Source organism: Fringilla coelebs, assembly GCF_963513975.1.
Source record: "Fringilla coelebs genome assembly, chromosome: 1".
Classification (NCBI taxonomy): Eukaryota; Metazoa; Chordata; class Aves; order Passeriformes; family Fringillidae; genus Fringilla; species Fringilla coelebs.
This window is the reverse complement of record NC_140028.1, coordinates 122,271,189-122,332,136: the sequence shown is the minus strand read 5'-3', so window position 1 is coordinate 122,332,136 and position 60,948 is coordinate 122,271,189. Positions and strand designations below refer to the sequence as shown.

The 60,948-nt window shown below is 39.2% G+C and overlaps 1 protein-coding gene across 5 annotated transcripts; it reads left to right on the top strand.

Annotated features, from left to right (window-relative positions):
- Positions 1 to 649: 649 nt before the first annotated feature.
- On the top strand, positions 650 to 35,573 carry ABCB5 (ATP binding cassette subfamily B member 5). Of its 5 annotated transcripts, XM_084215731.1 has the most exons (30): positions 997 to 1,013; positions 1,203 to 1,284; positions 1,667 to 1,758; positions 2,800 to 2,887; positions 3,022 to 3,070; positions 3,883 to 4,027; positions 4,437 to 4,503; positions 4,710 to 4,901; positions 6,062 to 6,233; positions 7,208 to 7,332; positions 9,720 to 9,894; positions 10,191 to 10,304; positions 11,164 to 11,274; positions 13,631 to 13,756; positions 15,018 to 15,221; positions 16,422 to 16,592; positions 18,992 to 19,153; positions 19,617 to 19,850; positions 21,795 to 21,941; positions 22,474 to 22,578; positions 23,415 to 23,492; positions 24,005 to 24,088; positions 25,992 to 26,195; positions 26,899 to 26,999; positions 28,287 to 28,427; positions 28,917 to 29,073; positions 31,313 to 31,510; positions 32,419 to 32,625; positions 33,610 to 33,756; positions 34,289 to 35,562. In XM_084215731.1, exons 3-30 carry the CDS (start codon positions 1,710 to 1,712, stop codon positions 34,484 to 34,486), a joined length of 3,951 nt encoding a protein of 1,316 aa, XP_084071857.1. In that variant the 5' UTR covers positions 997 to 1,013; positions 1,203 to 1,284; positions 1,667 to 1,709; the 3' UTR covers positions 34,487 to 35,562. The 5 variants fall into 5 exon arrangements, with proteins under 5 accessions (XP_084071856.1, XP_084071855.1, XP_084071858.1 ...); XM_084215730.1 differs by lacking the exons at positions 997 to 1,013; positions 1,203 to 1,284 and adding an exon at positions 650 to 965; XM_084215729.1 differs by having other exon boundaries at positions 975 to 1,284.
- Positions 35,574 to 60,948: the final 25,375 nt, after the last annotated feature.

Here is a 60,948-nt window from a genome sequence, read left to right as displayed (position 1 = left end):
CAGGACCTTGCAGATGTTTCCCTGGGCAAGCAACTCTCCAAATACCCCTTCATCTCTGCTTAGCAGCTGAGTTTTCTAGATTTAAATTCATCTAGTTTTAGTAATGGCGAGACTCTGTGTCCAGTTCTGGGTTTCTCAGCATAAGAGAGACATGGAGCTTCTGGAGCAGGTCCAGTGTAAGGCTGTGAGGATGACGAGGGTGCTAGGGCACCTCACTTATGAGGAAAGGCTGAGGGAGCTGGTCCTGTTTAGCCTTAGAGGGATCTCATCAATGCCTGTGAGCTTCTTGTGCCAAGGGGACAGAGCGTCTCTTCTCAGTGATGCCACACAATAGGGCAAAGGGCAACAAGCAGAAAGTGGAACACAGAAAGTTCCACCTGAACACGCAGAAGAACTTCTGCATTGTGCCTGTGACCAAGCACTCCAACAGGTTTCCCACAGAGGCTATGGAGTCCTCCTTAGCAGGGAATTTTCCAAATACGTCTGTACCAGTTAATCCTAGGGTATGTGCTCTAGATGACTCCACTGGAGCAGGGAGGTTGGGCCATCCAGGATTCCATCCAGCGGTCCCCTTCTAAGACTGGCTATTCTGTGAGAGTCAGGACAGAGCGGTGCTGCTGAAGGGGCTGACAGGCTCTCCGTGCGCGCTTTGCAGGCTCGGACTACCTCGGGCGGCTTCTGAAAGGCGACAGAGGGCAGGAGCCGCCCAGCATCCCTCCGCAGACCCGTAACCTGGGCGGCTCTGCCTGGCTGGTGCGGCCTGACCTTCATCTGCAACGCGAGCCGAGAGCGGCTCTGCCCGGCCGCGGCGCCGACCTTCATCTGCAACCCGAGCCGCGACCGGGCGGGCGGGCGGGCGGTGCCGCCGCTTAAAGCCCGGCACGGGCGCTGCGGAGCCGCTCCGCGGGCACCGCGCCGTCGGGACTGCCGCCACCCGCGAGAACGGGTCTGCCTGGACTGGGAAGGTGAGCTGAAATAATGAGAGGGGAAAACCGCAGTCGGAAATCGAACAGGTGTTTGGTGTGGGTTTTTTGGGGGTTTTTTTCCTCTTTTTTTCTCTTTATCTGGGGTCGATTAGGTATTTTCTTATCGATGTTGTTTTAGGCTTCATCAGATTCACTTGTGGCTTTTTGCTAGGGATTTTGTTGTTGTTCTTCTTCTTCTTTTTTTTTTAAATTTTTTTTTTTTTTAATATTCGATAGATCTAGAAGAAAAGCTGGGGAAGCTAAGAGCATCAGTTATTTACTGCCTTTAAATGCATCCTAGTACCACATGGCATAACGAGTGAGCGTCTTATCATTGTACTCATGACCATGTTATGGCTGTTTAGTTCTAATCAAACATCAGGTAACCAGGGAAATCATCTATGCTGTAATAGATTGTTTCCAGCAACTTTTATATTAATGATTTCAGGATTTATCATAAAAGACTACTAAACCAGGCTACTGACTTAAGTTGCCTAGTAATACTGTGCACTGTTCTTAATAGCTGACTAATAACACTTATTTTTTCATGTTGTTACCATTTTTTTTCTTTTTTTCAGTCTTTCTGTTTAAATAGAATATTGTTGAGACCAAAATGTGATGAGTCATGAGAAAACCCACAGATGTGAAGTCTTTAAATATTTACTAAATCAAAGTGTTCTTTTGGGGGGGGCTTATTGCAGGTACTAATTAAATGACTCTTATAAGCAGACAACAAAAAGAACAATGAAGGGCTATTCTGCAAATTCCATGGAGCAGGACCTATCAGATCCTGGTAAGAAGGAACACCAAAAGTATGTTTGAAGAATATGTTCCACAGCTTTTAATCTAAAGAATGCTGCAAAGCTCTCCTGATTGCCATAGGGATTTTGTAGGTGATGACATGATGAGTTTCCTGTGAATGAGTGAATTGAAGCCACACCTATAAAATATTTTTTGTGTGAATCATTCCATCAAGTTCAACAAAATTGATTTACTTTTGTAAAACTGTTCAGGAGGGTCCTAGCCTGGGCATGAAAATTCTCCTGAGGTAAGCTGGAAGAACGTTATTGCTTTCAACTTGCTGTCTCAAACAGCCATTGTAGGCCAACTAACCTTAAAACAGTAGGTAAAAATTCTATTCATTGTGAGTCAGCGGTAAAAGTTAAGATAAATGTAAATTGGGAGTGGCTGGTACGGGGAGCACCTTGTCTCCTTTTGTTTTACAGCTGGCTCCTCACTGTGGTGACTTACCTGTTTCTTTATATGTATTTTTATGTCTTATTTTATGCATTTAGAACTATAAGCTTCCTGGGTAGGCTTATGCTTTTATCTAACTTTCTGAAGCTCCCAGCAGCACAAAGGAAGTGGGGCATGTAACAACTACTGCAATAGAATAGTGAAGATGGCTATTAGAGTCCAGGACATGATTCTTTAGTTAACTGCCACCTATTCTATGTTACCTACAGCAAATATAACCTTCACTATAAGCAATTCCACTCATTTTGTGAGGACTTTTCCTCACAGATTTGCATTGAGTTGTGCTGGTATTTGAAGGAAGAATTAACCCCTTTTCTTTTACTCTTTGATAATCTTTCTGTATAAATGCTTTGTAATTATAACAATGAAGTTGTTTCCATCTCATAAATGGACATGGAAACTTTTTCTGGGAATAAAGATGAACTGAAGAGAAAGAGCCTGGTGAATTTTTCTTGAAACTCCCTCCCAAGGTCATGAGAAAGAACTAGTTTTTAAATGCAAAAGAATCAGCAGTGAAAGACATAAGAAGTTGTACATAGATGGACTATTTTGCTAAAAAAGTCTTTTTGTTTCACAGAATCTGGAAGCAAGGGGTGTGATGATCCCTCTTTCCAGCATGAAGAGCATGTAGAACAAAATGATCAGTTAAAGCCCAAGGAGGAAATGTAGGTATTTTTTTAACTTAAAGTAAACTGGGCGTATGGGGATGTCAGAGGGGCAGGGGAGGGAGGAGAAGAGCTTAATACAGGTTTGCTAAAAAAACCTCTCCTCTTAATTAGTCTTTTGTACTCTACTCTAGGAAGGAAGATGAGAAGCCAGAGAAACGAATGGTTGGCATTTTTCAATTGGTTAGTGTCCTGTCTGATGGTCTGCTTTATACTTTCTTTTCTACTTGACATTGTGAGTTTTTTATGAATGACAATTCATAGGCAACTAAAAATTGGAGAAGCCTGATGACTACTGATTCTAGACCTGCTCTCTGAGAACCAGGGATAATGGTTTTGTGGCAGTTTTCTGTAGGACAGCTATTCCCAAATGAAATAGCGCTTGCATGTGAACTTTATTACTCTGAAACAAGAAAAGTTTTATTCTCCTGTGGTTTATTCCATATATGTCTGCACTTTATGAGATGGCTAGGCCAGTCAGGAATAAAATGCTCCAAATTCAGATTAACCACATCCTGGGATATCTATAGCGGTTTAAATTCACAACCTTCCTCAAACAAAACAAAGCCTCAGGGGTAGACAGGTCTTATGATACAATCTATCTCTGCAGAAAACATTTTCTACTGGTAGGTATAAGCCAGGTGCTGGTCAATAACTCACTCTTGTTTACATAGTAGAGGCATTATCTTAGTAAATATGTAACTCAACATAACTCAACTCAATATATTCTACAAAGGTCATCATCACTTGTAAGCATTGAGAATCTGTGTCCTGCCAGTGCTCTCTTAGCAGCCTGGGTACTAATTTGAGGATGTGTTGCACTACTACAAAATCCTTGTGTACTGAGTTGTCCTTCAGTTGGAGTGCTGCTACTTAGAATATGTGGATGGAGCATGTTCTGCAAGTCTGCTGTACTGTAGCAAATGCATGAACTGTCAGGTGTAATGTCACTTTTTTCTCTCCTTTTTTTTTTTTTCTTTCTAATGCTTACATAGTTTCGCTATGCTGATGAGGTGGATGTCCTGTTGATGATAGTTGGTTTGGTTGCAGCAGCTGCAAATGGTACTGGAATGCCACTTATGATCATTATCTTTGGAGAGATGACAAACAGCTTTGTGCTAAGTGGCGTGCAATCCAATGGTAAAAAGTTTAAATTAAATTTCTCTACATATTGGCTGTGCTTTGCTACTGAGGCTAAGATTCTTTTTTCTCCCCAGACCATACACTGGTACATATCTAAGGAAGCATATAATGAGCCACACTCATCCTGCTGGAAATAACCCACTTGTTTCAATCCATCTTTAATGACTAGACCAGGGCAAAACCAAAGCACTCTATGAATGTACTTTGTTGAGATAGTAGGGAGTACGATCAACCTCAGTTAAAAAATTGTGTATTTGCCAAATAAGTTTATATTTAAGTTTTTATTGCAAGACCCCACTTGCAAAATGCAAAACATTCCCAGCCTTAATGACCTCATATTGCCATGAATCAATTCTTCTATATAGCGCTTCCACAAATATTCCTACTTTTTATTTCCTCTTCACAGATACTTCAGTAAATAATTCCAACTGCCCATCAGATCCAGGTGTGGATATAGAAGGTGAAATGACAAAGTAAGGGTCTGTAGTTATCCTGTTAATAATGTATTAGCAGGTTTTCTTTTACTGTGTTATCTGTTTGAGCAGAAGCCGTGTTTGCTTTCCCAATAATGCATCACAAGCTTCAGTATTTACTCGGGTGTGATTAATGCTGCTCTGTGTGTCTATCTTCTCTCATGAGCTACAGTGGGATCACATGGACTTTGGTTCCCTTGTCCCAGGTTTGCTTACTACTACGTGGGAATTGGCTTTGCTGTGTTGATCCTGAGCATCATCCAAGTGTGGACATTTATGGTTACTGCTACAAGGCAAACCGCAAGGATCCGGCAGAAGTTCTTTTTTGCAGTGCTCCATCAGGAGATGGCTTGGTTTGATATTACCCAGATAGGAGCACTGAACACCAGACTGACAGAGTGAGGGCTCTGTTTTGGTTTTTTATTTACGCACATACACACACCCCCAAGTACGGCACTTAAAAGAAAACTGACATTTATCTCAGCAGAATAGCCTAGAGAGTTAAAAAACCAAAAAAAAAACAACAACAAAAAAATCTACCAAACCTAAAGTGTGACATATTGCAACTCAAAATGAGAAATTCATTATCCTTTTCAGCTTCATTTGTGCAGTTTGTGATATGTGCATTGGAAGGGGTATTTTAATGAAATGCCTGACATTGGATTTCTGAAGTCCATGAAGTACATGTTCAGCCACTGCTAAACAAACAGCTTTGCTGTCTCCACCTAGTTTATACACACCAAAAGCTGACACTTAATTGAATGGAAACGAGCCTGTACTTCAGTATCAGCACTTGTACAAGCACGGCTTGTACTTGTATCTCAGGCAGTAGTCTATCTAGCCAGTTAAAGTCTTTGGAGTTGTTCCATAAACCTAAATAGATTTAGGGGTGAGGACTGTAATGCCCATGTGCTATGGGATTATTTGTGTGAACACTACTTTTTTTAAATACTTTTTTTTCTGGATTTTATGGTAGCTTTGGACACAGATCTGTCCTGAAAAAGAGTGTACAAGAAGCTTAAATGAAACCACTCTCAACTCTAATATCTGTGTGTTCTGGGAAGAGAAAATAGTGAAGAAAATATGTAATAAAAGTGGAGGTTATTCCAAATAATGATATGATGGAATGGAGGTAGCTCTTCATCTGAGTCAGTAGCCAAAATTATGAACACAAAATGCATCAGAGAGCTGAGCAGAAGATATAATTGAGAGATGGTCAAGTTGGGTGAAGAGGTCACTTGATTGTTTACTTATATTGCTCCATTTGGATGCCAGATGAGGAAACTAGGTCATTGGTGACCTAGTGACATGGCACAGAAACAGCAGAGAATGTTGAGAATACAGAAAATGAATCTTTAAAAACAGGAGGTTTCTGCTGTGTTTTGGCTACAGAAGAGCCTAATGGTACAGTTCAGTAGCTGTGGTTAAAAATTTACTTTTGCCAGTTAGGAAATGGCAAAGCTCCTGACATGAGGCCACACAGCAAGAAAAAGGGGAGGGAGTCAAAATGAGAGTTATTCTATACTAACAAGTCTTTTTTTATTATTGTTATTTAAAGTGATATCAACATCATCCGTGAAGGCATCGGAGACAAGATCAGTATATTTCTGCAGTTTTTTTCCACGTTTGTGTCAGGGCTTATTATAGGACTCATCTATGGGTGGAAGCTGACACTGGTGGTTATGTCAGTCAGCCCACTTCTTGCTGCATCAGCAGCAGTTTGGTCAACTGTAAGTGTGTGGGGACTTTTAAATAAAGAAAAGCCTTACAATTCTTATGCACAGAAAAGGGGCAGAGAATGGGAGAAACCTTAATGTGGTTTCTAATTTGGGAGGTTGGCCCCAGTCTTACTTTGATTTCTACTCCTCCTGCAGCCTTTCTCTGGGTTCCCAAGCACACTCTTGTGTTCCTTCTGTCTGCATATCCTGCCCTCATGCCATGAGGGTAATCTCCATCAGAGCATCCTTCTGGCACAACAATTTACTCATGGCAAGCACTGGGGAAGCCCTCGCTTTTCCCTCCTAGCACAAATACTTTTCAAGCTCTTTCCATCTGCACATGCATGTACCACTCTCTTACAAATAATTTACCAAGTTTCTTGCTGAATACAGAATAAATCTATACAGCTATGCAGATACATACAGCTGCTGAAAACTGAAGTGATATAAATCAGTGAAATGGCTGGAGAGGTTTCCTTTTCAGATAGGAGAATTTTCCCCTTATGTACTATTTAGCCACATTAATGTGTATGGCTCATACTCCTGAGTGGCTATTTATTATATGATTTTTATGGGCTTTTTCCTACCTGAAGCATTACAAATAAGCTAAGAAAAACAATGTTAGAGGCTGTAATGTGATTTCCTTTCTTACTTCAATATTTGCTGGTGCTCTAGTGTCTGAACACCTCAGAAAGTCAGAGCAGCTACAGCGCTCCCTGCTTCACTCTTCCCAGTGTGGTTTGTAGGCTTGGGAGGAAAGCAGATGGGCCAGAAAGCTCACCTGATGTTTGTGTAGCCTTTGATTGTCAGGAGGAGACAATGATAAATTGAACTCTATTTGAGGGAAATTCAGGGTATGGGGAGGAGCTGACCCCCACATTGCTAGAGTCTGGTCTTGTGCGCCTTGTGGGATTGTTCTTATTCACCAAGACAGTGTGTGTGTTCTTTCAGTAGGCTGCAATAACAGCTGTTTTCCAACTTTTCAGCTCCTGGCATCCCTTACTGCTAAAGAGCTGTCTGCTTATGCCAAAGCAGGAGCTGTGGCAGAAGAAATTTTGACAGCAATCAGGACTGTTGTGGCTTTCAATGGACAGCAAAAGGCATTAGAGAAGTAAGTTTTAAAATTAATAATTATATTTAAACTATGGCATGGACATTAAGTTGTGGATTTGTTTTGTGGGAATTTTTTTTTTAATCCTTTTTGGAGGGGCAGAGGGATGAGATTCTCCTTAGTGTCATTTTGTCTTTCTATCAGTGGACAAATCAGCTGAAAACAAAGGTGTGCAAATAGACCTAGTCAGTGAATACAGACTACTTGGTGTTGTCACTACAGCAGAGATGAAAATTTCTCCTTTGATTGAGATCTGGAGTTGAACTGAATGTGAAAGTGGTGGGAAGGTTACCTTTACCCATGAGTCAGATTCAGCAAAGCATGCAATCAGTTGCTTATCTTCTAGGGCATTTGTGCTACTGCTCTGATCTTTGATTACTGAGCTTATTTTTAAACTACACTGGATATCAGCCTCGGGTAAGATCACATTACTGGCTTTTACAATGATTTGCAGCTTTAATGACTTGCAAACAAGCGTAGCTGCCCAGTGTTGGCCCTAGTCATCCATACAAGGTGAAATGATTGTGGCTGGCCACAAACTTTTTGACATGTATATCAGGTAACTCCACAAGGATAAGCAATAAATTTTTTTATACCAATACAAATTTATACAAATACAAAATCACTGATTCCATGCAGTTGGGAAAAGCAAAGCAGATGACCTGATCCATATGCCCCATGAAACTCTTCTATCTTTTTCAACTCATATTTGCCTTCATCTTGTGCAGAATTTTTAAGGTGGTGTGAACCCTTGCTTAGGATCCTACGGCCTGTTCCTGTATTGCTTCCAGGGACTGAGCTCTGATTATCTTATAGCCCTGTCTTCTGCTTACTGGAATTTGTTTTTAAGGTGCAACAGTATTTGTACTGTTCCTGTTTGCATAGTAAAGGCAAAAAAAGCCCTAAGATGACCCAGATAATGCTCCCTGCCCTTCTCCCCATAGTCTGCAATTACCAGTGTCTGAAAATTAAATTACAGGAGCTGTCAATATTAATTTAAAATACTTTGTCTAAAGACAAGATAACTGATACCTGAGTCAAGTAAAGCCTTTCCTTTTTATGATTACCCAGTCAGCCTCTTCCACAGTTCTACTTTCATTTAAACTAAAAAACTCCAAACAAACATAGTGGCTCCCCTAGGAACATCTACTAGGGACAAACTCCTTCCAGAGAGTTCCATTTTTCAGATAGTGGATTGTGACTCCTTCACAGCTCTTGAATGCTGACCTTAGAGTTAGGAAAAGCATCCTTTTACTGCACAGTGTCTCCACTGACAGCAGAAGTTTACTCTTGCAAGTGATCTTCAGTACCTTTCGTTTCAGGCAGAAGCTTGGCTTTTCCTCAGTATTTGAGTGATCACCTGTATTTATCACACTACTTAAATGCAATATCTATTTCCCTGCAAGACCTATGATGCTGCTGACTCAAACTTAGAGCCTGGTTTTAAGAGCACAATCAAGTCAAAATATTTCAATATGTTTGGCTAACAAATATAGCACTTGTGGCATCTTAGAAATTTACATGAACAAAATTAATGTTTTTTTTTTGAAGATTGCCTCCCAGCTGAATGAATTGCATGTTTTCCTAGGATGGGGTTGTACTTTATTAAGAATACATATTGGGAAAAGAGTGCAAGCTACTGACCATGTTGATTACAGGCAGAAAGTTACACTATTCCTAGGCTACACTTTGCGTAATGAGCTTGGGTAAATGAAAGCTACTTGCAGAAAACTATGGATGAGTGAATGAATTTGAACCATCCTTGGAAAAAACAATTCTCTGGTTGGACTTTTCAGTGTCTATACTGATCTTCCCCTGGTTATATACGTTACTCAGTAAACTGACCTAAGGGAAAAATACTTGACATACAAAAATGGCCAGTAAGAGAATGACTTTGCATTCGGAAGGAGCTCTCATTTATCTCCTTCCCTATTGCCTGGGATTTTTGGAGGATTTTCTTTTTATTTTGCTTGTTTTAAATGTGGACAACTAACTTTTACCTTTCTGATGAACAATGCTGCTAAAACCTTTTCAAGGTTTCCTTTCAGAATTAATGGAAACAATGAGTTTGAGGGCCATTGCATCTTCTATTGTGATAACAAACTTGTAATGCTTAATTGTTTCCTGAATGTCTTCGAAAACAGTATGGCAATATTGTTGGCATATGTCAGAGCAGATTTATTCAAATTAATTACCTCCCCTAATAGTCCTCTGTAAAAAAAAAAAAAAAAAAAAAAAAAAGGAAAAGAAAAACCCCTGTATTCTCTTTGAGATTTTAATTGTTTTTCTTTCATAAATCCTGTTAATTAAGAAAACGTCCCTGGGAAGTATTAACCAGAATGGCATGTAGTACCTGTCAAATTAATAGTTTCCTTACTCACTTTCAGATATGATGCTAACTTAGAGATGGCTAAACGTGTTGGAATGAAGAAATCCATTACCACTAACACGTGCCTAGGTCTTTCACAATTTTTCATCTTTGGATCCTATGCCCTTGCATTTTGGTACGGGACCAAGCTCACTGCTGAGGATCCACATTATGACATCGGCCGTGTATTAATTGTAAGTACAGCAAAATGCTGCTTTGAAAAATCTTCTGTATCTTCGGGAAAGTTATGTAAGTGGTGTCCCTGCTTTCTGCTACATGCTTGCTAAATTAGCTGTCAGAGACTCAGTATAAAACAACTGAATGGTATTCATCTTGCCTAGCTTTTAATGAAACAAGTTTGATTGTCTTGGACTCTATTTGTAAGGTGGGATGAATCACCTAAAGCTGGTGCTTAAGTCTTTCTAGTGCCCATGTAGGCACTGGTGGCACTGTAACCATTGATTGCAATGCTCCTCTCTGTCTCCCACAGGTGTTCTTCTCTGTGCTTGTTGGAGCTTTCTGCCTGGGCCAGGCAGCTCCTAACCTGGAGAGTGTGGCCAATGCACGTGGGGCTGCCTATGAAGTATATAAGATTATCAATAAGGTAAACACCCAACCACATGGAATAGAAGGCTTTCAACCAACTTAACTTCCCCTCCTTCTCCTTTTTATTCTTTTTCCCTTGAGAAATATAACAACAGCGCTCTAAAGCCCCAAATCATCAACTCTATAGATATTTACTACAGAAATACGTAATATTTTCATTGATCTAAAAAAAACCCAGCCTCTTTGTTACAGTGAAAGCTGTAAAACCTGGTATGTGTGTCTGAGATATATGGTTGAGGTTTTTCTCTAATATTAGACTTTCTGCACCAGAGGGAAAGTAGTATGGCACTATACTAATTTTTAAAAATGCATGTATGCACAAATTCAGCTGAGATGGGGTTTATTGGGGAGAGGGAATTGGTGAAGAGGCAGTTAATATCACTATTGAAAGTTATAATAATAGTAATCTCTAATGCTGATGTTACTGTAAAAAGGGTTTTCCGCATTATCTTGATGTTGCTGTGCTATGCAGCAATTGCATATCTGTGTATATAAAATATTTTAAAGTAGGAATCAAAAGTTCATGGGGAAATGGCTGCATCATTCTTTTTGATGTGAGTATAAAACCCTCCTCTACAGATTACTGAGGCCCATGTTTTGGTTGCAAGAGAATGCAGTTAAGTTCTGCAATTATAGATTTTCTGCTATGGATTTTGTTGCTTTTGAAAATGCACTATATTTGTCAAGTAGAATTCTCGATTTGATGTTACCCCATATTCAACATTCTGCAGGTAAAATGCAGCAGTTCTGCAACAGTGTAAACCAGCATCTGAGAAAGTAAAGAGCAATGCATGTAGCAGAAATAACAGTTCCAAAAGTGAAATAACCACCAATTTATTTTACAAACCTCTTTCCAGAAACGGCTCATAGATAGCAGTTCTAAGGAAGGTTACAAGCCAGACAAACTCGTAGGAGAAATTGAATTCAGAAACATCCATTTCAGTTACCCTTCCAGACCTGATATTAAAGTAAGTGCTCTGCTTAGACTACTGAACTTATTCAATTTGTGTCCATGTTGTTTGTCTAATTTTGTCCTTGAATGTGAAATGCATTCCTGTTTTGGGGGATGGGGCATAATTTTCCCCCCAGTGATGCACAAAGATAAAGCTCGAGATCTGCTGTCACTGTGTATCTCATTCTCTTCTGTAGGACAAATCTAATGTGTGTTGTTCCTAGTCTGAATTTCTATGAAAAAGAGTTTTGATAAATCAAATAAGATTTTTCTAAATCTTTCATTAAGGCTTCCAGACTTTAAGCAGTTTAACCAGAATTTTTTTTTTCCAGTTTCTTGGCTCTTTGGAGTTATGACATCCTGTGTGAAAAATTATGAGAGATGGACTTTCAATACATTGATAGTGTATTTTTGTGAACATATCGTCCTAAATGTACATTTGGAAGTCAAACATTGTTTGAGGAAAATGTTAAAATTGCTGTTCAAGAAACTGTTGTGCCTGCTCTTTGCTAGTTCAGTTTCCACAGTGACCTGTTTACATCATGTCATGGTGATTGCTTTTGTGGTGACACAGTTGGTTTGACCTCTCTGCCATATTTGTTTACAATCTTTTAAATACCTTGATGAAGGTGAAATGGAAAGGAAATTACTGCTGTTCTTTCTTACTTGGTGAAGAACAAGGTGGAAATAGAGATTTCAAATGTCAACAATTAAAAACTTGACATGCTGATTTAGTGGTGAGCATGGGAATGTTTATACCTCTCTGGCTGTTTTTTCAGGTGGCTTTTCCCATTGAGGGAAAAGGTCTGAGGTCTGTCCCATTGTGCATCAAATCTGTTTCCAGGACACTGTGATGTCTGGAGGGCAGATTCAGAGCTGAGCTTTCTCTTTAACTGAATTTTTTACAATGCATCTTCTATCCCTCTTGGCTCAGAAATCTGAAGGGACAGAGCAGAGTCTTCATCCTTTTTCCTAAAAAATCCTATTCAGGCTGCTTTGCTCTGTTGTGGGTCAGCACACCAAATGGGAGGGAAATAAAAAATATTTCTCATCCTCCCCAAATCTGAGTCAGCAGCTCTCCCTACTGAGAGCATCAATGTTATTTAGTAGAGCCAAAGGAATCAGCAAAGCTGTGTAGAAGTTACCCACGATCTCTCAAGCAGTTGACGCAGTACATTATAATCTTCCCTGTCCAGGTTTAACCAAATCAAAGAGATCTAAGGAGTACAGTTTCTGTTAGTTTAATCTTGGCAATACATTGCCTGATGAAAGAGAGTTAGAACTAGCCTAGTGTGTGGTAGTAATTATTTGCACCTGGAGATATTGTGATATCTAGAATAAAGTTCATTCTTGATAATGCAGGCACCAGGATATCAGCTTCCTGGGGATGTAAAATTTTGTGGATGTAATACTGGGAGAGGAGAGGAATATTGCAACTATTTTAATCTCTCATTGCAAAAACATGTGTAGGCAAACTTATAAATCAGCCTGGTATAAACAAGAAGAATTCCCATAGCAGCCAAATATTTTGGCAACTACACAGCATTACTTGTAATGACATGGACATCTTTTGAGGTAAAATGTTCTCTAAATGTGTAAATAGCAAAAATGATATCATTAACTGCAGCTATTCTCCAGATTGCTGAGGCTGCTAAAAATAAGGAATGGGACTTATTAAGGGCTTCCCAGCAATTACTTCGTCAAAACAACCATTTATATTTTAAAAACAGAAAAAAGCGGGCTTGGTTTTCAGTGATACTTTTTAGCACTTAAAAATAATTTTCTGTGAGATTCATAATTATTATGCTCTGGAAAATGGAATAATAAGCAGGATAATTTAAAATCCCAAGCCTGCTACTAGATCACACAAATCAGAGAAAATTAGCTATGAAGTTCAGAGTAGTGTGGCTGTGTCTATATTAGTTTGAGTGTGCTGGGGAATTTTCCCAGGCAATGGAATGCAATGGTCTATGAAAGGGAACTCTTAAAATGTTTCTTGGCATGAACTTGGCCTGTTCCAGTTATCAATCTTCTCAAAAAATTCCCAGGCTTGTTTTGGTAGCCAGAAGGATCTACGGGCCATTCCCAAAAGGCAGGTTGCATGCAACCATCCAGTTTCAAAGGCTAATACATTTCACAAGCACAGGTGAAGAATTTTTCCTCCAGGATATTCCCAGATAAAATTATTATATTATTGTTGTCAATAATATAACACAATTATACAATTATATTATTATTGTTGCCATACCTTCAAACTGTGGCCCTCATTACTGCCTTGATAGCAACGGCTATGCTTACCTTGACAGACTGTTCTCTAATCAAACTTCTTAAACTAAGATGTATATATATATATATATTTTATTTATTTCTAGATCCTCAAAGGTCTAAACTTGAAAGTTCAAACTGGGAAGACCATTGCTTTAGTTGGTGCCAGTGGCTGTGGAAAAAGCACTACTGTTCAGCTGCTGCAGAGATTCTATGATCCTGACCAGGGAGAAGTGAGTGTCTTCAAAGGAATTGTAAAAACTCAGAGCTATTAGGACATGCATGATTTTCCCATATTGACTCAATCTTGTTTTCTATTTTGGCTGAATTTCACCATATATCTGCATAGTTCATATTTCCACTATTTAAATTTCAAATGAACTATCTTCTCTTGTTGGCTTGACTTCATTATTCTGCTCCTTCTTACCGTACTACGTCACAAATAGCAAATGCCACAAGTCTTGGAGTAGACTTGCAAGATCTGAATTAAAAATAATTATCAACTGTTCATTTTTAAAATTCCCCAAACGTTTTTAGGCAAAACATAATCCAATACAGTCCTGCTGTATTTTGCTTCCTTTTTTATTGAATGTAAGCTACAACCTGGAGGGAGTTTTCCTATTTTAAATGGTTGATTTCTTGGCTTGTTTTTCAGTATCTGCTAACTCACAGCAGAAGTTTCCATCATTATGCATTGCATGTCTTTTATCACTAAACACTAAATCCAGTTGGTAAATGGTAAATACTTCCCACATGAAATTTCCAAAGGAAAAAAGTGAGAGAAATGAAACTATTTTTAAGAAAATTTGCATTATGTTCTTGATATTCGAAGGATGCTACTTAATAGTTGCTACTGCTAGTTGAAAGTAGGTAAACATTTCAAATATGAAAAATTGAATTATCAGTTTTAAGGTATCAAGGCAGCTGTTTTCAACACAGTTCTTTCTTAAATTTAGTTTAAGAAAGAACTGTGGCTGTTCATTCCTACCCCCATGCCTCATTTTGCTGTGTCAATGCCAATGTTCATAGGATCCCACTACAAATTACCTAGGTTTAAAATAACTTTCCCTTTCCTTTTAGTCAACTTGGACTCTCTTTGATCTGGTGCTAAGCACAGCCACAGAGATGATTGTGTAGCCGCAACTGTGAGGCCATCAAACTGGCACAGGGGCATGAGAATCGTGTAAAAAGTGTGCAAGGAAGCTGTAAAATTCCTAAGCCAACTCAGACTTGATGGTTATTGGGGGATAACAAATGGGGGGGGAAGCCCCTGAAGTCTTCTCTGTTTATGCTGTTCATCATAATTTTCCATCTTGTGCAATGAATGGAAAAACTGCAGTTGTAGCTTCTCCCCCAAGATAGTTTTCTATTAAAGAACTTTTTTTTTTTTCTTGACCTTCTGGTTGATATTTCATTCAGGTAAGAGTAATTAATTGCTTTATTATGAACAGGGTGCATTTCCTTGACTTCTTTGACACACTCTTTTCCTCTCAGATTATATTAGATGGTCGGGATATTCGGACCCTTAACATAAAGTGGCTACGAGAAAATATTGGCATTGTGAGCCAAGAGCCTGTTTTGTTTGCAACCACAATAGCTGAGAACATTCGCTATGGCAGAGAAGACATTTCTGATGCTGAAATTGAGCAAGCAGCCAAGGAAGCCAATGCTTTTGACTTTATATCTAGACTGCCTGATGTAAGTTCATGAACTCTGAATGTAAGAATGAAAGGTCCATTTAGGCTGGTGTCCCGTTTCTGAGAGGCAGAGCATGGGAATTGAAGTTATACTGCAACTTCTCAAAATATACTTATTGCCTCCAGCAGCTTTCAGTTTAGAGAGTTTTTCAACTAGACATTGTGCCTTTGGTTGCTCTCAAAGGACTTGTGCTGGAGTCTGGGAAAAAAATGTCAATGCCTTAACTCAGGAAGCTTCACAGTGGTATTGCCATCCCTATCCATCTCATAAAGCATAGAAGAGTTGGCTTTTAAAAAGAAGAACCAGTAATCCAGAGCCCTTTGTCAGGAGCTGTCTGTACATTCACAGGAAAGGGGGGGAGTGGGTGGAGGTAAGTAGGTATGCCCTGAAGTAAATAAGTATACCCTTTTAGCAGCTACAAAGCTCTTCCTCACGGCTTTGAGCCCTCTCTTACCAGTAGGTGCCTTACTCCTTTCAGGATGGGACTGAGAAGGAAGGTCAAGCATTCTAAATACATCCTCATAAATGGATAATATGTCCTTGCCTTTGTTCCTGAAGTTAAAAATGTGGGAAAAGTGCCCATCTGGGATTTGATTTCAAATCCTTTTACTGCTTTAGAGAGCTTGGCCCCATCTCTCAAGCAGGTGCCATTTCAAACATGTCAATCTGTTCCAAGCTCCATCTTCTCAGGAAGAATGATTTGTTCATATTTACTCTTAAATAGTATGTAATACTCCATGTAATAAAAAACTACAGTGGACTTTGAGACTTGTGACTTTGCAGTAAGTGATATGGTCAGTAGGAACCAAACCATGGCTCCAAGGGGGAGTGTCTCAGATTCAAGGAGGCACACTATTGGTGTGTCCTTATAATTCCAACTCTTTTGGAAAGGTAGGCAATCCTCAGAAAATATAGAGATCTTTTTTACAGGCTTGCCTTGAGAAACCCTGGGGTTTGGAGCACTGAGTGAGCAATAAAGATCTTTAAAGAACCATAAGTTCAAAGTTAGGCAGGCACAATAGGGGGGGTAGGAGGGTTTGGCTAAGGGCAGTTGGATAGATGTCTTTCCATGTTTGCTCTGCCTGTGCTCAAGTCAGCTGGAAAAAGCTACATCTTCTAGAAGATGAGTACTTAGGGTTGCGCTGAGAAGTGAGGATTTGAGGTGTCTCACAACTTCTGTTCTGTTCTCTCCTTTATCAGAAATTTAACACCATGGTGGGTGAAAGAGGGGCTCAGCTGAGTGGAGGCCAGAAGCAACGAATAGCTATTGCCCGAGCCCTAGCAAGAAATCCCAAGATTCTTCTTCTGGATGAAGCTACATCTGCATTAGATACTCAGAGTGAATCCATAGTGCAAGCAGCTCTTGATAAGGTAGGACTCACTGAAGCTAGCAGCTGCCATGAAAAAGTGCAACAAGCACTTAAGGAAACTTAGCCTACTATTTTCAGCGCAGGCTTCCATCAGAATCAAGAATATTGGAAAATAAAATTTGGATGGATGCTCAATTTCAGTGTTTTAACAGGGAGTTTGAACCATCAAAATCTTATTTGAAAATTGGGTTTGATTTTTTTTTTAGGGGTTTTGGTTTTGCATTATTAATAATTATGAAGACACTTAGTCATGTGGAACTGTAACTTAGGTCTCCTGCACTCCCTTTCTCAAATCATAATTGTTCATTTGCTGGTAAAATATTGATGGCATCTTATCAAAGCAAGATGTGAGGACAGAATGGCCTTTTTCAGAGAACAGTATAATCGAAAAGTATATGTTATTGATATCCCTAGTATTTTTTCCTTATTAAATAGTTGCTTCATAATTTTAAGAAAGCTCTTGAAATTTAGCCATTTTCATTCTTTTCCTGCTTTTAGCAGCCTGACAGCTCTAGGGTGGGTGCTGCTGCAGAGCAGAGCTGTCAGATCTTGTACCCATGTCTCTGATCAGCACACCATACCTTCCTCACAGACCACCTTCTTCAGCAGTTTCCATCAACATACAGTAGAACCCATGGGCATTGATGGAAAAAGAACTTAATGGTTTGGCTTGAATGTTTTTTATTTTGTCTAATAATTTTTTAAATTTTTTTTATGAGATGAAAAATCCTGCCTTTCATTTCAGTAGTTATGCAGAGAAATAGGAATTGCCGTTACGGCTCCAGGGAAACAGAATTTGTCGTCTTTACTTGCTAGTGAGTTTAAATCTGATGTAGAGTGCAGCTCTTTGTTATAGTCCTGTAATTCCAGTGATATTAGTATTGAAGTAACATGTAGATGCAAAAATAATAGTCATATAATCTTCCTTCTACATGCTTTGTTTTTTGGGGTTTTTTGGTTTGGTTTTTTTAAATTTTGTAATCAAGTACTTAGCTTTTCCAGAAGCTTATTGCTTCATTTAGTGCATAACAGAGGGAGGTCACTCAATTAAGTGAACTCTTTCTCATCCTTCTTCATGTTCTCAGAACACACCAAAATGAGCCCTGAATCATAACTTAGTCATGTTTTCACAGCATTTTGATGTCCATCAGTGTAGTCCCCTAATGAGATTTCCAAATTTCATTTCAACATCTCTGAGTGGAAAAAGTGGTGCTACTATTGTTCATTATTTTTACAGCTGAGGAGCAGAGATGCTAACCTCATGAGCGCTCTCTGTTTCAAGGCATTCATGTGCAGCTCCTTGTAGCCAGCTGTTTGTAGATAACTTTGTACCCTACAAAGCATTTTGCTAGCTCTGCTCGCAGCTCCCAGCTGCAGTGGTGAAGGCTTTGTGTGTTAGGCCAGAGGCATAAAAACCACACCGTGGCAAACTTCCTGGGAGTGACCTGCAGCGGGTCCATGGGGATGGCAGGTGTAGGGGGAAGAATTCAAATTTCCATGGAGGGAGTCCTCTACTGCAGATGGCCTCATCTTCTTCATGCTCCTGTTCCTGCACCCCTATGATGTGCAACTTCTGCAGCAAGAAACTCCCAGCAGGTTCCAGGGTTCACAGAACGTACTTGTTGCATGAGGTTCCCTTGGATCTCTCCTCCTGCCAAGCTGCCATCTGCTCCAGGCATCAGGGTGCAGGGAAGCCAGCCTCTCCAGCAGTCACAAGGTAGCCTGTACTCACTTATTGCATGAGGGCCTCTGGTCCGTGTGAGAGGGCTGGAGAGGGGTGGAACACATAGCCTGCCGAATGAGACTTCGGCAGCTCTTCCTGCCAAATCCCAGTAGGATTATTGTCAAATGAGTTTGTTTCAGAAGGGAGTGGCTCAAATCCATTTTTTGATGCAAGTTTGCTCCTCTACACTTCCCTGCTAAGTCTTGTCAGAAATTATGGCGATGGTGTACTTTCAAAAATTTGCAGGGACAAAGAAAATATCTGCTCTTTATATATTTGTTGTCCTAGCTTAGTTTTCAGAAAGATCTAACTAATTTTACAGCATTTCCCCATCATGCTTACATGCACTTGGAAACACTTTATGAGCACTTTATGCACTTTGGCTCAAACAGTCCAACTATTACAATAGTCAAGTAATAAATAAACTTTAATTACAGTCTTTGATATTTGTTGCCTGTCTAAAAGATTCACGTAGCTTTCTCTATCTAAATTAGTCAAACAAAACTGTCCTTGGACTGCTAAACAAGGACACAAAGCCAGGAAAAAATAAAAATCTTTGCTTTTAAAAGAAAGAAAAGTATTTTAAATTTTTCTATTTACTATATATTACAGGTGACTAAAATAACTTTATTTCTGTGCTGTTTTCTTGCACAACTGGGTTTTGTGTGTTTCTGTAGGCTCGGGCTGGACGTACCACCATTGTGATTGCTCACAGGCTGTCTACCATCAGGACTGCTGACACTATTGCAGGATTTGAGAAAGGTGTCGTGGTTGAGCAGGGGACTCACAGTGAACTGATGCTGCAGAAAGGAGTCTACTACTCCCTTGTAATGCAGCAGGTAAGGGCAAATTTATTTACTTTCTTTCTCCATTTCACAAAGTTGCCAAATGGTTGGCGGAGCTATTTTCTCTCTAGTTCCTGCATGTTATCCAGCTGGCAGCTGCTCAGTTATTCTAGTCTGGGCACAGAGACAGGCTTGGAATTCTTGGGGGTTTTACCCATAAGTGTTTCATATTTACACAATCCAATATGACAAAAACACAAGTGAGTTTAAGGCACAGATCGCATAATCATGGCATAACCATAGAGGTGTTAGATTCCAGGTGGATTCCATAGATGGCTTTAAAGGAAAAGAGGGGGGCAAAATAAAATAGTCTACTGCTCTGCAATTGCAGACTGAAATTTATGTAGCCTATAGACAGCTACAGTTACACAACTGAAACAGCAGTATTCAGGAGAGAAAAAAAGTCTTTCTTTCTAGTCAAAATGCCTTGTAAATGTATATCCTGAATTCTCACTAGGGTTTTACCAGTGATGTTCAAGATGATGGCACATCAGAAGATAGTGAAGGCGCAGGGGCTGAGGAATATGAGGAAAACATAAATCCTGTAGAAGAGCTGACTCTCCAAAATCATTTTGAAACCTCTACGGTACCAGGGAGAGGCAGTACACGAAGAAGACCCAGCCAATATAAGAGCAAGAAGAGCTCATCTAAAAATCACTTTGGAAAAAAGAAGAAACAAAAGGAGGTGGAGGTTGGTATTAGAACTTCAGTTTAGAATTTTAGTTATAAGATGTAAGCATAAACAAAAACCACACAACTTGGATTACTTTTAGATAGCTGTCTTTTCTGCGACCCTTACTCAGGTGCTATTGCAGTCAGTACTCACCAGACTGAGGATAATTTGTCTTAACAAAGATCTTCATTTTAACACTACTGAGTTAATGTGGAACTTGAAAAAAATTGCTATTGATTTGTCACATTGCTTTGTACAATTCAAGAGAATTATTTCAGTGGTACAGATATTTATTTATTTATCTAATTAAAGCTAGTTATGAGATTTCATTTGCAAGATTCTTTACTCCCTGGTACTTACTGCTGCAAATACTGCTGGACAATACAATCCCTGGAGTGTGCATACCCAAACTGAAGGCACTTTGGGGTATCATACTACATTTATGTCAAGCAAAAAAAAAAAAACATTGAACCCCTGACATTTTGAAGAGCATTTCCATTAAAAGAGCCATTACTCTTTCTGTTTTAGTATATGCTTCAGTTTTGCAGGGTTTTTACAGATAAAACACCTTGGTTGACATATGTTGACGTACATCAATAAAAGTCACGTAGGAAATTTGGGGTTAAGAAAAGTTATTTCATTTCATCAAAATTGAATAAAACTCGCTCATAGCATCAAAAAGAGCAGATTTCTAGTGCATTCTGGAGCAGACTTAGGATGAGCAGCTCAACAGAAACTTGATTTTGTTTTCTATTTTGTAGTACTTTTTTCATGAAACATATTGGAAGAGTGATTTGCTATATTAAGGTTACTTGAGGCTTTTGTTTAGTTTTTGAGGGTTTTTGCCTGATCTCAAGACCTTTGAAGTGAAGAACTAAAATTTAAATTCCAAAGTAAAACCATTAATTCTTTTAAGGCTGTGGAAGTTAGACTCTCCTCTGTAATAAATATTTAAAATAATTGTGAAATCCTTAGAATGATTTTATCTGGTGATTTTCCTCCTCTCTAAATGACATCTTCCAGCTAATGAATATTTCAAATGGCAAGAACTAGCTGGACTCATTCCCATTATCATATAAAATGTCACATAACTTCAAAAGACACTTTTTGGCTGTATATTAATACTGCTTAAGACCTTAGAGGAAGTAGTGGGTGTTCATGCTCAAGAGTATAATATTCATCACATTCAGAAAAATGAAGTCAAACATCCAGCAGTTGTAATTATTTCAGAAAAAAATCAGCCCACTTTTATAGTTGAGACTTAGCCACTCTCATTCAGCATCTAAAACACAGGATAAAATAGCCAGGAAGCAGGAGCAACTTGCTTATAATCCTGACTAATATTTTGCCTAATTTCGGATGCTTAAATTATTTACTTTTCCAGAAATATCCCTTTGGAGGCATAGGCACTTAAATAAAGTGGTAAAGCAAGACAGAACATTTTTTGTGCCTTGAAAGCACAAACAGGCTAACTGACTCAAACAAATGCCTTGTTCCTGGCTTTGGTAATGATTCATTGGATATAGTTTGCCAAAGAGAAAAATGACCTCTCTACCCAATTGTTCTATTGCCAGCCCACTGGCATTTAGCTGAACTGGAGGAGTTTCTTCTGTCCTCTGAACTGTGAGATGTTCAGTTCTTCATAGTGATGGAAATGTTAGTTGCCATTCATGGTGACCAGTCCTATCTGACTTGCAGTGAACTGTCCTGGCCCCTCTCCCCTCATGACTTAGCCTTTTGTTAAGTTTTTTGCCTACAAATTTTTACAGTGCAGTTGATGTCCTAGGACATGAAACAGCAAAGAAGCAAATCTCCAGCATGTCTGCTTGATCTGAGGGCACAGAGAGGGCTTTCAGCATTTTATCAAGACAGTTCACTGCTCAAGGCCTAATGAACACCCACTGTCTGGAGAATTTTATGTTCTCCAACTTTCCAAGGAAAACTTACAACTTTTTTCTGTAGGAAGAAAATCTCCCTGTTGTGCCTTACTTAAAAATCTTAGCCCTGAACAAACCTGAGTGGCTCTATATACTGCTGGGAGTGATTGCTGCTGCTGTCATAGGCGCAGTCCATCCTGCATTTGCTGTTATATTTGGAAAAATCATTGGGGTAAGTTTTTTGGGTTTGGTTTTTGGGTGGGTTTTTTTTTGGCTTTTTTTGGTTTGGTTTTGTTTGGTTTTTTGGTTTTTTTTTTTTTTGTTTTGTTTTTTTTTTTTTAATTTTGTTTGGGTGGGGTTTTTTTTTGCAAATGGAAGTTGCGGTCCTGAGCTTTCTTCATTGTCAACCACTCACTTCTTTCTGTGTAAGTCTCTGAGTGGGATTAACTCATACAAATACATAAATTGAAAAATGTTGAAGGGACTCTCTAGAAGCAGAGGATGGTGGAACTGCATCTGACTAGTGGAGGAAAGGAGGAACATTGATGTATCTGGGAGAAAAAATTAGTACAATGTAGGTTTAATGGAAAGTTGGACTATCTTCTGGGTCCTCAACAGAAAGTTGACTGCAGACTGGTTTTAGGATGCAGGATACTTGCTAAAAGAAATTAAAGTAGACAGAGAAGCTTCTTAATGTGAAGGCTTGCTTATGTAATGGATGCTTGTCTGTGTACTCATTTTTGTGGGTTTTTTCCTTTTCATAGGCTTTTCAAGAAAGAGATCCAGAAAAAAGGAGTAAAAACACAGTGTTGCTTTCTTTACTATTTCTTTTACTTGGAGTGATTATCTTAGCAGCATACATAATCCAAGTAAGTGTCACTACACTGAAATCTTAAAAGCTCTGACCTCTCCAGCAGGCTGCAGGTATAACTCGTATCAACACAATCTGAGAAGTGAAAAACCAACCAGAGCTTACAAAAATATGCACAAGTGCCAGGGTCTTCCTGAGATATGTAGATTTAATGTTTACCTATAGACATGGATCTATGTTTGCTCTTGGTTTAAATAATCCACTGAAGGAAATGTTAATTCAACATGATTGAAATCAAAGTTGAGGGTCTGGGCATAAAAGTCAAAGTTAATACTGACATTTCTCACTGATTAGTCTATAGGCTCTTGCCAAAGTAAGTATAAAGCAGACTCACTCTTTCCATTGCAGACAGTGCTTTTCATACCATCAAGTAAATTCCATCATTTCCTGTGCTCTTAAAGCTTGCAGAGAGCACCGCGTGCTCTCTGTTGTCCACATCATAAAAATCCGTCAGTATGACTGCTGTGAGTGAATGTTTCTGGTCACAGTCAGGTAGGGAGGCCAATCACTAGACAGGTTGGTTTATATTGCAGTGCTGCTGTCTGTGCGTGTAAGATTGACCAGAAAAGTTTAATCTCCCTTTGCTTGGGTGGTTGTGATACAAGTATGTAATATATAGATGCCTTCTTTGCTATGCTACTTCCTTTCTGTGAGAAAATCAGGTTTCAGGTTCAAGAATGTGAATGATGCTTTTCCCAGGACATATATATTCATAGGGGGTTGTAGGTGTGATGGCTTTTGTTGAGCTTCTTGGTGTGATTGCTTTTGTTGTGCAGAGTTATAAACAGAATTACAGCGTCAGATGAGAAAATGTGACTGGTTTTCCTCCCCCAGGGATTCATGTTTGGGAAGTCTGGGGAAAGCCTAACAATGAGACTGCGCTCTTTGTCCTTCAGAGCATTACTTCAGCAGGTATGAATGAGGCAATTAGGATATCGAGAGAGAAATGGGTATGGACAAGAACCTGTGTGTTTGTAGAAACATCTGAAAGGGACCAGAAGACAGTAAATTGGTGATTGGAAGAAAAAAGAACCCTACCATAGCCTTTGCAAATAAAAAAGCTTCCTTTCCTTTCTGTATGTACAAATCATTGTGGGTCCCTTCCAACTCAGGATATTCTATGATTCTGTAGCTGATGGGATAAGTAATTTGTAAGAGAACAGTTAACTTCTTCAGGACCAAGGAATGTCTAAATAAATGGGGCTATAATAAAAGTTTCTAAATAGGCGTGTTCAGGCAAACATCATAGCCAAGAACACTTTGATTATAAACAATCAGATGTTCACAAAAGAATAATATTTTTTAAGCTTTTTCTTTTCATTTACTTGGAAATGCTGACTATGCAGAGAGAATATTCAGATAGACATCCTGTTTTGTACTTTCATGTAATTTTTTGAAACAAAAATCAATATCTTTCCTTGCAGGAGATTGGGTGGTATGATGACCAAAAAAATGCTGTTGGTGTTCTGCTAACTCGTCTTGCTACAGATGCTTCCCAAGCTAAAGGCGTATGTTGATTCTTTTACGTGTATTTTTCAAACATCTTTTTCCTTACAAATATTAATTGCAATTGGCCAAGATTATTTCAGAAAAAAAAGTAGGAAACCTACCCCACAGACTGGTAAATGTCTTTACACAGCATGCTACAGACATATTAGAAATGGTTTCTCAGCTGATAATTTACAACTTTCAAAAATCCAGCTGATGTTCATGTATCTTTCATGTACCTGTAAGTCTTTAAGTTAAATATATAATAACTGTAGATCATTTCACTGTGCAAAGTGAAATCTGCATATATGCTTGGACCAGTCACTGGATGCTAGGTTTTTACACCATCTTATGAGTGTCACCTGAATGCCACAAAGAGGTTGCATTTGCAGAGGATACAAACCCTTACTCACCTCATGGAAGAGAACTCTTCTTCCCATTGCCACAAAATGTGCTTTACAAACAGTAAGAAATAGACTAGAACAATTAAAAAGTGCTACAGAGGGCAATGGCCAAGGAAGGGAACTATTCAAGAAGCTGGTATAAGAGAGGTGGCCACTGGACACTGGAGAGAGAATATGGCAAATTCTGCAAATTCTTCCTTTAACTTCTCACCTCACCTGCAGAACCTGACAATCTGCCAAACATTTCTGTTTCTTTCTGTCTCTTTGAGGGGAAAAGCAAATCACTGCAGGACTTGTGGGGAAAGGTTTACTAGTGTGTTTTCCCCCCTTTCGTATTTGTACATCGCTAATCCTTTAATCCCTACATTTTTCAGTCTCCATAGGTTTTTGTTTCTTTCCAGCCCTCCTTCATTGCAGGCTTGCAGGGATGAAATAGACTTTGACAAAATTTAGTCATCTTCATCTTTTAAAGTTTGCTTACTTCAGTGGCAATGAAGTCTGTTACCCTGTCAGGGCAGTAAAAAGGAGGGGTACACACAGTTCTCTAACTACAAAAAACAACTAAGGCATGAATGGATCTCCAGAGCTATTGGGATGTCCGGAGTACCAGATGTCAGTAAGTCAGTACCGTGCCTCATGCTGTTTCCAAATCCATCTTTATGTGCAACCCCTAAAACATACAGCAACAATTCACCTTGGCATTGGTTAAATTGTTAGTATTTTAGATGTATTGAACAAGAAAAGTATTTTCAGGGCAGGAAACCCTTTGGCAAAAGAAAGAAGAATATTTGCTTCCCACTCAAGATTTTTTGTTTTTACCACCATGCCAAGTTCTAGAAGATTAACTATTTCCACGGGACTATTTGCAGAAGTTCTTTCTGCTGATTAGAGCCCACCCGGATGCTGGATGTTAATCAACTCTCATTTAAAAAAGGTTTTGGTGAAAAGGTTATACAGGCTGGGAGGAGGTGAAAATTCTTCAGCTGGAGTTAGTCTTTCCTACTCATTATCCCACTGAGATAAAACATTTCTGCAGGGTGGCCAAATTCGGAGTTTGTTTCTCTAAGAACACAACCTCAAGTGCAGCAATGTAAGAAGCTGAGGATGAATATTTTTCACCACTGTTAGTGTGGAGGGTCTCAGAGGTTGGCTCCTGTTAGAATCAAGCCTCTCTTGCCTACTGCTGGACACTGAACTGCCAACTTGTCCTACTCTCACTGTGGTCACAATTTTCTCTGCTTTGGGCAGAGTGTGAAGTCCCAGATACATTTCATTAAACTATCATGTCCCACTCTCTAGACTACATTAATACCTCTTGAAGGTCCAAATGCTGTCAGGTGTGAGGAATCTCTAGGAATGGCTACAGAATTTCGTGCATAATGCCCACACCTGTCATTGCACATGGTTTCATTTCCCAGCCAAACCTTTGGCCTTGATTACAGCAATTTGAAGTTGTAATTTAAGCAATAAATTAAAAATCTAATTACATATATTTGGGGGGTTTCTGGGGTTTTCTTAGGCAACTGGAAGTCGACTTGCACTGATGACAATGACTGTCTTTACCCTTGTGACTGCCATCATTATTGCATTTGTATATGGCTGGCAGCTAACTCTACTTATCCTGGCCTGCATTCCTTTTATTGTTGGTGCAAATGCTGTGAATACCAGCTCCATGTCTGGTCATGCTGCAGAAGATCAAAAAGCTTTGGAAGAGGCTGGAAGAGTAAGTTGTTCAGTTTTAACTACAGAGTTCTGTGTGAGATCACTTTTAAGGACAATATTATAGTTCTATTATAGCTGACTCAATTGTCCAAGATAAACAAAGGGCGTTGAGAGGAATATTTATATATCTTCAAGAAAAGAAAAACACTGATAACACAAACCACCTGCAGATTAGAATATAAAAATGCATTTGAAAGCCTCCATAGTGGATTTCTGGGCGGTGGCAGCTGCAGCAGAAGCAGTCCCAGCCCTGGTGGCTAGGGTGAGCAAGTGGCTCTGCACTGCTCCGCTAAAGTCAGAAGTGTTGCAACATTAATACCTTTCTATTCTGTCATAAAGGCAAGCCATTAATGTGCTCAAGAGTTTCAGGGCACTGCCTTCACTCACCTGAAAGTGCTCTTCCAGGAGACAGAAGTAGTCCATGAAAAAGAGCAAGATGTGTCCAGATTACTAGTGCTTGTCCCCATTTTATTAAATTGGGTTTAATTCATGAAGGCCAAAACCCATGGGTTAGGAAAGACACTGCTGATGAACAATTTCATTGCTTAGGACTTTTCTTCACCTTCACCTTCATCCCTACTCTTAAACAAGCACGTTCTGATCTGAAATAATAAATGCTAGAGAAGAAATCAAGTGTTCAGAAGATATCTTGCAGATTGCAGTTATAAGAGATTACCTCTTATTTGTTTAATCTCTTTGTTTAGATTTCAACAGAATCCATTGAAAACATAAGAACTGTAGCTTCACTGACCAAGGAAGAAGCATTTTATGAAAGATATGTTGCTTGTTTGAATCATACATATAGGTGGGGTTTTTTTCTTTACAGTCTATTTTAATCTTTCAGATTTACTCTAAATACCTTTTTTGAAACCTAGCCAATACCCAAAAGACTGGGAAAAATATCAGTAGCTGTTCATATAGCTTTGGAATTTATATAGTTTCTGTATTTTAATATACATTATTTAAGTGTAGAGCGAAAAACACATTTTTAGGATTTGTCTTTTATTATGCAAACACTTTAGAAACTGCATTCTCTGCATATGTGTTGCAGAATATTATGTTTGCCTACAATATAGGATATATGTTCACTCCATGTCAGAGTATTGCACTGATGCTACTTAACTTAGGAACTGACAGTTCCACCACACCCTTTATAACATAAACAAGTTTTATTCCCCTCATATGACTTTGAAACCTTGAAAAGAACTTCATACATTTCCCTTGTTTGATCCACTACATCCCACTGACTTTTCTCTGCTGAAATGCATTTGAATCACTATGGTTGCCAGGTGTTTCTAGCTCCATTTTATTTAAATAAAATAGCCCAAAATCTAAATTGCTTCTAATATAAAAGAAGGAATTGAAAATAATGTATTGTACAATCTGTCCTCAGCCAAAATAGTGTTAAAATTTAATGTCTGGTGACATGCTAAGAGCCAGATTTGGGCAGGATGCTTGCTTGGACTGTCACAGGTCTGATTTACAGCTCAAACTAGAAAGGAGATTTCCTCTTTCCCTGAGAGCATCCTAAACAATGAGGACAGAGGGTTCACCAGATTCTTATTTGGTGTGTGTTCAATTAGCTACACAAAATGAAACCCTTCCAGAGGGACAGATTGAGAAATAGTGGCATAGTCTGAATTCTAGTGGGGATACCCAGAAATGTGTCCATGCTCTGCTCAGACAGGTTGAGCTGGTGGAAGCCCGCAGGCAGCTCTCAGGCCAGGCTTGAGCCTGCTTGTTTTCTTAATAAAATGGGTCATATGAGGTAGTTATTAACTTATTTCATTTTAACTAACTGCTCTAGAGACCTGTCCTGCTATAAAAGCAAAGGAAAGGGATTCAATTTACATAACTGAGGATCAAGGTTTTCATTGCTTTCTGCCCTGAGGGTGGTTCTATGTCCTGAAGACAAGGGTTCTCTCAGGGTCTGGAAAGGATTGTTTGTGTGTGTGTTGTGAGCTGATTTGTTGTGGGTCTGGGATGAGCTGGATTGCTTGAAGATTTCATTCCAGAAGTCTGGCTATCCCCCAACCAGTGTCTGTTGCTTCTCTTTTACAAGTCATTTATGGAAAGTCTCTTCTTTTATCAGAAAATCTCTGAGAAAAGCCCCTTTCTATGGATTTACCTATGGAATATCTCAATCTGCAGAGTACTTTATTAATGCAGCAGTCTTCAGATTTGGAGCATGGCTCATTGCTAATTGTCTGACCAACTTTGAAAATGTATTTATGTGAGTATACTTTATAAAACATAAAAAAGATCAAAATTAGTACACAGTGTAGTGATTTCAATGCAGGCAAATTATTTTATCAAATTACAGAGGTAATGGGGCATGGGAATCCAGGAATTCAGTCTGGTTGGAAGTTTTCTTGGGGCATAAGGGCAGTTTTGGGGCATGGTGCTCCTTTGGGCAGTGAAACAGCAAAAATGAGCAGCAAGCTCAGCACATCTACTCTGGAGAAGCCTTTGCCTTTTGACGTCCCTTCCAGGCAGAGGGTGTTAAAAAACAAAGTGATGTGATACTGCTGTCCAGCTATAAAGTAGCTATGGGAGCGAGCTGACCTTCCTAGCACTGGATGTCATCATGGAGTATGAGGAGCTCCAAAATATCATGACCTAAAGATGCTAAAAACTTTGTTCTGAAGGTATGTTTTATGCAGTAGGAAAAAAATGCGTTGTTCTACCTAGAATGAATCATGCTTTGTCCTTTGCTTTTTAGAGTCTTCTCTTCTGTCATATTTGCAGCTATGAATGTTGGGCAGTCTTCTTCCATGGCACCAGACTATGGCAAAGCTCGAATGTCAGTTCAAAGAATCTTTCAGCTTTTGGAGAGAAAACCTGTAATTGACAGTTACAGTGAACAAGGTGAAAAATTGGTAAGGATTGGCATCATTTTGCATGGGAGCTTGGCAGGATATTGGAGATCTGTTTCTTTGGGGTTTTGAGTGTATTTTTTTGGAAGGAGTGTTCTTTTTTCACAGGAAAAAATGTTGTAACAAACTGAATCAGTAATTATTGTCAGCAGTTGTATTCACAGGTGTCTGTTTCTTAGGGTGTCACAAAAGCATGCTGAATTAGGACGACCTAACTGTGACCTGAAGGGAGCCTACAAGAAAGATGGACAGGGACTTGTTACAGAAGCATGTAGTGATGGGACATGGGGGAATGGCTTCAAACTGAAAGAGAGTAGACTCAGATGAGATCCTAGAAAAAAACTCTTTCCTGTGAGGATGGAATGAGCTGCCCAGAGAAGTTATGGATGTCCCATCCCTGGAGGTGTTCAAGGCCAGGTCGGATGGATCTCTGAGCAATCTGGTCCAGGGAAAGGGGTCCTTGCCCATGGCAGAGAGGTTGAAACTAGATGGCCTTTAAGGCCGCATCCAATCCAAACCATTCTATGGTTCTGTCAAAAGACAGATGCTATAAATAGTGGTACTGACTTATTAAGGAACCATATTATTTCTGGGTTTAAGACAAAAGTGTATGGCCTTTAAGATAGTTTTTGTCTAAATGATTTAAAAAAAATACTTTTCATTCTACTGACTCACAGTGTAAATGGCCTCAGGAAAACACTGATAATGTCACTTCCAATAAAAGTTTTGTTGTCTTTGTAAGAGTTTATAGGAGAAATAAAATACTAATGCATTTTTCTAATTATTTTGTAAATACAAGGGATTAGTTCCTTTACAGACAGGCACTTTGCAAAAAGCCATCCTATTCCATCTGTGGAAACTTTTAAAATTAAAAATGTGCTCTTGTGAGGTCAAAGCAAGCTTAATGAATAATTTAGTTTGCTCTAAAGTCAGGGGAGGAAAGACAACAAGCAAAAACCAATAAAAAGTAAAAATCAGAAAACACTCAATTCCCCAATGAGCCTTGTTTCTAAACCAAAATTGTCATTAAGGAGCCTGACCTCAGCACTTGTCAAATTTCTGCATGTAATGCTTTCAATTTACATGTTCTGGAAGGATTACAATGGCACATCCAGGTTCATCTAAATTTAAAATTAACTTCCCATGTATGTCTAGACAGTAGCTCCCATTCAGGAAGCCATAATTCAGTTTTCTATAGCTTCAAGCTTGTATACAGGGTTTTTAGCCTTTAAAGTTCTGAGCATGCTTGCCTATTTTCTTGAACCAGGGTTCTCTGACACAGACATTAGAAGGCGTGGCAAAAGGTCTCCAAAAATAAAACCTAGGTGAAAACATTTTTAGTGTTGACTGGACTTAACTGCCAGCAATGCCTATGACTTAACAAAGCAAATGTTTGAGTTATTACCTGCTGTGAGAGCATCGTATTAGTGGTGCTGCTGGCACACACAGGGGGCTGGCTCATACCCCAAAGAACAGGACAGCCTTGGCACATTCCCCCTTTCTTCCACTTGTGCTTAAATATCAATCTGCCTGGGATGTCTAATTAACTATCACTACTTCTTTAAACACAGCTTGTCCTTTGTGCTTGTGAATAACCTACTGAAGAATTTAGCTCTGCTATCTTAATCTCTGATTTGGACAAAATCTCCTTGTGTTACATTTGTTCAAATTGTGCTACCTGCTGGGTAAGATCAGGAGAGCAAATGGTACAGTTTATATCACAAGTAGAAGTATCTAAATTAAATGTATTAGAAATGAAAAATCTGGATATTTTCTACTTTTTTTTAAGAGGGTTGTTGAGCACTGGAACAGGCTCCCCAGGGAAGTTGTCACAGCACCAAGCCTGACAGAGTTCAAGAACTGTTTGAACAACACTCACAGACACATGGTGTGATTCTTGGGGATGGTGTTGAGCAGGGCTAGGAGCTGGAGTCTGATCCTGCAGAGTCCCTTCCACCTCAGCTTATTCTGTGCTTCTGTGATACTGTTTTCAAAGATTCAGTGAAAAATAGACACAAGAGATACAGAAAACTTCTCCAGAAGGATGTAGTGACTTACAGATCATCCTATAACTAGTGATACTATGCTCAGTCCAATATGTCATTTAAAAGAGTTTCAAAAGCACTTTTGAAAGCACCTTCCCAAACTTTCTTGGATCTCTCATTTTAATAATCAAGTCTTAACAAGTGTTGTTACAGCTAAGGCTAATAAACGTTAATATGAGCTCTCTACTGCTTTTCAGAACCATTTTGAAGGCAACATTGAATTCAGAAATGTCCATTTTGTATATCCAACAAGGCCAGAAGTTCAGGTGTTGCAAGGACTCAGTGTGAAAGTTAAAAAAGGACAGACTCTGGCATTAGTAGGAAGCAGCGGCTGTGGCAAAAGCACATCCATTCAGCTCTTGGAGAGATTTTATGACCCTGTGGAAGGACAAGTGGTAAGAATAGATTTGTGTGGCTATTAATAGTGTCTAGATCTACAGAACTCTTTATCTGCCAAGGTTTCAGAGGCTTTTGACAAGCCTGGCTGTCCCTCTGTTGAGATGCCTTTTTTAAAGGGGTGAGTTACGGAGGCTGTGCCTCCAGTGGATCTGTAGACAACCCCCCAAACCCCTGTCATTGCCTGCCCTGTGCATTTGCCCACATGTACCAGCAGTGGCATCCATGCTGTCAAAGTGTGCATCCTCAGGTCACAGATCTTGCCTGGGAAAGGAATGGCCAGGTCTGACTGCATTTCCTCCCCAAAGCTCAGACAGGGGCATAACACTAATGTATCTTGCTTGTCAGTGTGTAAGTTTTCTTGCTGATGTGAACTAACACCTTAGGGACACAGATACATGCTTCAGATAAGACAACTACAATCTCACATAGATGTTATTGTATCACCATCAGGAGGTCCCAATGGGCTTTTTGATGCAACCCTTGTCAATGGTATAAAAAGTGGAAAGAAACCTCCTTTGGAGGCTGCAAGATGGGAAGGCCTACAGCTGAGGATATTTGTGCTCAGCTTCTTAAGGAGCAGGGGGCTGGCTTTCCCATAAGATTCCTGGTGCTTCTTGTGGTCAGTAGGGCTGGAAGGACCACAAGAACCTGTTACCGGCATGTTGTTTCTGCTTGCTAGCAAATGGAAGCAAAACAACAAAAAATTAAAAATTAATGCAGGAAAATATTTAGTCTATTCTGCTGGTTCTTTTCCATTTAGCATGCAAAAAATTTACTTGATTACATCAGGTAAAATAACACATAATGGGCTTTCTCTTAGAATTCATTTTTTCCTGTTTACAGCAGCTGTGTGTGGGTGAATTCAGTAGCCAGCTTGGCGTCATGTTTCTGTTGCTTTTTCTAGCTAGCAGATGGATTTGATACCAAGTCTCTGCATTTACAATGGCTGAGGTCCAGGCTGGGCCTGGTGTCACAGGAGCCCATTTTGTTTGACTGCAGCATTGCTGAAAATATCCAATATGGAGACAACAGTAGGGTGGTTAGTCAGGAAGAAATTGAAGAAGCAGCCAAAGCAGCAAATATTCATGCCTTCATTGAAAAACTGCCAGAGGTAAGAGACAGTGATGTTCTCTTCACAGTGAGATCATATACTTGGAATGACATGGAGTTATCAAGGTAGTGCTCACTTTTGTTTTCCCTAATATAATAGCCTTTATGTTTTTAAATGTCAGTGTGTTTCAAGGTTAAAGTTCTTCTTAGTTTGTTTAAAAAAAAAAAAAAGCCAATGTTTTCATTATTACAATGATATGCAACCCAGAATATTTGGGGGGTGAGGAAGGGGAAATGAGAGGATGTTCTATGTATAAGTAAGTGCTCATAATAATTTTTTTATATATTTTTCCTTTGATAGCAGAAACTCTTCAAGTTACTCTTGATATTCTATTTTAGATAATTTTATTTTTATTTAAGATATTTTCTTTTTCTAAAAAAGAATTCCTAAAAGAAAGCAGTCTATTTCTAACTGAATGGATATGCACAGGGAGTCTTTCTTAATAAATACAAAGGGGCAGTGAATCAAAACTGAATGGCATGGCATTTGACCTTCATGCCTGACAAGAATTTGGTTCTAACAAGGAAAAATGCTTAGATAGCTTGTTTTCACTGTAGTTCTGGGTACATAAAACGGAGGCAATAATGCTGAAAAATATTTCATTTTCATTACTACTAATAATGTTTGAGATTCTTAATTCACAGGCAATGCAACTTCAAATTCTTTGGGAATATGTCAGTAAGAATTAAATTTTTAGTTAATCTTATGAACATGCCCTCTTTTGATGCCTCACTTCTGGTACCATTCAAGAGCTATTCCAGCCTTTGAGGGAGTAAATTTTCAGACTGGCTATGAGTATGTGTGGCTCTACACGTAACTGCTTGTACTAGAAATGTTTATAAAGCCTTAGCTTTCTTAAAACCACTTGGACTATTCTTTCTTTCAAGATGAAAATGCTTAATTCTTATAGCTGTGAATAAATTTTATTTTTCTAATCTTCCTTCTCAGAGTATTAACTGGTGATCTTTATTTTTTAACATGCAGAAATATAATACACGGGTGGGTGAGAAAGGGACGCAACTTTCTGGAGGTCAAAAACAAAGAATAGCAATTGCCCGTGCTTTGGTTCGTAATCCTGCTGTTCTGCTTCTGGATGAAGCTACTTCTGCTCTTGACACAGAAAGTGAAAAGGTGAGTAATGATTATTATGTGAAATACTTATGCCTATGTACATAGCTAGTTGGTCTCTGTAGAATAAAATTAAAGCAAACATGCTACAAATGCTCAATTGTGAACTAAGTCAGGTGTATCACAGTAGCTTTTCCACCTGAAAGATTTGACTTGAACTATACTAGAAAGATGTTTATATTTACTGAATAAAAAGTAGAAAAAACCTGAAACTTTAAGTATAAAACTCCACATTGATCTGATACATGTCAGATGTCTTCCTATCACATGTATTTGATGGCAAATACTGAAATTATCTTCTGACCCAAGCTGGAAGCCCAAGAACCCACTTCTCCGTGTCTCACATTTGTTTGATCAGACAGCGATCAAACAGACAGCGAGAAATCCTGTTGAGTAAAGATCTCCTGTGTGCACTGACACGTATATCAGTGGGGCATGCATTCAGGTGATAAGAGAGTGAGAAATCAAAGGTAGTTCCTAGGACAAGGGAAGGCTTTTCAGGTGCTAACAGTATTGTCGTGTTCTCTGTGGACAGATTGTCCAGAAAGCTCTGGATAATGCCCGGCAAGGTCGGACCTGCATCGTCATTGCGCATCGCCTGTCCACCGTGCAGACCGCCGACATCATCGTGGTGATCCAGAACGGCAGGGTGGTCGAGCAGGGCACCCACAGCCAGCTGCTGGCCAAGGAAGGACACTACTATGCCCTTGTAAATGCACAAGTCTCTAATTAGTAGTACTTACTGAACTTTTAGGTTTTTTTGGTTTGATTTTTTTAATGGGAAGATATTAAAATCTCTACAGAGGATTAGGGTGGCTGTGTTTGCGCTGACCGAGCAGGAGCTGTGCTGCAGCCTGGTTGCTGTATCCAGTGTAGCCCTTGGCCCACACATCCATGGGGATGAGCAGTGCATGCCCAGTGCTGGGTCATAGAAGGAGCACAGAGGAGTCCTAGGTACTGAATGTGTTGAGCAGTTTGATGTGTCATGTGCTCTGGAGAGTGTCAGACCTGGTGTAGTCTCACCCACAGCTCAGGTGGGTACCCTGCTCTCCCTGTCCCCACAAACCCTGACCCACAGCAGCTGCCATAGACCAAGGGGATAACAAAGTATAACAGCAGTTAAGCATCATGGATAAACAAAAAGCTGGTGCTTGTGATTGTTCTTTGGGTTTCTTCGCCAGCCAGATGAAGTCATAAAGTCTTCTTTAACTAAAGATGATTACCAATTCTCACTGAAAATTGAGATTCCACAAAAATTATAATAAAGAGAAAGATGTTGATGCATGGGTTTGGGTTTTTTCCATACTTTATGCCACATTTCTCATATTACTGTGCTTCACACATTTCTTGGATACTCAGTACTCTAATTCAGACAATAATTATAATAGTTACAACGTTTCCATCTCAGAATAAACTGTATAAAAGATACCATTGTTTTGTTTAGTATTTTTCAAATGCTGACCTAATAGAATTTAGTCATTCTTTGTATCCATCAAGATAATTTCAAAAGTTTTGTGGGGAGCTAGGATGGCGTCTATTAGAGTGGATTCCTGTCAGCCATGTAAACAGCTTTTCTTTAAAATGAAGAAAAAAGGAAAAGTTGCTTTCAATATAAGTTCCTTTCTTTTTAATAGGCATAGTAGTTAGGGTGACGGTTTAGTAGTGGACCTGATAGTGTTAGGTTAACATTTGGACTTGATAATTTAAAGAGTCTTTGCCATTCTAAATGAGTTTATTATTCTATGAATAATTTCAAAGATTTTTTAAAGTGTTGGCAAAGCTTGTTCATACATGTGCTTTAATCATTTTTTATTCCTCTGATATATTCCTCAGGGTACTGCAATACATCCTTTAACTGTTGAAGAATATGTACTGTGTAGTCAGAGTGACTCAGCAGCTGGGGTTTTTTGGCTGGTTAAACCCAACTGCAGCATTTCCATTTTCCAAGGCTCTGCACGTGGCTTTGGGTTAGGATTTATAGCCTGGAGCAACCTGCAGTACTTTATAACTTCCAGATTGTAGCAGACAAACTTACAGTAATTACCATCTCCTTTGCTCATTTCAATTATTTTCCAGTATCAGGATCTGCAAGAGGAATAAAACACACACAAAAAAAATCTGACCTCAGATTTGCCAAAATAAATACAGTTGCTCTCCCTCACAGTTTCTCTCAGAGACTGTTTCAAGAGGAATTTTTACTCATTCAGGCATCCCTCTTGTGTGATCTGTTAATTTTCTTGTGATAGGCACATGCTATGGAACTGTGACCCTTATTACATTTCCAATTATCTAATGCGGGGTCCAATTAATTCCCTTTTCCCTGTTTTGTTTCTCCACTACAGTTAAAATTACAAGCAGTAGATTTTGATTCTCAGTTTTGAAAATAAAAAAGGGAAGTAACCACTACTTTTCTTAGCAGTGGGTAATTTTTGCCCTATTCCCTCTCCCATTACCAGTCTCAATTTTTTTGGAGCTTTCCAGTAGTGGAGGTTGGAAACGGCTCTCCCCACTCAGGATCTTACCAGACCTCAACCTCTGTGACAGCCAGCCTGATCCTCAGGGATCTGAGGATGCTGCATTGATGGCCAAGGGGCTGAGGAGGTGTAAACTGCTTTGATAATTCTTTTGCTCTGCCTCGGGGCCACCATGAGCAGACAACACCCTTGGTGCCGTGAAAGGAGCCCTCTCCCTGGTGCAGGTTCAGTGCAGACACCCGGGCCCTCGACAATGCTGTGCCTGCCCACTAGCACACTGATTGATCTGGGGGACTTCACTGACTCCATGAGATATAAAGAGATAAATATGTTCAGCCTGTAGGCACTAATAGTAAATTCTATGTTCTGATAGTTGATTTCAGACCATCCAAGTCACCTTCCTGGCTGGGTACGCCCGTAGAGCTTGTAAACTGGCTATGCTCTGATTAAAAGTAGACCTAAATTAAGAGAGAAATGTATGTCAAAAGCACCTACTTCAGCACCAAGCCCTGTATATGATACAGAGATCAAAAGACTCTACCTTAACAGAGGATTTGTTGGCTCCACTAAGTAAACACTCAATTTTTCCTTCAAAAAGCCCTCTGAATGCTTTCTCTGAAGTCTCTTTACTGGGAAGTCATATCTTAATAATTCCATAGAAGACTTAGATCAGTGCTGGCATTAAGCAAGTTTCTGAGCTAAGTGCTTCTCTTCTAGTCATGAATGAGGCCTTTGGTGTTCCTTGACAAGCACAGGCCAATACATCCCCTTCACCCCTATCCTTGTGGCAGTCATTTTAGGGGTGAAGTCCCCAGTGACACCAGCAGTGACTCCCCATGTTATGGGCACGTTTGGAGAACACCAACACTTGTGCAAGGTTAGGGGAGACTTTTAATTCTGACACCTGCAATATAAAGCAGCACAGAGCAAACATTTAAGAAAAAAAAAATGTCATTATGAACATGTCCTGGTTCTGGCCAGGATAAGGTTAGTTTTTGCAGTAGCAAGGAGGGACCCAAAGGCTATTCTATACCACCTCATCATCATTGCCACATGTGGGGCAAACAGAGTTTCTTCTGGGAAGAAGGGGTTCTTTCCGGTTGAGTAAGTGTGGTTTTGTTATAGCACTGCTCCAGCTTAGCCTCCATTTAGGGCTCATCTTCTACCTGCAACCATAGGCACTCTGCCCAGGGAGAAGAAACAGCTTACCTAAGGGAGACCAACAAGAAAGCTGGAGAGGGACTTCTTACAAGGACGTGCAGTGGTAGGCCAAGGCTTTAAAGTGAGAAAGCAGACTAAGAGCAGATATTGGGAAGAAATTCTTTACTATGGGAGTGGTAAAGCACTGACATGGGCTGCCCAGAGAAGAGTGGATGCTCCACCCCTGGAAGTGTTCAAAGCCAAGTTGGCTGGGGCTGTGAACAAAGTGGTCGCTGGAAGGGGTTCCTGCCCATGGTGGGGAGGCTGGGACTGGATGATCTTCCATGTCCCTTCCAACCCAAACCAACCTGTGATTCCATGGAGAGCAGAAAAATTAGCACAGTTTATCTGGAGATGTGGTTGTGTCTTGCTGAAGCAGGAAATACAATGGCAGCTTTTTCAAGGTATTCCCAAACTCTTCTGTTTCTTAACGGATTTGGATATTAGAGGAATGTGGTCTGGCAATCACTAGAACTGTATAAAAACTGTGAATAAACTGGACAAAACAATGGATAAAAGCCTGTGCTTTAGCTCTTTCTTTGTGTCCCTGCTGCTGCATGTAAACAAACCAGACTTCTATAAAACACATCTTCTCCATGTCTGAGACATTAACGTGTTTCTAAGATCATCAACAGAGTAAAGAAGAAAAACAGCTGGGCAACAAGGTCCCAAACAGCATCTGTCTAGTTTCTTCTTACAAAAAGCACTTGAAGGGCTTATTTTGTTTAGTCCCGACCCTTAGGTACTTGTAAATGACTGGCAGTTTTAGATGCAAAGGTAGAAGAATCCAGTTGCCTTGTTATCATTTATCACCTTCCAGCTGCCCTATGTATAAGCTTCACTGCCCATTGTCCTGACATTTTCCAGGTTATGACTCTCCCTGACTGTGTTCTTCCAGTTGCCTGGACTGCTTTTCCTCCTCAAGCACCTTGCCTAGCACTCATAACAGATGCTGCACCATGTGAACTGGTACAAAACACAGACAGAGGTGAGAGGGGAAGTGACTAAAACAATAGCAAAGCTAAAGGATTACTTTCTAAAATCAACAAAAATTTCTCAGCAGAAAACTAGTCACTGCATTCAGCAAATTAATCACTTACACTGGATTGCTTTCATCTGCCTCTGTACTGTGCTTTGTTAGATGGGAGTGCAGGCAGCTCCCGTCTACCTGAAACCCTAGAAATTAGCTCATTTTAGCATTTTACTGCCTACCTGGTTCATCAGCAGTTAAGTTCAGAAATTATTTTCTGAAGTGAATATTTCCATTTGGAAATAATATTTTTTTTGTCCTTAGGGAAGCTCACACATCCGTTGGAGTTATCCCCAGCCTGCTCAGTGACATCAGTATCACAAGCTCCAAAGCAAACTTGCTGAGCCTTCCTGTATTTCTCCTGAAGATGCCAGTCTTTACTGAATAGTTTCACAGAAAGATGTTTTAAAGTCATGTTTGCTCAACAAATAGATTTTGTGGACTTGTTTAAATTGACCAATATATTTTTCATTGCACTGTTCTTTCCATAGGAGTAACATTCTCATTTCTTTTTAATCCTTATGAACAGAATGTGTTTTTACTGCCCTGTCTCTCCCATGTTATCCAAAGCAAAATCACCTTGCAGTCCATCACCACTGGAATAGTCTCTCTTGTTATGGTCCTTGATATCTGAAAGAATGACTATATGAATATGGCTATTTTTTTGGAAATAATTGTTCAAGTTCGCCCCAAGGAGAAAAGGATATCCTCAGTATTTGATCCACTGTGAGCAGCATCTGTGGAGAATGCACATGTTATTCTACCAAGAGGGTAGCAAGGGGGAAGAGACATGGCTGTGGGTCACTTGCCACTTAACTGCAGACATTTGGGTCTGAAGGAATCAATCAGATTGCCTTTAAAGTCCTCTAGAAAAGAAACTCTTCTGTTTCCAAATGTCTGCCTGAACAGCCAGTGAACTACATCAGGGAAGTGCCTATTTCTTACCATAAATTGAAGAGTATCAGTTTTCAGTCAGAGTATGCATTTACATTTCCATCAGGTAAAGGGAGTTCAACTCCAAATGCCTTATCTTTCCTAAAGAGATGGCTAGGTTAGCTTATCACTCCTGCAAATAATTCTTGGAGATCCTTACCTGGGATCTCCAGGCCTCTTCAGATAGGCACTAGGGAGCCCAGTCTTGCAGACAAGTGCTTTGAGGAAGAGGAAGGGTCTATGCAGTACACAAGGCCACATTTTCTTCATCTAGATCTTAGCTGCACAAGAAGCTTTGAAGCAAAGGAAGAACATTCAGGAACCAAGAAATATTTATCCAGAATATGCAAAAATGGAAAGGAAACATACAGGTTGCTGAAGAACCCGAAACAGCTTTTAACCATGACTGAATTAGGAGAATCTGCATTTTTTTCCTTCTTGGATGGCATGTGGAAAATTTTAAAGCAGGAGTTAACATTTTCAGGAATCAAAATATCTCTGACATCTACATAGAATGCCTTTTGTGAAATCACACTAAAAATTATAAGTAGAGTTCTCATTTTCACATCTGTCACTCATATGAACACATCCCTGACAATGCAGCATGTGTGTTTCTTCAAACTCAACAAAAAATCACTTTATACAGCATTAATAGGTTTGGTTATAAACCCACTATATGTGTTTACTACAAATGAAGTGTATATCAGCAACACTGAATATGGAAGCAAAATTATTATGGGTGACTTTTATTATTCTAGAGCAATATGAAGAGATATCTGTAATTTGGTTTACTTTTCAGTATTCAATAATGTAGTTTTAGTTGGAATAAATAGGATTCTCAATACAAACTTACACTATTTTCTTCAATTTCCTATATCACACATATCACACATATCACACATGCTTTGAGACCTGGGACAACTTTTTCCATGAATTGATGCCAATTTTTTTGGGAATCTTCCAGTGTCATGTTTTAATGCTTTGCTTCTTTTTCTATTTTTTTTCTCTCTCCATCTACCTTTCTTTCTTTTTTTTTAATTTCTTTAGGGTATATGTTTGGGCCTCATTACAATTATTTACACTCATAAATTTAGATGCACACAGTGATAATATATTTTGATTTTGATAAATTTGTCTGCATCCACCACCATCATTCATAATTGTTTTGAACAAATGAACACAGTTACGAATATGTTTTTCTAATAGGAAAATGTCTAATCTGCCCCATTTATAGAAAAGAGGAAAGCTGAAATTTTTCAAATATATGCAAGAGCATACTTAAATGGTTATATAGTTGTATATATATATAAAACATATATTACTGTATACTTATATATATTGTAGATTGCTTTATGATAAGAAGTTTGAAAATTATCCAGGAAAAAATTCAAATTAATCATGGGAAAATTCCATTTGCTGTCAGCATTTTAGTTCAATTTTGCAGAGTCAAAACTATCTTTTTCTCCAGCAAATCTCTCTCATCAAGCTTTGGTGACGCAATTTCTCTTTTCAGCTCAATCAGACTCTTATGTTCTCCCTTGACTCACATACTGCACTTGCCCGCATGATGCCAGTGACTCACACGTATTTATTCAATTTTTCAGTAGATGAACCATTGTTAGTTTTATGTCTAGGCCTTTTAGCTGTGCCTCCTGAGAAAGCAATTAAACTCCTTGCACTTGAAAAGCCCAGACAGCTCAGACTATGCAAGCAGCACAGGGTCTGTCCAGCTGCCCCCGGCTTTCATGAGAGACGATATTATGAAAAAACTACACGACTCAAAACAACTTATCTAAAATATTTACAGCAAAATTAAACCTTTCCTCATCTCTCTGCCTTGCCAGAGGCTTCCTTTCTTCCAGTTTTCCTGTGAAGGCTTCATATTTCATTCTTCCCTATCCATCCTACAGTTGCACATCGTTCTTGAACCACTGGGGAACAGAAATGCCCTGCTGCTGCTCAGGACCTGCTCAGCATTTTCAATGTTAGAAAATGCTCAGCACAGAAAGAGCCTTGAAGTGCCACCCACCATGGCCACACCCTCACACTGAGTGTCCTTAAAAACTGTGTCAAGCCAATGGCAGCACAGCTTATCCCACCCTGGTCATCATCACACAGTGCTGCCAAGCACCAGTGAAGAAATGTGTTGTGATATTTAAAATGCATTTCATTAAAGTTCAGCTTTTGCTGTGACTTCTTTTTGCTTGTTTTCATCTTGAGGTGGAGCATAGTTCACATAAAACTGCATTTTATCCTCTTTCATGTTAAGAACATTCAAACATAATGCTACTAGGAGTAGCATATTTGCATAAACATCCACAGTTTATAATAGTCTTGTGCTAACATTAGTCATATTTTGTCTGAATCTCAGATTTTTAATGAAAAACCACAAAAGTACAAGAACAAACTTTGAGTTTTTAAATGCTGCATATAAAACGTTGTGTTCTTTGCTTACAAGTGATTTGTAAATAGCAGAACATTGCTAAAAACTACCTATTGCATTACATACATAGGCATTTGGAGGGTTTTAATACCAGTAGCATATTTGTTTTCCCAAAAATCTGATGGAATTTCCTTCTTCTCCACTATTTATTCTCAGATTGCCCCAGGTTTTAGTCAATGCTTCAGTGGCAAAAGCTGCCACACAGAAAGAAACTAAGGTATCCTAGTAGCTCCATCCTTCACTAAGACTATCGTGTCCCCATTTAGTGAGACATTATTTGAAATAATGTTTCTCTGGAAACAGAGGCACAGAAAAAGTGACTTGCTGTGTTTTATCTACTGTGCAGGGAGATAAAGATGTCCTGATCAACTGTTAGCAGTGGAAATGTCTGGAAACTTCCAGTACTAGATGCAGTTACTGTATGTAAACCTAGTCTGATGGCAAGTCAGAGTCAGATGGGACTTTGCTATAATTGTTACCATATTTATTATTTGAACAATTGCCTCTAAAATGTACCAGCCTTGTTCTGATGAGGCAAGGAAAATCCTGTCCCAAATGAGATCAATCTAACAAAAAATAAAACAGGAAAAACCCCCAAACCTTAAATACTTGAAGTACATGGATAGGTAAATACACACAAACAGAAGTGTCTTCAAATCTTTCTCAGGACTCTGCACTATTTTAACCTTTCAAAAAACTTGGTAACCATTCAAGGTTGAATTGAATGCTAGTCAGATGTGGGTGTTTTCTGGAAATATTTCATAAGGCTTGAGGCATAAATTATGTTCTACAAGGACATTAGCCATCCATCTTTCCCGTGGCCTTCCTTCTTTCAGCTCATTATATCCTCTTGTCCTATCTTGCTTCAGAATAAATGGCAAGCATGTCAAGAGAGGGGGAGGAATTTCCCCAGGTTGTTTGTGGAATGACTGGCACCATCCAGCTTCAGTCCTGTCAGCATACTTTCAAGCACAGGAAACACAATAATCACCCTCTGTGTGCCTGTCCCAGTGCTCACCACACAAAAACTGGTTTTGTCATGATGAGGGTCTCTGTGCCCCTCTGAACCTGCCCAGCACAGCCACCACCTGCACTGTCCTGGGGAACCCTTGCAGGGCTTCTCCTTCCCCACCCTTCTCCCATGGCAGACTGCTGGGGTCCAGGGCTGCTGGCAGCGCCTGCATGGACCTTCTGAGCCCCCTGGGTCTGGAGGGGAAAAGGTGTCATCTATGTTTTCATCCTGATTTCATTTGATTTTCTGATTTTAATAATTTTACTGTTAAAAAACCCACACCCAATTTCCTCTTATTGACGAAGTGACACCTTTCCTCCTTCCTTAACACATGTCCAAGAACTCTCAGGGGTTTTTAATGCTTCAGCAGATAGTCAAATATTTTTAATTTGCAATAAATCAATGGTTTTAGCCAAAACTTGAGCTACATTTTCATGAGAAATTCTCTGGATCCTCAATGCAGGATATATCTGAGATTCCTGAAGAAGAGCAGCATTAACAGAGCAAGGGGATGGTAATCACTCTGCATTTCCAGCTTTTGTTATTGGGATGAGAAAGGTTTCAAGGCAGCTTAAGTTTAAGGAATTCTGGCTTCTGACGTAAGTTTAGTAGCTCACATGCTCCAAGAGTTAAATTCCAATAATTTACCAGAAAGGTTTTTTTTTTTTTAATTTGGACAGAGAAAAGGATAATTGGATATAATAGCCCTGACTTAAATTCTCTTCTGTTTTTTTCTTTTTTTATCTTTAAGTATATATCTTGTGAGTTGCATGACGTACAATATAACTGGGGGAGGAAAGAAAAGGAAAACAGACAAAAAATTCAGGAGAACAAAACCTCTCACCCATTGGGCATTTTTGTGTAATTTACAAGGCAACTTCCTCAGGTCAGAGTCTCATCTTTGGGGATTTTCAACTTCCCCACTCTGGAGGAGAGCAGAAGCTTTTGCACATGAGCACACACTGACCCCCCACAGAGAAGTGAGCTGTCAGATAAGAGATTGCTTTCCGTTCCCTCCAAGCTCCCAGGAAGGTATGCAGTGCACAGAGCAGTGTTTGTATTACTGCTGAAGGGAAGGATTGCAGCCAAAAGAAATTGCCAGCCCTAGCTTTTTAATGAACCATGTGCTGACAGGCCTGGTTGTGAACTGTTACAGATGTGCACTGGACAGTCTAATGAGATGCAAGAAATTCAGGAGACCAAAAGGTCTCTGAATTTTCTGCTGGGCTGGTCATATCAAAACTGCGTGTGTTCTACCTGGCATTGCCAAGAAAGGGCTATGCCAGCTCTCCTTAGTCAAAACATTTCCATCTGGGGTAAAGGCACTGATGTGTGTTGATTGCCATAAGGGGGAATAAAAGAAGGGCTGAGTCACTAGTCAAGAATGAGAGCACAGGCAGGACAGGCTCCTGCAGTGTCACATTAATTATAGTAACAATTTCTGTGATTCCCCTGCTACGTAACCACGGGTGCAGGAGCATGAGTGGGGGCTGCAGTGGAAAAGGAATTGGGCAGGATGAATGATGTGGCAAGTAAAGGAAAACAAACCCCTGGTGAGAGAACAAAAAACCCCTGAAAAATTCTCCTTCCTGCATAGTGAAGTCTCCCACTGATGTGTCCAGTGTGGAAGAGGCACCTTTTCCCAGTGCTTTAGCAGAGGAGTGCTCTGGTATTTCTCTTAGAGCATGACTCAGACTCAGGGGTTGCCAAAAATACATGCCAAGTCCTGCTCTCAGTTACGTGTGCCCACAACAACTCAGCACATGAGCAGCACTGACTGAGCCATCAGAGCAGCTGTGGGCCGCTCTGTGCAGCTCTGCAGCTCCTCCATTTCACCTCTGTTCTCTCTCTGAAGTCTGATTTGCAATAGGATTGCAGATGGTATTGCTAATTGTCTGGCCTGCAAATTTAATCAGATCAATGAAAGAAGTCTGCTTTTACTGTTATTTGACAGATAAAAGTTATTTATAACTGTCTAACTGATGAAGAACTAGCCAGCAGATGCCCCAGTTTACTCGCTCTTTGTCATATGGACAGGCTTAGATGCAAAAAATAGCACAGGCAAGAGCCCATGAAACAAAACAGGACACATAGGCAGATCTTTCCCAGCAGAGCTAGCATTTGCCAAAACTGTAGCAACATAAGATATGTAACACTGACATCTGTTGGCAAACAAACTGTGTACTGATCTCTGCTTGTTTATTCGGTGGCAATATTTTTAGCTGCATTAGCAGTGCCATGAGTGCACGGCCCCACACTGTTGCAGTAGCACGCTGCCACTCCAGGGCACAGCCCCACAAACTGGCAGAGCTGCCCTGTAAACAACCTCTGGGATAACTTGCCAGTAGGACAATGAAAAATTCGGCCTAGGCTGTGAATGGCCTATTCCCTTTCCACAATATGAACTGCAGAGTCCATGTTTCTGCAATCCCCACTCACAGTAGGCCCCCTCTTTTTAGCTTTTTTTTTTAAAGATATTTCTGCTTGTGTAAACATTCATTTGTAGCAATAGCATTGTCTTGTAACATGCTGTATTCTGGGGAATTCTGGGGAATGCTGCATTCTGGGGAAAGACTTCACTTCAAGAATCTCTTCTCTCTTGGAAACCCAGTGCTTTTCCAAGGGCCAGGAAGTTAGAAATGAGGCTGCTAGTAAAACTATTCCCTCTAGATGTGAAATCTTTGAGGTTGCATGTAAGCCCAGCAACAGGGTACTGCAATGTTTTTCAACCTTCTGATTTCTCACCCCAAGAGGTAATTATTAGCTTGTGAATTTTGAAAGTCCTGGGTTGGGATTTTTAGATCACTTGACTTGCCATGCCCATATGTTCAAAAAACAAAATTTGCACCGCAGTATTAACTTTCCTGAGGAAGAGTCCCGGGGAATTTTGCAGTCAGATCCTGTGCTACATGTGTCTGTCAATAAGCCTGTTCACTGAGAGGACAAGTGAGATTTAGTCAAGGCAATAGTTGGCACATGGGCATTGGAGACTTTATCTGCTGCTCCTTGCTCCTTGCTACTCCTGGCAGTGCACAATAAGCAGGGGGTTTTATTTCTTGCTTATCATTGTAGTCTCAACTTTTCTCATTTAGGGTGGCATGCTTTGCATGTTTAGAGGTTTGCTTCTAACTGAAGCTGCCTGCTTCCTGAGATGCCAAAATAATGGTTTTAGCTGAGTATGTGGTTTAATAGATGTTAACTCCTGGTTATCTCCTCCTTTTTTGCCATAATTATATCTTCACTGTGTAGTTCAATGCGAGAAGATAAACTGAGTTCCTGAAATAAAGTATGCTTTAGTATTGTAGGAGTATTGAGTCAGTGTAAATCTCCTATTCTGCTAGGTTTTTAGGTTTTTTTGAGACTTCTTTCAGTGGCATTATTTTCTGATTATCTCGTTTGCAAGGAATTTACCTTCTACCATGTGGGTCTGAAGATATGTTGGGAAAACCTAAAGGATGATATATTTTAATCAAGAAACATTGGTTTGCTTTCCTTGTGTCAGCAGAGAAACCTGGGAAAAAAAGAGAAGAGATCCTATAAAACTTATTTTCTATTTTATGTATTTCTGGTAATAAAGTGTTGTCAAGTTTTATTGTATGAATGTGTTTTAGGTTTCTCACCTCCAAGCCAGCTGTCTGTAAAGAAACCTAAGCTGAGTAAGACTGCACATCATGAACCTCATGAAATCTTCTGTATCAAAAGCAGAGAAGTCAAGCACAGTGAGGAGACTGGATTTCCATTGCTGTTTTCTCAGGCGAAGCAATAACTGATGCATTTACTGCTAATGACTAATAAAATGGAGCACAAGCAGAGACAAATACGGCCATTAGAAGAAGAGAGTAGCTTTCCTTTATAGCAATGCAAAAAACTCTGATGTCAGTGGCATCAGAGCTGTCCTGAGTGAAAGTTTTATGCATGCAGGACATGATAATACCCCCTGGGTGACAAGTTTTTCCCTCTTTCCATGACTGATCATCCTGCTAGGTGTCAACTCACTAAGGAGTCCCTGGGGCCAGAGCCAAAGAAAGGCAAGAGAGAACAAATTCAGTTCTTCACAAAGCTTCATTACTTTTTCTTTTTCTTATTAAATTTAAAATATTGCCTTTATCTGAGTGTTTTCTACAGATCTCATAACTGGTTATATTTGTGAATTCAGACATATGGCTCCTGATCCTGGCTGTAAACTGAGTCACTGTTTTAGGAGCTACAATGGCACACACAGATTAGATGGTCCACCATTACAAAGCAAAGGGAAGAAGCCAGAGTCAGCAAGGTATTTTGTTAATAACCTATATTTCTTTATTAAAAAGTTCATTAAATTGCAATACTTTCTTCATCAATTATGCAGATAAGCTTGGCTTTTAAAAGTCTCTGCAGCAAAACCAGCAAAATCTGCCAGCAAAGACAGTTTGCTGGAGTTCAGAAAAACCCCTCTTATTTCCTCCTTGGCTTCTTTCTTACACACATCCTTCCTTGATAAAGCTTTCCAGCACAGCATTGCCTGGGGAGCCATCAAGCAAAGCACTCCATCAGCCACATGAGCATTAGGGGGACCAGCCAGTGAAATGAATATTAAAGAAATATTAACATGGAGACAAGTGTGAGGAGAAAAAAACACACAGAATTAAAGGGTAGTCCAACAACTTCTCTCCTTTTCTCCAAATTTAACTTGGTGGCTCTTCCTGGGGTATCAAAACTACTATTCACAGAATCACAGAATTTTCTGAGTTGGAAGGGACCCACAAGGCTCATTGAGTTTTAAGTGAATGGCTCATACAGGATCAAACCCATGACCTCACCATTACTAGTCAGAGCCTGGGCATGGAAAGAAGTCCTAATCTTTAGTTTTGTCCCTAAAATGAAATCCTGACAGGTATTGATGTGTGTGATGAATTTGGAGAGCTGGAATGGACTCTGGGGGCTTGAAGGACCTTATTGCAAGGAGAGATGGACATGCAACTTTTTGTATTTTTTCATTCCTTTGTTTTTTCCAATATGTTCTGCAAAGAATGTTGTTTTATAGGGTTGAAACACAGGGTCCCTCTCTAGCCATGCTTACCCATGTGTCTTGCTGAGATGAAAAAAATTGTAGGAGAAATGTCCTAAATAACATATCTTCTGTAAAATGTATCACATCTATCCTTTATCCAAGTACAGCAACTTTCCCAATTCTGGGAAAAAAGGGCTTGTCATTTAAAAATAATTGTATTGTTTCAGAAAACATCTTCCTGCTCCAGGCTCCAAGCTGTCTTCAGGCGTGTTCCTTCCATCGTTTCAAATTAAATATATTAAAATATGAAGCTTATTTTTATGCTGCATGGTTATGAACTTTTTATTCACTTTTGTCAGCATGGGAATGTTTACTTCCATCAGAATTTTCTTGTAAATTCACTAACCCAGAAAAAAAAAAAGGAAAAAAAAGGGGGAAAATAGAGAAAAAAAAAGAAAAACAAATAAAATTTAAAAAAAAAAAAGAAAAAAGTTTTAATCCAAAAAAGTTTCTGTATAAAATTGAGAAGATATCCCACTGAACTTATGTTTTAGCCAACTATTGATTATATGCTCAGGTTCAAATTCCTCACCAAGAAACACAGATAAGATACTAAAAAGAAAACCCTTTCAATACATCAATTGTAGTGTTGGCAGAATTGCTCTAGGAGTCAAGAGTATTCATCTTGGGGAAGGGACAGGAAAGGTCTGTGTGGAATCTGTTCAGAAAATAAATACAATTTACTGCTGTTTCAGAGGAAAAGTGCCAGAAGACAGCAATGCTCATTAGTCAAAAGCAAGCCTTTAAGCACAACATGAAAAAATAGATCACAGCTCTTATTTCAAGTTATACTCTAAAATTAAGGATTTAATTAATTTGTGAAGAAAATACCATATACTGACCCAAATCTCTGTACTCTTCCTGGAGAAACAAATGCATATATATCTTCAGACAGAAGAAAATATTAATTTTATAGCACATACATGGTGTATAAATATATACCATATGTAATGATGCATTTAGTTCATTTAATATATTACATGTCATATAATATTTATGATATGTGGTGGTATTTATTTAATTGCAAATACATTAAAGTGTGTAAGTAGGTTCATCATTTCAAATACAAAATAAATAAAGTAATTTACAGAATTTTCCAAGAATCGTGGAATCATTAAGGTTGGAAAAGACTTTAAAGATCATCAGGTCCAACTGTCAATCTCGTGCCACTGCCATGTTCACCATTAAACTATGTCCTCAAGTGCCATATCCATACATTTTTTGAACACCTCAGGATGGTGACTCCACCACTTCATATAGAAACATTTTTCAGAAAAGTGTCTTTATAACCATAGCTCTTTGTAAATCAGGTTGTGCTCTCTACACCCCATGTAAATGGCATCATTTATATATGTGTATTTATGAATTAGCAGTCCTAGAGGTGCTCCAATACCAGATAAAGGCACACTGAAATAATAATTTCTGGCCTGAGCATCTGTTTTATATCCAAGAGTAGTGGTATGAATCACTAGCCTTAAATAGGAATTTCATATGCTATAATATGCTTTGTGAATTTAAAGGAGTTACTGATTTCATTTTGTTGTGTCTTATGAATGCTGGTGGTAGTAGCCAGTCTTTATTCTACACCATTATAAAGGGGTTTTTTTCTGGATTTGCAGGTCATACTCATCATTGGCCTAACACAGAAAATTTGTACCAAAAATCCTTCTACATATTGGAAGGTTCTCTTTATTTAATCTGGTGGTTTACAATTCAATTTTTCCTGATGTGGGAAGAGTCCAATAAATTAAATTACTGGTCATCAATTGGAATACAAATTGCACTTTCCCTTGATTTGTCTTACACATCCTATTTATCCAGTAAAATCAATTTAGGATTGCCTAAACTATTCACATAAGCTTAAAATACGACTCAGTCATTTTTAATCCGTTTCTTCACATCCAAAAAAGTTGTGATGTCTGCTTTCTGCCAAGTAAAGCATACCATGTACCTCTGATGTACCCAGAGTGTCCCAAACTGGCTGCCTCTGGGCAGAATCGCAGATGTCATTTCCTTTCCGGAACAGAGATTATCCAAGCTGAGCCCACAAGCTCCCTGACCATGGTCATTTCCATTTCCATGCTGTTTGACCCCTTTGTGATTCTGCCTTTCCCACAAACATGACATCATCAGCTTCCTGGGAAGCTGAGACAAGGTAATAACTTTGTAGTTACCTAATGCCTACATTATGCAGTCATGGTGGAGGCAATTATTCACATTGGCATCGCTCCTTCTTTCATTTTCTCTCTCTGTGTCTTGAGAACTACTTGATATTTGATTTAATTATTTGCAGCACCCCCTTCTGCTTGATTTGACATTATTCTAGCTTCATTTTTATGATCCTGACATCCAAAATACACCTACATTTGGTGATAAATATATTTTTCCCTTTCCCCAGGTTCTTTGTTCACTTGTAGTCTTTTTTTGAGATGAGTATTTGGCCTAAGGCAGTTTAACTCTTGCTAGTTTTTGCTTCTTCTGATTAGAACAACCTTTCAAATTCAGTCTCTGAGCTCTATAGCCCAATTGACTTCACTGAATATTCAATCCACCTGAATACAAATTCATAATAAACTTTTTCAGTTAGCATATTTATGATCCTGATAATGGGTGAACTAAATGAAGGTATGGTATAGGATGGTTGGAAAATTAATCCGTCTTTCAGTTTTAAAAACATATCCCATCTATTGCTAACTGTGTGCTGCCAATCATCCTAAAATTAATTCAAGAAATCTTTTCCAAGACTACAGTCTTTTCTGTCTTGGTATGGATCTGCAGTACTTCAGTGGTGAAATTCATGGATTAGGTATCGTCATATATTTTAAAAGTATCTTCAACCACATTTTATCCTCTGTCTTGGAGATTCCATCCCATGCTCATTTCCCTGCAGTAGAATTGAAAGTAAGAATTGAAATCAGTTTTTCTTGCTCTGCAGTGCTTGTCATTTTTTATACTGACACTCCAGTTCTTCACCCTTACACCTCTGACAGCTCTTTTCAGCTTACAGGTGAGTCATCTGGTGGCAACACCTGGCCTCCTAGAACAACTTGCATAAACATACTCCATGAAACAATGCTGTACAGGGGTTTTGTGGCTTTATTTGCTTCTAGAGGTAAAATACAGAGGTAAGAAAATGCAGATCTGAATGTGAAAAGGAGTCAAGAGGTTGACTGCAATGGATACTTCAGCCCTCAAATTTAAATTGTCACAGGACAGCCTTAGGAGTTCTCAGGGACCCTCAACTACTGTCAGCAGCAAAGGCTCGGGGCACCAAAGAAGCAATCTTTGTGAGTGCCCCCTTGTCCACCACATGCAAAGCCAGCAGCTTGGGTGGAGGACTTTGTTTTAAATTGGGTTTTCTTGGCATGGATGGCCTGACATGGCATAACAGGTTGTATCTGCCAGAGAAGCTGGTCTTTCTCTATGTTTTTCTTATCAGTGCCTAAGACTTTACTTTCATAATATTTTGCACCATCTTTTTCAACATTTCTTTTGCTATGATTTTCTGCTTGTAAAATAAAAGGCAACAGTATTATTTGTCCCTATATATACAGTCTGAATAAGTCCATTTTTCCAAGTAAATGTTTGCTTTGATAAACTGAAGGCAGTACGCCTGCAGCTACCACAACACAGTAAAGAAATAACCCAGGTTTAAAATACACTAATGCAAAATAGTGTCCCAAGGCAAAGGGCAGGAAATTGGTTGCAGTTGAACTAATATTTCTCTTGAAATGATCTGTAGCTGCTATTTGCTGCACAGCTCCTGCTCATCCCTGGGCAATTCCGGATGCCTTTGGAAAACCCTCTCAAACTTCATGCTGTGCTGCCTATATATGGTATGATTCCTCTGGTACAGGAGAAATATGTGTCTTTATATATGAGGGGTGTAGAAAGTGTCTATTGTATGAGATGACTCATTCATAGTATTTCCCCTTTGAGTGAAGAATAAAGGAACTGCATGACAAAACTGGGAACTTCCATTCAGGCTTGTAAACTCTTCTCTCCTGGATGTTTTAAACAGATTACACAAAAAGACATGGATGATCCAGTACAATGTAGGCTGCTATACAAGCTTGAAACAATTTTTGGAAATAGATATCATGTTTACTTACATAAGTGAAGCTTGATTTGCTAGTTGATGCAAGATTATAAAAGAAATAGTGATGTTTACGATCTAGCCAATGTAAAACTTGCTGTAATAATAACTAGTTTTACCTGTAATAGTAACTGCTTTTTTAAGCTGATAAATTAAGAATTACCTTCTTCTTGTCTTTTTGTGATAATCACTTTTTCCCCACAGGAGATGAGTAATCCTGAAAGCAATCTATTTACCAGTCTCTAACATTTCAGCCCACAAAGCATTTTCAGTTTAAACTTAATCATTTTTACAATTAATGCTGGCATTATTTTACCTAGCTTTAGCCATCCATCCAGAATTTCAGTGTCTAACTATCTGCAGGCATATTTGAACACCCACCTAAAGGAGACATTACTTAATGACTTGTTACTCTGAAATCAGATTGCCCTATCATATATATCAGTCTGATCCAGAGGTGAAAGGTCATAAAATAGAATCTTGTACTTTGATCAAGTGGGGAGTTTCTGTAGGTCATCCTGGAGGAACATAACCTAAAGATTATTTTGTATTAGAGGTTTCTGAGAACTCATAGGCATGGTCAGACAGGCAGCCATCATTTTTGGACAACTAATAAAACAGGTGTAAGACATGGCAGAGAAAACACAATGTATGAACAAGCTGTAACCAGAACAACCAAAGAATGTGTTTATGTTAAGCTAATGGATCTCCTGTTCTGACATGTAAATCTATTTCTTCCTTGGAAATGAATTGAAATGAAGTTCAGTACTGAATAGAAGCTGAGGGTTTTGTCATGTGCGTGGTGGAGTTTGTGTGCTTGTCTATAAAGTTAGTTTATCTCTAACTTTTCTCTAAACGCAATAAAATGAAAATGAAGGTGTTTACATGCACACTGGGAATAGAGAAATAAAGATCAACCAGGTAATAAGAACAAAGTCCAAAGCTACAGAGTGGCTGAGTGAATGTAAATGCAGTAGAAATGTTGGAGGGACATCGGAGCGGAAAAGAGAGCTATATGCCGCTCCCAAGTGGATCACAACTGCCTCCCTGCAAATCCAGTAAAACACAGGGGGATAGGGGGTGTGTGCATGAATTTAAACCACAAACTGATTTTCTGCAGCCACCTTGTGTCGAAAATGGAAAATGCAGCTCTCAAAATCTGTTTTTGAAAGCCCAGTGCCCTGCTTCATCAAGGTGTTGCACCCAAGAGACTTAAAGCTCATTAATGTTGCTCCTGCTGCTTCCAGGAGACCTTCTCACCCATGAGGAGTTTTGCCAGTGGAAAACACCCTGAATTAGGGTGGATTTTCACTGATACTCGGTTTCTAGGAGGAAAATGTCACCTAGCGAGAAAACATTAAATTTAGATCCCATTTCTTTGCAGCCTGAACTTTGCAAAATCAAAGGGGATCTTGTCATTTATCTTAATGCTCAATTATGTCCTATTAGACATTATTTGTTCACAGTGCAAAAAGTGATAGATCTTATTCCCTTTTTCTCACAGCGTGCTTCTTTGGTTGAAAGAAGAAATCTGCAGAAATCAGCAGTCAGAAACCAGAAAAGGCTATTGACTGAGCTTTAGTGTGCAATCCCAAAATTCTCTTCCTAGAAAACTGCATCTGCTCTAGAGATAGGAGAGACATTGCTAGCTCACATTGGACTAGGAAAAGTAACTGCTTTGTCATTGATATGTCTCTCATTTTTCTTTACTCCAATCATGAATTTAATTTAAATTCAGAGAGAAGATATAAGTGATAGTTATCATTTTCTTTGACAGGTTTGTAACAAGGACAAGGATTATTTCCCATTCAGGGCAAAAAGCTGCCTACTGTTCTTCAGTGACAATATTCTCATCTCTTCCACCTCACCACCTCTGCAATAATGATTTCCACCTGGGTCATCTAGCTGCAGGCTGGACTGGCACCATGGCCCTAAGACAGGAGGAACCCTCACTGCAACACTCCAGACAGTTTAACTGTACTGAGTGTTTCATTCCCAACAGTTCATTAGGAAGAAAACTGAGTAAGATGCATTTTGGAAAAGGTCTTTGTCTTTCTTCTTTGGTTGTATAGGCAATCTGCTGGAACTAATCTGTATTTTTACTCCTGAAAATTCGTCATTTGTGCTTATGTGAGGTGAATAGCTTTCCCCCATAAATTACCAAATTATAACCTCTATATTTTTTTGTGTGGCAAGAGGAAGCCCAAAGCTGCGTATTTAAGGCAAACTGATTGCTTTCAGCCAGATAACGCCGAGCAACATTTAGCAGTGGCAAATAACTGGTGTCATGCAGTTAGAATCTGTGAGACACTGGGAGCAGACGTGTCCCCCGACAATGAGCCATTCTCTGTGGAAATGCTCCCAACTTTGTACATCTTGGCTGGGCTTTCCAACAGTATTTTGATAAACACACTCCAAGAAAAGCAGGAGCAGACAATAAGCCTAAAGAGAGAACAGGTGACGACTTCAGTCTGCCAGGGAAAGGAGCAGGTTGTCATTTAAGTTAGCTGGGAGAGAATCATGGATTATACAGATATTCAGCAGATGGGATCAATGGGATGTAACAGCAGTATCAATATGACAAATTAGAGGAATTACTCCAAACTACCAAACAACAGGGGATATGAATTACAGTTTGGTGTTTTGTTTACAGGCTACATGAGGTCAAACTACTCTTATCATTGCTCATTGGCTCTCCACTGCTCAGACTGTGGCTGTAACAGTGGGCACTGTGGATGGCACAGTGGTTGAAATGGGAGCGCACATAGCGTTGATGGAGAAAAAGGAGCCATATTATCCACTTGTAACCTCACAGGTACGTTGATTTTCATTGCTTTTATTGCTTGCATAGACACAGCATGCAGGCTGGATATATCATAGATCAAATCCCTACTGAGCCATATTTTAGATATGGGAGCTGGAAATATGATCATGCATAGATACATTTGTCACACAGCAATTTCACAAATGCTGGTTGAAGGTCATCTGAGCCATTCAGAAATTAGCAGAGTCACCACTGTGACTCTTCTAATTTCTGAATGGCTCAGATGACCTTCAAAATACAAAATGATCCATGATTCAAGTATAATCTGGCATGTGCTTCGAAGTGACACACACAGATGTGGACACACAGACCTAACAGCTACGTCATGGCCATCATCAGGGAAACCCCTTGGTGCTCTGCTGTCAGTTCTGCCTGGTACTGAGATACCAAAATCCACTCATCTCCAAATAAGATTGCACCTCTTTATATCATTTCTCTGCAACCTGCTGCAAAAATGTTGCCTATAGTCTCAGTTAGAAGTGTGGGTGAAGGCTTCCACTGTTCAGAGCGAGCTGCAAAGACAAGAGCAGTAGCTGAGGCTGTAATTCTAAACCCTATATGTACATAGGAGCCAAAGCAAACTCAAGAAGACGCAGAAAACATTCCCTCTTCCTTTTTTTTTTTTTTTTGTGCAAAAATATTAACAATTTGGACCATTTTCCACACTGATCTATCTCCAACAGCAAAATGAAAGGTACAAATGGAAGTATTTGACAGGTGTGGTTCTGCCATTGCTGTTAGTGTGCCCTGGCCAGGGTTCTTCAGGCATACTGTCTGGAATTAAAACTGTGGGGGAAAAGGTGGCTAAAACTAGAAAGACTCAAAAAGAAAGTGAGTTAAAAAATTTAAGAGTAAATCTGGCTCTACTTGACTTAATGTTAGCTTTGGTAGACTGTAGACACTGACAAAAATGTACTTGTGAATTGCAGCAGCCACCAAAAGCATTTCATCAAGAATTTGACAGAATTCCAGAAAATGGAATTTAAAATTGTCAATCAATGCAAGAATCTATTGTTTGCTTGCAAACTTGGTAATTTGAAAAAGTGCTAAGTAATTACTACACCATTGTAGTCAATGAATACTTGCAGGAACCTTTCAAAGTCACACTGAATAAATTCCATTGAGGAAAAAAAAGTACTTTTTTCCTAGGACTTTAAAAAACATTTGCCTTTTTTATTCTATACTATAGATTTATATGTGGATTCCTAATGAATAAGGGAAAGTTTTATAATGTTACATAGAATCGTAGAATTGTTAGGTTGGAAAAGACATCTAAGATCACTAAGTCCCATAAGAAATAGCTTTTAGAAGTAAGGCTGATTTTGTGAGATTAATAAATCTAAAACTGAATACCAGAGTACTTATGTGAAACTACAAAGAGAAATCAGTGCACTTTTCAGTGCACTTCAGTGACCAACACAATACATTTCTGATTGATTGGATTTTTTTCTTGTCTTATCCTCCTTGAATTGTTTGAATGGATGTTTCTAGAGGAACTAGTGACCATAGAAGTTCCTAAGGTTGGATCAAGTATCAACAGTTTGAAGCCAAATAGAGCAAAAGGGAAATCATGCTCCATAATTAGAAGATAACGAATAAACCCCTCAAATAGTAATGAACAACACAGGCTGAAAGGTCCAGGGATCTCCCGGAACCCTTAAACAACTAACCTGGAAAGGATAAATACTTGTCAAGCAGTGTCCTGCTTGTGGGCTCTCCATCCTTGGAGCTGGTGAAGACTCAAGCAGTGAGGCCCCAGGCAGAAGGCTCTGAGTGTGGGGTGTACTGGATGACCTCTGGAGTTTCCTTCTGACCAGCAAGGTTCTGTGAACTTATGACAGCTGGTGAGAGCTCCTGCACACCACTTCCCCTTTCACACTAACACCACTTCTTCAGAAGAACACGTCAAGGACTATTTCTGTACTGATCAGGAGGACTGTTTCCTTTTTCTAAAATTAGTGTCAGTGACACAGCACATTTCTTAAGGTTGGATTCTGTTGTTATTTGTGGTCCTGAGGCAGCATTATGAAATGATTCATACCTGTATCTTCACCCTTGTTCTCTGCTCCCTCAGGATCCTTCTGTTTGATTCCGCCTGCAGCTGAAGACAACACTAAGAGCAGTTTATCCTAAAAATGTAGAAATAACTGTAATTTCAAACTATTTTTTGATTTCTTATTCCTGAAGTTGATAGAATTAAAGTATGAAGGATCATTTACTGGTCTGTGAGCACTGGCCGCAGTTTGAAAGTGGCCTGGTCTCCTGTTTTGCATCACGATTGCTGAAGGTGTAAAGTAATTACCTTTATTACCATAATTAAATTGAAAAAATAAATTCAGTAAAGTGACATGGTAAGTACCTTTAATGGTCTTTGATTATCCATAACACAGGGAATTACCAGTTAGAGATGTTTCTTAGACTGTATATTAAACATTATTCCATAACTTCCCTGGTCTTTAATCCCCCAGCTTAAAAAGGATATGACTGATCTCCAAAATGACCCTGAATGTGGTCCTGCTTCATTCAGAAAAAGAATGAATGGGTTTTACTATTCAAAACAGTTGTTCCTGACATAGTTTTTCAGTGTTAAATTGAGTCCTAGCACATATATGGCACATTTTCCATTTACAAAGCATGAAGAATTAATGACTGAGCTTTTACAGTATATTTGAGAATATGTTTTCCCAGGAGTACACTTTGCTATGTCTCAGGAACATAAGAGGCTTTTGCTCATTTTATTTTCCACTAAAAGTGAATTCTTGGAGTCTCCAACTTCCAGTTGTTGTGTTTATGCTGCTGAATCATTCCTTTTTCTAGCATCCCCTAGTGCGAACAGAAGTATTTTTCAACAGAGAGGCTCGCAGCCCCAGCCCTGTGTGATTTTATTTGATCCAACCCTTGCTCAAAGCAGAGAGAACTGTGAAACAAGATCAGGTTACTCAGGGCTCTTGAACACACTCCTGAACAGCCCTAGAGCTGGCAAAACCAGAGCCCCTCTGGACAGTCTGAGATACTGCTTGGCCACTCCCCTGTGAATACTGCTCTCCTATTATTGTTTCCTTTGTGTAGTTGGCATCTTCTGCCCATCATCCTTTTTCTATGCACTCCTAACAAGAATGTGGCACCAGCTCCTCTGGATATTCCCATTACCCAGTTGGAGACAGCAATCATTGTACTTGGTTTCTCCAAACTGAGCACACATTTCCCTCAGCATCTCAGTAGCTTCTCACACAGCATGCTCCAGAGCCCTCTTTGTCTTTGTAGCCTTCTGTGCTTCTCACTTGAAGAATGTCAATGTCTTTTTTGTTTGCAGTGGGAAGCCCAGGGTTTGACAGCTCCTCACATGCTCCCAGTTTCTGAACAGAGCAGAATTGCCTCTCTCCAACTTCTGACTGCACTCCTTCACCAATCACTAATCATATCTCCTATGCTGGCTCCCTCTTTGCTGGGAGGGCACACTGTTCATCATGCCCACTGTCTGGTCCACCAGGATCCCCAGATACTTATAAAATAGGGAAGACTGATGATACAGGAGTGAGAAGCTGAAAACTGGCAGTAAGACAATCACACTTAAGGCAGTCAAAGCCATGGTCAAGAAACCTTAAAAGTATAATACAAAAAAACATGTGCATGAAAAATTTCCTGCATGTGAGTGAAATATGTACCTATGTGTATATCTAAGTGTAATTTAAATACATATTCTCAATGTAGATAAGCCCAAAATATTTTTGTGAGGCCTAAACAAAGCTATAATGACTGCATATTTTTAACAAAGCTACATAAAATCTATTTCTGTTTCTATTGCTGTTTTTCCTGTGGAAATTCTCTATGTAAACATAATCTGTTTCCCAAATCAGTATCCTAACTTTCAGCAGAACATCCTGCTTTAATTCTCGTAGGAGTGAGTCATATAAGAGTTTACTCAGCAAGAGTGAACTAATTTTATTGATCAGTCTGCAGTAAAAAAAAAAGCAAAATTAATCTTAATATAAACCTACAAAAAATTTCCCTGATACGTGTTGTACATGATCTAGAAATATCCTTTTTATTTCCATTCTCATTTAATTTGGGCTTCCTTTTTAAGATTTCATCTAAATATTGATGAGTGGGAAACAATGTCCATAAAAGTACTAGATATAAATCTTTAATTCAAATTGCAAGTTTCTCCATTTTTTCTAATGAAGCAAACAGCCAAACCCTATTACCCTGAACAGTTTGAAATCATAAATATTTATCTGAGCTCAGTGGTGATTTGTTATAGAGAGGTTAGATTGTGTCTTCAATACAAATTTATTTCTGCAGTTGACGTTGGAACTAATGAAGTCCATACTGTCACACTGATGATGTTCTTTCAAAATGCACATTAGAACCCAATGTCTTTTACAGAGTTTGCAACACAAATGCTTTGAAAAATTTTATTCAGAGTGTTCATTCTCAATCTGGAAATTATCACTCATATAGTATTTTCTTCCCTTCTCTATTCCACTACAAAGACTGTGACTGAGAATTGTATAAAATTCATTAACTCCAGCACTCCTCAGTGAGTATTAAATCAGTATTATTTTTTGTTAGTTTTTTTATTTTTTGTACATAAAGAATGATAATTAGGGGACTCAGAAGGAATCAAATGTTTTTTCTATTACATTAGTAATTCTTTGCTAATCATACAAGTCTTGCAGATAATTCTTAGGTTTAATAGAATAAGATTTAGAAAAAGCAGTTTCTAGTCTTCTTGACATAAGAGGCAAGGAAGTGTTTGACTATGCAACTGTCTTTATCCAGTCCCTTTAGAATTTACCTGTAATATTCTATTCCTAAAGGCTACTACAGTAACCTATATAGAGTATGTAAAAATGGCAGAGTGCCTATAAGTGCAAAGGGGAAATATAGTATACACACAGTTACTTTTTTGCAAGGATTTCATTATAGGAAAGTGGGAGTAATTCTACCAACATTGCTCAGGTGTATAGAATTTAAAGTCTTACTTTAGTGAGTTGTCAAGCGCACTACTGAAAACAAAAACCAAACTATTAGTAAATAGTTCTATTTACATTATACTATTGTCCAGTTCAATTTTATTGTATCCATTTCAGTGGTAAAAAAATGATACTTGAAGCATTTGCTACCTACCTACCTTTTGGTGTACCTGTCAGTCTCAGAGGAAACCTTTGCTAGGTGCACCCACAACTGAACACTGTCTTCTCACAATTTCCCTGACCAATCACGGCACTAAAATGCAGTGGGAATGGAGTTCAGCTTCCTTTTAATAACTGGCTCAATTAACCAAGCATGTTGCAGTAAGTGTTTGTATGTGTATCCCCAACATACATCATATATATATGTGCCCAGAAAGTTTGCAAGAATCTCCACTGTTTGGCCACAATCCCCATTTTGCTGATTAAGACACAAGACATTGTTTCTTATTTTTAGCAGCTGTAACTCTGCCTGCCAAGAGCAAATGATTAATCAGGTCCTTAAAATGACTTAACAGCTGTAAATCAAGTAGTAATTTTAAGAAGCAGAGCTCATGGACAAAATAGCTGTTTCATTTGCCAGGGAGCAGAAAGATATATTTAGTCACCTCTGGATGCTAACATTGCCTCCATCAGATCTTTTAGAAGGTCAAGTTGATTATTCCCCAGGTCTTGTCTGCATGTTGCTACTGAAAAAATCTCACTGCAACATACATAGAATCCCAATATTTCAGCGTTTCTGAGTATCACAGCCGCAAGTCTCTTTGAACCTGGACCTTGCTTGAGGAAATAGGCATTTCCCCACATTTCTGGCTGTGTGTCCTGGACTTCACTCTTCATGTGTCTCTGAGGCTGTTGTCACTGCCTGCTTTCCATGCTGCTCCTTGCATCTTTACTTCTGCCAAATCTATTAGGTAAGATCAAACAAGCCAATCTGGCTGAAAGTAATATTTTTTTCCAGAATTACCTGTATGTCTCTTTATCTTGTATCCCAGTACTCATGATTATTCTGGGGGCTCTTTCTGGCCATCTCAATGCCAGGTTCAGCAGGTTATTTCAGGGTCACTTTACAGAAAACCATTCCCAAGGTGTCCATGGTACACCAGTGACATGCACTTCCCTGGGTGGGAAAGACTGTGCTTACAAATGTGACCAGGGAA

Coding starts and splice junctions, on each gene's coding strand:
- ABCB5 (XM_084215730.1), top strand. CDS start 1,710: ATGAAGGGCTATTCTGCAAATTCCATGGAGCAGGACCTATCAGATCCT. Junction 2,888..3,021: donor TTAAAGCCCAAGGAGGAAAT/GTAGGTATTTTT, acceptor ACTCTACTCTAG/GAAGGAAGATGAGAAGCCAG. Junction 33,757..34,288: donor TTGACACAGAAAGTGAAAAG/GTGAGTAATGAT, acceptor CTCTGTGGACAG/ATTGTCCAGAAAGCTCTGGA.